Source organism: Leptopilina boulardi, unplaced genomic scaffold (assembly GCF_019393585.1).
Source record: "Leptopilina boulardi isolate dan_hultmark-lab unplaced genomic scaffold, ZJU_Lbou_2.1 LbouV2_163, whole genome shotgun sequence".
Taxonomy (NCBI): domain Eukaryota; kingdom Metazoa; phylum Arthropoda; class Insecta; order Hymenoptera; family Figitidae; genus Leptopilina; species Leptopilina boulardi.
This window is the reverse complement of record NW_026137711.1, coordinates 156,030-228,118: the sequence shown is the minus strand read 5'-3', so window position 1 is coordinate 228,118 and position 72,089 is coordinate 156,030. Positions and strand designations below refer to the sequence as shown.

The 72,089-nt window shown below is 33.5% G+C and overlaps 3 protein-coding genes and 1 pseudogene across 3 annotated transcripts in view; 3 read left to right on the top strand and 1 right to left on the bottom strand.

Annotated features, from left to right (window-relative positions):
• The first annotated feature begins 11,956 nt into the window (after window positions 1–11,956).
• On the top strand, window positions 11,957–12,651 carry LOC127277016 (zinc finger MYM-type protein 5-like). The gene is made up of 2 exons (XM_051297804.1): window positions 11,957–12,435; window positions 12,594–12,651. Exons 1-2 carry the CDS (start codon window positions 11,957–11,959, stop codon window positions 12,649–12,651), a joined length of 537 nt encoding a protein of 178 aa, XP_051153761.1.
• A 94-nt stretch (window positions 12,652–12,745) lies between these two features.
• On the top strand, window positions 12,746–14,279 carry LOC127277015 (uncharacterized; annotated as a pseudogene).
• An 18,627-nt stretch (window positions 14,280–32,906) lies between these two features.
• On the bottom strand, window positions 32,907–44,039 carry LOC127277014 (uncharacterized). Its single transcript, XM_051297803.1, has 4 exons — window positions 43,835–44,039; window positions 40,553–41,028; window positions 38,717–38,924; window positions 32,907–32,959 (listed from the first exon to the last, which is right to left on the bottom strand). Exons 1-4 carry the CDS (start codon window positions 44,037–44,039, stop codon window positions 32,907–32,909), a joined length of 942 nt encoding a protein of 313 aa, XP_051153760.1.
• Window positions 44,040–70,147: 26,108 nt separating this feature from the next.
• Window positions 70,148–72,089, top strand: part of LOC127277013 (circumsporozoite protein-like) — a 4,336-nt gene continuing 2,394 nt past the window's right edge. Inside the window, exon 1 of the mRNA XM_051297802.1 lies at window positions 70,148–70,345. Coding sequence (XP_051153759.1) covers window positions 70,148–70,345 — 198 coding nt within the window. The remainder of the gene's footprint in view (window positions 70,346–72,089) is intronic.

Here is a 72,089-nt window from a genome sequence, read left to right as displayed (position 1 = left end):
TATTCCGTTAGATCCAACGAATCAAGTTATGCAAAAGTTCGATATATCGAACTATTTTAAATGCTGTGACCGCACCCTAGCGTTAGTCCCAGAGTTGCACACAGACACGTTATTGCCCAACGCTGATATGAAATATATTACGCACCCATCCCTGATTATTTATCAATAGGTAGCAAATAATAGATTCAAGTATTTTCAGTGATATAAACATCACAATTATTGCTTTTTATGAATTTCTGGTTAATTTGTTGAATTAAATAACTAAACCAAGGAAAGTTTTAAAGTGAAACAAATGCACATGCTGATAAAAAATTGTATTCAAAAAGTTAAGAAGGAAATAAGAATGAACATAAAGTTTCTAACCTATAAATTCCAGTTCCCTAACTGAAATTATTCACTGGTAAGATCTTTATCGAGAAAATGTATATTTATGTTTGTGTTTTGTCTTTGTTGTAAAACTTTTTATTTTGTTTATGCTTAATATTTGTAAAAAAAACAATTATGCATGATATGCAATTATATATTTAAATCTTAGTATTATTCGTGTTTTATATTTATTTACATATATTACACGGAGAGAAAAATTAGGTGATAACTGCTTTGTTTCAAGTCGTTGGTCCAATTTTATTAAACAAGGCATTTGTAACTGGAGAGCACGGTAGATTTGACTTGGCTATCAAGTTAGGGCTATAATGTTCTCAAATAATACCGACAGACGGTTTGACCAATCAGCTTTGCTTGGCAGCGTGGCGCTATTCACACACGCATATTAATAGAATATTATATTTATTAATTTTTTCTAGGTTAGGTTTGATTTTTAAAAAAATTTCAAAAATTAACATTTTTTTGATGATTTAAAGGAAATAATAAGGTCCACAATATAGTTTTTAAGCAATTCTGAATCCAAAGGTTTTTCAAATTAACTGAAAAATTATGTAAAAATAAAAAGAAACACTTTTTGAAGTTATGTTGTGTGTTGAATTTTCAGTTTTAGACACTTTTCTCGTTATACATATAATAAAAAGTTAGGACATTGCGTAGTCGTATTTCAACATTTAAAGCGTATATTAATTATTCACTTTAAAAAAAAGTTCTAAATTAGAGCTGATTTCGGTATTAAAATCGAACCAAATTACGGTTTAGTACAAAAATTGGTACTAAATTAGTACCTTTCTTTTTACAGTGTTTTTTACATTACTTTTGTGAACGCATTCATTAATAAGTATTTAATTATTTTGTCAGCAAACCATAACACACTTCGAATACGATAAATGACAAATTTGTAAGTTTCGAAGTGCAAAATTTTTATTTAAATATTTTACAAATAAATAAATTGGCATAATTTTTTTCTTGAATTCGCTATTGAAATTAACATATTGATATTACTTGTTACACGAATAACCTCAACTGTTTAAATGAATGGAAATATCACTTTTTAATGGCACATTAATACTATTTGGGACCGCACTGTCAAAACTACCGTGCGACCAATTTTGCTTTAACTGTAGGCATCGTTACTTGAGTCACTCAAGTAGTTTTAACTTAAGTCTCCAGTCCACACAACCTAATTTTTCTCTCCGTGTATATTAACAGAAATATTTCACACTGTCATACTGGTATAAAAACTCCTCAATAGCAAAAAAAATTGAGTTGAAAGAAATGAGGAATTATTTTGTTGTTCAAAGGGTCGAGTCGGCCACTCTAGAAATAGTTCCCAGATAACACAACATATTCCTGGAATCTTCCAAGAATATTCCGTTGGAATATTCGGCATATTCCACTGGAAGTTGCTTGGAAGATCCCGGGAATATAGTAAATGTCCACCTGCTTTTGAATGTTCCAAAGGAATCTTCCTAGAATATTCCACGAGAATTTGGTGGGAAGAAGTTTTAGGAATAGCCCTGGAATATTTTTAAGTTTTCTTCTAGGAAAATTTGTACAAAATATTTTTTTAAATTATTTTTTGGGAACTTAAATACATAATATAAAAATAATTTTTGCTATAAATAAGTTATTATTATTTAAAATCCAATTTTAGTTTAAATTTCAAATAAATGTAATAAATTTATTAATTTTAAAATCAGTAATTATCTAAAAGGTGTTTATTAAAACAAAAATTATACTTCATTGAAAGTAATCCACGTTTCTCCTTTAAACTTTTAAAAATATTATTTTTTTAATACACATGGAAGAAAAAAATTAAAAACACACATTTATATTAGATTTAATAATATAGTGCAGAGAAAACAATAAGTGTTTTTATAAGTAAGTATAATTTTATTAATTTTTAAACTATTCATAACAATTTGAACATTTCAAATAATATAACTATTAATATTATTATAATATATTAATATATATATATATATTATTCAAAAATTTTAACTCAGTTTAACTCTTAAATTTTTACTCTTTTAACTCTGATAAGTTTTAATTTCTATTCTCGGAATCGGTGTCCAGATTATCTTCCAGTTCAGCATCATTACCACCTTCTTCCTCCCCTAATTCAAGTTGCATGGCGGATTCCATTTCTTTTTGTTTTTTTAGTTTATCCCTAAAGTATACAATATTTATATTAGCTATGAACACATATAAAACGTTAAAAAAGAGTATCAATCTTCTCGAGTCAAGTTGTGAAATGAAATAATGTTGTAACTTATTACAGCACAAACGTTACTTTTAAGATAAATTATTAAAAATTTTGTCGTATGTTTTATTCTTTAATTCGGGAAGATTTATACCTAACGACATCTATGATAATTATACCAGGCTATAAATTCATCAAATTACTATAAAAACAAAAAATGTATTATTCTTAAATATTGCAAGTTATAAAAATATTTTTAAATGTAATCATATAATTACAAATATTGAAATATTTTAAGCACGCATATTTTAAGCTAACTATAGTACGTACTGTCGACGGTTTTCTCGTTTCGTACAAGAAATAAGCCAATCTGCAATAGATGCATCCAACTCAGCTATTGTTACTGTTGTAAACCTTTTCTTTATACAATCTGTAAAATAATGTTGAACATAAATTTAACGTTAAATATCTTACGATAAAATTAATTTAAATATGCTGAAATTTTAGCTGAATCCTCCATATGTGTATTAATACAATAAAAAAATAATTAAATGATTTTTTAAAAGATGTAGTTATTCTAAGAAATGAAAGAAAAATTTGTCTGTGTAGTCTAGAAAGTCAGGGTTAAGAAAAAATAAAATTTGCAATTGCTTCCACTTAAAAATGTATTTTATGTAAAAAAATAATGTTTTAAGTATTAAACGAAAACAATATATATTAGTTATAGCCTTTAGAGAAAAAATATTATTACTTACGTTTTAAAACTTTATATAAAGTAAGTCTTTGGAATCCGTCTTTTTCTTTAGCCATTCCTTTAAAAGAATATCCCTTTCCTGCAGAATATGTAAGCAGAAAATCCATAATGCTGCATACTGTCAACTGAAGGGTCCTAAGTTTACCCAGATTCATGACCTCACGCACCTAATCAAAAGAAATGTTTTTTAGGGAATACGATAGAAAATTAAAAATTTTGATTAAATTTTTTTAATATTACATATAAAAGACTTGTAATAGATAAGAGCATTGGCAATCAATTTTAAGTAAATCTTTTAAATTAAAAATTTTTGAAATTAAAAATTTTTGAAACTAAAATGTTTAAATGATATAAAAATTATAATTTTTACTTTTCATAAAGTTTTGGTCAAGGTTTTATAAAAAATAGGTACCAATTGCAATAAAAAACTTTGATCAGTCAGTTTTTGCTCAATTTTTTGAACCTCTTCTTTTGTTTTGGCCGGAAACATTTCGGATATATTTCCTTTACCACGGATTTCTAATACCATTTCTTGAATTGGAAAATTGTTAGAAGCTCTGTTGCATGACGACTCCAGCATTAACCCCATTGCATTTGTCTTTTTCAGCATTAATTTCTCGTACGGACTCACTGTTGAACATTACATGTTACTAAATTATACACCATAATTTAAAAATATTTTTTTACTCGACTTACTAAACTTATATTTATTATTATTATTATTATTATGATTATTATTATTTATGAATTATGAAATTTGATTATATTTATTTTTCAAAAAAAAAAAATTTTGTCATAAACTTACAACCCGCTAGAACTTCCGGTGGATCGACAAAAATTTTTGATGAACTTCCACGTTTGTTGGATATTTTATTCCCAGATGTAGTAGTAATATTAGTAGTTTGTGTTTTGCTTGTCAGGGCTGTTTACGTGAAAAAAGTAAAAATTTTATTTTAAAATTTCTATTGCATCTATTTAGTTTGAAAGTATTATTTTATTATTTACAGAGATAATCTATTTTTAAAAATATTAAAATCATTAAAGTAAAAATGTATTAAATTCATGAAAAGAATTTAATTAAAATAAAGAAAAAACAGTGAAATTAATTTTTTCAAGAAAAATGTGTAGTTTCCATTGCATAAGTAATTATATTCCCTAAGACCATCCGGATATTTAGGATATTCTACAGACGTCCTATGGATATCCGTTGCTGTTAGGGTTATTTTTTTCAAAATAAAGGAAAACTAATCATTATACTGTAGAAATTCAAGTTAAAAAAAGGTTTCGAAATTAACCTTTTTTTTGCAATGGTATACGTTCCTCGATCTCTTCCATTTCCCCATCATTATCGGATTCTGAAACCATGTCCTCATATATTCTATTTCCAAATCCAGATGTCGGAGTAGATGATTGTTTACTAGTCGAGGCTGTGTACATGAAAAAAGTAGTTCTTATATTGTAATATTTTTCTATTACATCTGTTTAGTGCAAAAATATAAATTTATTATTTCCAATGAAAAATGTTTTATAACATTAGATTTGAAAAAAATGAAATAAAGAAATTAAATGAAACAAAGACAAAAAGGTTTCACTTTTTCCAGAAAAGGGATGCTTTTCTTAAATCAAATAATATTATCCAATTTATAAAAAAAATGACAAAATGTAAAATTAAAAAATTATGTAAATTAACCTGTTGGTTTGAAAGGTGGACTTTGTTTCTCGAACTCTACTATTTCTTGAACCCTATCGAAATCTGCAATTTGTTCTGATTCTTCAGTCGAATTTGATTCTTGCAGATTTGTCGAAGCTATTGAAGTGCAGGGCGTAAATGAAATTTTCCTCACAGATTTCAATTGCTCAGAACTTTTTTCTTTTTCTTTAACTGCTCTTTTTTCTAAGTTTCGAGCATGCCTAGATTTTTTCAATCGCTCCATATTAACATTATCGTCAGTGTCTAATTCAGACAATTCTAATAATAGTGCGAATGCTTTTTTTGCTTTCTCGTAAGTGTCTAAAATTATAAATTCTTTATGAATTCAAAAATTAGGATTTTTAAAATTGTCGAAAAATAAGAGTAAACTTACTTGCTGATTGTAAAACTTTATCAATTTTCCAGGGTTCGCCATTTTTATCTCCCCAAGCTTTGGTAGGTATTTCGTCACTATTAATGATTTTTAAAAATTCTTTTTCGGAGCGAGAGAGGGGAAAGTAACTAGCAATGATTTCCATTTTCTTGTTAAAAATTGCCCAATCTGTTTTAATTATTTCCATCCCGTCATTGAACTCAACAACATAGAAATCGGGTAAATGATCTGTTGAATTACTGCAAACAGAAGTTGTTTACGTTAAATCATGACTTTCATTTTTCAATTAATTTAAAAAATTTTAATTATGCAAATCATATTGTATTGTATGTATTTGTATATATGTACTGAAATTTAACATTTAATTACGTCAAAATTTTAAGTGGATAACAAAAATTTGAGTGTATGGTTGTTCTAAATAAAATCTTTCAAACAATATTATTTTTCAATAAAACATTTAATATTAATAATTATTAATTTTAATAAAGCAATAATCTTTAACTTTTTTATCTTACTTTTCCATGATGTTGGATTTATTAACTTCGAAAAACTTTCACAAGAGAGAAGAAAATGACGGTTTTCTATCAAATTGACAGAAAGAAAATGACTTCTCTCCAAGTATTCTTTTGTTTTTTCAAATGTTTAATTTCTTTCAGTTGGAGAAAAAAGTCAAAATAAATTACATTTCTTTACATATTAAAAGATACTACGATGTTTATAAAAATGATAGCAATAATTAAAAAGACAAAGGTTTTTAACTTTTAGTTAGTCACGTTGCTTTATCTAAGAAACGAAAACTTATTATTTTGATGTTTATTGTATGAAAATCTTCGAAGTTATACAAATTTTGCAAAATGTAGAGGTATGATAAATTTCAAAATTAAAGACTTATTTCAAATTAAAATAAACTCAAATTTAACTTTAAAAAAATAAAGTTGAGTGTTTGGTTAAAAAGTTAAAAAGTATTTACACAATGTTTATAAAACTATGACACATTTAATTATGTTTGGTTATTTATCCACAAATAGATACAAATGCACGATTCCATTTTTTCAACCTAAAATTAGTGTGTCATTTTAAAATAGTAAAGCAACATAGATATTTACAAATTTTCCGATCAAATTCTTTTTGCTTATCGGTTATAGTAAAATAATTACTTTCTAACAAAACGTAAAACAGTAGTAACTTTTAAATTTAAAAAAAACTTTTTTACACTTTATTTATTTATTTAAAAAATATCGATTAGTGCCGTTTGAGTAAATTTTTTATTTGACAACAATTAAAAATAACTACTGAAAAATTAAAATATTTTTACCTCAAAATTTTACAAATGTTAACAAAAAATATTATGAATAATTACATTTTATAATAACTTAATTTTTTTGCAGCAACTTAACTGTGACTTGCTTTGTTGTTGAGTTTTCAACTTAATATAGGATTACTTAAAAAATTATAGCAGTTTATTTTCCCTCCGAAATAGAATTATTAAAATTTATTAATTTTGATGAAAAACCATGTATTACTTAAAGGAATAAAAATGTCGAAATGTTGTAAAAATTTTACAAACAAACAAGTAAGTTTACATTTACTTTTTATAAAAGTTTATTCATTTGAAAAGATTTCCGGGAAATTGTTCCGTGAAGTTTCCATCAGAATTCTACTGGAATTTTCGAGGAAAGTTATTATTTATTTTATAAAATTAATAAAAATTAATAAAATTTTAATACTAATAACAAAAATAATATTATAGTAATAAATTCGAAGATTCTTAATGTAGGACTCGAGAAATTATCTGAACTAATAAGAAAACTCCAATAATACAAAAATCCACTTCCTCAGAGAAACTATATAATAGTCAAAATAACCTACAGATCGATTAGACATAAATTTGAATTCCGAACCTTAATTTCTACAAAAAAATTAATTAAATTGTTTTAATTTTAAAATTGATTTTCTCTAGTGGTAAATATTTATAAGTTTTAGATAAACAAAAAATAAAAAATTTCAGGACTCTACGAATCAGGATTAAAGACAATGTCATTACAATAAGAATTTTCTGGACCAGACAATAATGATATTATCAAAAATTTATCGCCATCAATTCCAAAGACGTTAGATAACTCGTGTTCTGGTAAGGAAAAAAGTAAGTTTAAAATTGATTAAGATTTAGGTACAATTTCAAGTTTTCTGATTCCAAGATTAAATTTTTCTGAGGTTGGCCAATTATAAAGGCCCGAGTGATAATGATTGAGAATGAGATAACACCATTAGGCGAATGTTTTGAAAAGCGATTGTAAAACTTCGGCTAACATTAGAAAAAGATTTTCCCATTTCCTAAGCAAAGGAGTGCTTATAAACTTTTTCAAGAGTAAGAGCCTGGATGTCAAACTTAGACAACTATTAGAAATTTTCCCCATTTTAAAACCACTTGGCAAATCCAAAAATTAAAAAAAATTTTTTTTGTGAAAATTATTTTTTTAACACTTGTGGTATTAACTTAGCAAAGAAGTGAACGTTTCTTCCTAGGCAAAGCCAAGCGTTAAAAAATTTATTTATACGAATTAAATAATTTCTGAAATACTTAATTTAGACTGGAAAAAGACATGAATGTTTTTTCCAAGTAAGTGAATGAAGAAATGGAAAATTTTTTATAATTATTTTAACATTTCAACAACCAGGTTTTTACCTTGGAAAAGTTTTATAACCAGCCTTTGCCAGGTGCTTTCTCAGCGTCAAACATTTTTAAGCGAAACGCGGTATCGCAAGAATATTGACTCGGTGGCGTAAATAATACTGATTTTGAGATATTCCTGTAATTTCCTAATTGAGGAACTTAATCGTAAAATCGACTATTTACACTCACCAAAGTCTCTTGCCTGAATCAGACTCTAGGCGACATACATGAGACTAAGTGTCGGTTTTCCGATCCAGCTCTTCAAGTTTCTAAATCTAATTTTTATTGATTTGATTGTAATTTTCTTTTTAGGAAATAAATCACAAATCTCTTTTAAAACAATGGTCAAGATAAAGAAAAAATCCACGTTATGCGGCTATTCAAAAAAACAGTTTCGTCGTATTTTACAAAAGCGGATAGATCAAGATGTAAGATCTATTTTTGATAGACATCAAGAAGAACCCCATAAGGTTAAAAATGTCGTTGACTTTTCTCCCTCTAATAATGAGACTTCAAAAATTGAACTGACTGATGATCATGTGCCAATGATAAATACAGCTGGAGAAATGATTGAGATTGCAGAGAATATTTCGGAAGGAATGTCTGTGGATAAGGCTGCCACTGCTGCTTTCGAGTATGAGGACAAGAGCGAATGTTCAGACACTGAAGCACAATTTTTGATTTCTAACGAAAGTAGCAACGAGTCAGTAAGCGATGATCAAGAAGAGAACACGAGCTATTTATTTTCAGACGTAGAATATCAATCGTCTGAAGATAATGTGGAATACGACGTTAGCGAAAATTTTCGTGAAATTTTTCCTGAAGAACCTGAATTAGATACTAAAAGCTCTAAAAGAACTTTCAAAAGTGCATTACATTTTTGGGCGATTAAATTTCGTATTACCTTAGTTGCATTAACAGCATTGCTTTTAATTCTAAAATGTTTCACGAATTTAAAATTACCACTAGATGCCAGAACTTTGATGGGTACACCAAGACAAACTTCTGTCAATGAACTAGATGGTGGTCAGTACTATCATTTTGGACTGAAAAGGGCGGTTAAAGGAATCCTTAGAGAATTTAAACGTAGATCTAAAAAAATAGATCGTATCAAATTACTTGTAAATATTGACGGATTACCAATATTCAAATCTACAGGCAAAGGATTTTGGCTCATTTTATGTTCCGACATAAATGGAAAACAAGTTTTTCCCATTGGTGCTTTTTTTGGACCTAGCAAACCTACAAACGCGAATGAATTTCTTAAACTTTTCGTGGAAGAAGCAATAGAACTCAGTAAAAATGGCTTACCGGACAGTAACGTGAAATTCAGTTTTGAAGGGTTAATTTGTGATGCCCCGGCAAAGTCTTTTGTATTGTTTTTAAAGGGTCACACTGGGTACGATAGTTGCTCTAAATGTAAAATTAAAGGAAAGTATGTTCTAAATAAAAATAAACGAAAAAATGGTAAACAATCCGGAAGAGTATGTTTTCCAGGAGTAGGGCCATTTTATTTAAAAAATGACGTAAATTTTGCTCGAAACGTTTATAACGATTTTGATAAAAAATCTATTTTAAATGACATTCCAAATTTTGGTGGTATAACATCTGTACCTTTGGATTATATGCATCTTCTTCTTTTAGGGGTTGTTAAGAGGCTTATTAGTCTGTGGTTAAAGGGTCCCCCAAAAGTAAGATTACGTGCATTTCAAATTAATAAAATTAGTAAGAAGCTGCTAACTTTACGTAAAAGTATACCGAAAGAATTCGCTAGAAAACCGAGAACATTGTTAGAATACAAATATTGGAAAGCTACGGAATTTCGTACGTTCTTGTTATATGCAGGTCCTGTAGTATTAAAAAATATTCTTAGGAAAAATATGTATGATAATTTTATATTATTACATTCAGCAGCTACCATTTTAGTTAGTAACACTCATCTTAAGGTTAAGCGTAATATTGACTGTGGCCATGAAATGCTTCAACATTTTGTTAAAGGTTTCACAAAAATCTATGGAAAGCAATACATATCGCATAATGTTCACAATTTACTTCATGTGGCTTCAGATGTAAAAAAATATGGCTGTTTTGACCGATATAGTGCGTTTCGTTTTGAAAGTTATATGATGACTATTAAAAAAATGATAAGAAAAGGGGATAAGCCATTAGAGCAAATAGCTCGAAGATATGCTGAAATGGAAGCAGCTGAGATGAGCGATGATTCACCAATTCTTCCAGAAACAATTTTCAAGATTTCACACAATCGAGGTCCCTTATCAAACAATTGTTCAGACGTAAAACATCAATATAAAATATTGAAAACGGACTCATTCATTATAGACTGCAATTATAGCAAAGACTCTTACGTACTCTTAAAAGATGATTCTTTTGTGTCAGTTGAAAACATTGTGCAATTAAATAACAACGAAACTCGTTTAATTGGAAAAAAATTTTTGCCTGAAGAATGTTTGTACGATGAACCAGATTCAAGACAATTCAATATTCACATCATGCAATATTCTGACTCCAACTACTATTCGTTTCCTTTGGATGATGTAGCTGCTAAAGTGTGGTCAATACCCTGCGAAAAAGGCCGAATTCTAATTCCTCTAGCACACTCTTTTTATTAGTTTTAGCTGTGTAGTTGTCGAGTAAATCCACACATTTATAAAAAATTTAAGTACGATATAATGTATGTCAATCTTCAATTAAGTGATTTTGATGATGCAGCATCTGAGACATATTAAGATTTTTAGTTTCATTACTACTCAAGTATTACTATTATTACCTTGAATTTAAAAACAATTTTAGTATCGACAGATCTGAATTAAAGAAAGATGTTTAGTTCTTTCATTATTCCATTTTAGTTACTGCAGATTTTCAAAGAAATTCAATAAACGACGCTGTTGTCTTTACACCTAAAATAAAAAAAGAATATTAGTTTTGTTATTGTTGAACCATTATTTACATTATGAGAGACTGTCAATGTGTTATATTATTTTCTCTTATATTTCCGTTCTGCTGGTTATTATGTGAACCATGTCATTGTAATATACGAAATTGTATTAAATTATCCATTTATATATTTTACGAAATACTTACCTTAAACTGGATAAATTCTAATTATCTCTACGAAGTGAATGATCCTTAGGAAGCTTATATACTATAATCATCGCAGAACTTTTGTCACAAAACAATTTTATTTATGTTTCCACTAAAAAGATTTTATAATAAATTTAAAGATGAATTGAAAAAAATGTATTTATTCTTGTCCTTGGGTTAATACTTAAGTTGAAATAAGAATTTCTTAAATAATAAAAATATCAGCCCTATTTATTCTGCTTTCTGATTTTATAATTTAATGACATTAAAAATGATAGTTCGAGTGACAAATTCAGTCGATATGAAATAACATTGATCGATTAATTAACATTTAGTTTTTTAGCTAATTAAAATTGAACTTGAAATATAACTTTAAAAATTATTTCATACACTTTACGACGGTTTCCAAGGAACAATCAAATTGAAAATTCCTTAGGTATTTTCAGTGCATGTTCCTATTAAACCTTCCTGCAAGATAACTTCAAAATATTCCAGGGCTATTCCTAAAACTTCTTCCCACCAAATTCTCGTGGAATATTCCAGGAAGATTCCTTTGGAACATTCAAAAGCAGGTGGACATTAACTATATTCCCGGGATCTTCCAAGTATCTTCCAGTGGAATATGCCGAATATTCCAACGGAATATTCTTGGAAGATTCCAGGAATATGTTGTGTTATCTGGGTTTATAATAATAATTTTTTATTTTTTTACGTACAGGATATTCGCAATAATTTTGACTTAATAAATTAGCAAGATGTCAAGTGATAAAAAGAAACCGTCTGGTTTTGAATTTAGAAAACGAAAAGCGGAGAAAATTCAGCAATTAGAACATGATAAAAAGTTTATGGATGTTAAAAAATATATAATTCAAAAAGGAAAAGACGTAATCTCTGAAGACTGTATAAAAGTTCCTTCTGAATCAAGTATTTCCGAAAGTGTTTCCATAGAATTAGTGAATGACATACATGAAATTGAAAATAAAGAAATAGATTTAAATTGTGTACAAGATACGAAAAACGAGGATATTATTGACAATTCACAAGAGATTTTACAGTTGTCTGATTGTGGAAATTGGCCTACCATTCGAAATAATAGTCTTATCGATGAGTTGATTAAAGGAGGTCCAAATCAAATTAAAATTGACAATTACCCTCAAAATGGAGAAGGTCGACATTTTTCAAACTCATATTATACTAGAAAACTTTCAAATGGCGAAGTACTTTGCAGACGATGGTTAGTGTACTCTCTTTCGCGAGATTGCGTATTTTGCTTTTGCTGTCGACTTTTTGACAACAAATCTATTTCAAAATTCGTTGGTGATGGATTCAATAAATTGAAAAATTTATCAGAATATCTTTCAATTCATGAGAACAGTCTTTCTCATAAAAAAGCTTACCGAATGTGGATAGAAACAGAGATGAGGCTAAAAACAGGAGAAACTATCGATAAAGAGGAATTAAAAATTATTAAAAAAGAGAGTTTGCGATGGCAAAGTGTTTTGTTTCGGCTGTTGAATATTGTTTTATATTTAGGTGTAAATAATATGGCTTTCCGAGGTAATTCAGATAAACTTTTTACGCCTAATAATGGTAAATTTCTGGGATTAGTGCAAACGATTGCAAAGTTTGATCCTGTCATGGAAAATCATTTGAATCTTGCTGTGGATGGCAAAATTGTTGATCATTATTGTGGGCCAAAGATACAAAATGAATTAATAGATTTAATTGCTGAAAATGTAAATGTTGTAATTAAAAATAATGCTCTGTCAGCCAAATATTATTCAATCATTGCTGATTGTACGCCAGACGTTTCGCGAAAAGAACAACTTTCCCTTACTATTAGATTTGTAGATGTAACTGTCGATACGGTAGAAATAAAAGAACATTTTGTGGGATTTATTAATGTCAATGATACGACTGGTGCAGGTCTTACTGAATCAATACTTCAAATGTTGAAGACATTCGGACTTGAACTCGAAAACTGCAGAGGTCAAGCATATGATAACGGATCTAATATAAAAGGAAAAATTGTTGGCGTGCAAAGAAGAATATTAGATGAAAATCCGTTGGCTGATTTTGTATCTTGTGGATCCCATAATTTAAACCTCGTAATTTCTGATGCTGCAGAATCTTCAGTCAAGTCAGTAACTCTTTTCGGTGTACTTCAGAGATTGTTCACATTATTCTCTGCTTCAGTCAATCGGTGGAAAATTTTGACTGATCACGTTGAACTATACACGTTAAAAAAACTATCTGACACACGTTGGGAAGCTAAAATCAGTAGTGTGAAAGCAGTTCGATACCAAATCGGTGTAATTCATGACGCTTTAGTGGCTTTATCTGAAATTCCAGGTGGCGATAGTCATACAGCACATGAAGCTATTACTTTAGCCGAACAATTAAAAGACTTTAGCTTTCTTGTCTCACTGATTGTGTGGTATGATATTCTTTTCCAAATAAACATAGTCAGTAAATCGCTTCAAGCAAAGGACATGGACATCACCGAATGCGTAGAAATGTTAAAGAACTGCTGCAACTTTTTAGAAGACTATAGAAAAGAAGGTTTTAAAAAGGCCATTGTTACAGCAAGAATTTTCAAAAATTTGGGGTTTTTTGTATAATGTTGATAATCTGCCAGATCGAGACGAACTTTTAGAAATGTGTAACAGTCTTCAAATTAAATTAACAATAAATTCAAAATCAGATATTGAAGGTAGACAACTTTGTGATGAATTGTTGAGTGTCAAAGGATTTCTTGTCGATAAATCTAAAGTCAAAATTACTCCACTAATCGTATTAAACTTCATAAAAAAACATGATTTGCAAGATTTGTATCCAAATATATGGATAGCCATGCCTATTTTATTAACAATACCGGTAACTGTAGCAAGTGGTGAACGCAGTTTCTCGAAATTAATGTTAATTAAAACGTACCTAAGATCGACAATGTCACAGAATAAACTTTCAAATTTAGCAACTTTATCTATTGAACACGATATCGCCGAAAATGTAGATACCTCTGTTCTAATTCAAACTTTCGCTGAGAAAAAGGCTCGAAAAGTTGATTTTAGGAATTAAACTGAGTTAAATATTTTTATAAATTTTCCATTTCTGTTTAAACATTCGTCGTAATGTAAATTTTTACATAAAAATTAATTTGTACTGTGAGGTTATATTTAATCTTTGAATCTTACTTAATATTATCCATATGCTTTTTTTAATACAATTCTTACAAAAATACATAAGTGCTTTTATTAATTTCTCATTTTGAAATACAATAGGAAATTAATCATTGACAAAAGCTTCTAAATCCCATAAGAAGTAGCAAATGATTCGTTAAAATTTATACTGAAAATAATAGTCAAATCATTATCAAATATATACACTAATGGCTAAATTTTGGACTATTAATAACAACTAATATTGGTTCACTTTTCTAAATTTCCTTTCCATACGAGGGGCGCCTGGAAAAATTTGCCCAAGGGCGCAAGGAAGGCTAGGGCCGGCACTGACTGCTTTGAAAAAAGTTCAGTAACAGATTTTGTTAAAATTAATAGATTTTTCCCTAACTTTTTAATAACCTTATTTCTGCTTTCTTTGGATAAAAATATGGTTACTGACATATTTAACAATAAATTAATTTCTAATGGTAGTAACAAATGGTAATAAAAACCATTCAAGTTTTTTTAGATTAAAAAATTTTTTAATTCACAAAAAAATTTAATTTTTGTAGAAATTTACAGAAATTTTCCTGACTTTGAATGAAATTTTCTGAAATTCCCTGACCGTTAAACACCCTGCCAATATACAATGACCATAGTTATTGAAAAAGCAATGCAAAGAACACATTCTACGCAAACGCGACTTAACCTCGCTTTTTCAGTGACTTTGGACACTTTGATTTTCTCTGTAAAAATGAATTTTGCCGTCATAGCCGTAAAATGACGCCATATTAGACTACGGTCACACTATCTCATGCATGCAGAAACATTTGTCCGGTCACACTTCAACAAAATTTGTGAATGTTTAGTTACGTTCTAGTTACAACTACTACTTCTAGTAACAACTAGTTACAATTCCCGCTTGAATTCTTATGGGGGGCGTTACTTCGATGAACCAGCAATTTCTGCTTTGACTTGCTTAATCAAACAGCTAACAATTATAACTTCTGATCTGTGAGAACCAGCACTTTCTGGTTCTGGGTAGCGATTATGTATTTTGATTTACCTTTGACGTCAAAGTCATTTTCATTTTGACTTCGTAGTCAAATGTCATTTTACATAGTTTTACGTAAAATGATTGTTTTGATTTGTCAAATTGTAATAACCACAATTTTGAAGTATAATTACTTTTTTCCCTTTATTAAAAATTTAAGAATAAAAACTTTATTTAGGAATTAAATGATGAAAAAGTGAAGTAAGTAATTTTAAAAAGATCAAGACAGCATTAAAAGGATTTTTAAAAAAACGTTTATAACTTTAACAAACTAAGTAAAAGTAAGAGGTTAAAAAAACTTTAATTTATGAAATATAATTAAAACATTAATATTATTTTATTTATTTATTCATTCACATATGTTAAGAGGAGAAATTGAAAGAATTATTTAAATATTACTATTTATATATAATTAATTACAGTTTAAATAAAATTAATCGTTAATTTTTAATTACACAAATATAAATAACAGTCTCGTTACTAAATTTATGTTTAGGAATTAATTTCTATTACATTATGCAAAAAAATTGAGTATTTTTAATAATAATTTATGTTGAGCATTTTCTATTTTAAATTACATCAATAAATTATGTACAAAATGTCAATTTGCTCAAAACAGTAGGAGACTAATTTAAATGAAAATTATTTTAGGAAAAAAATATTTCATCGGTCAAATGTAAGTAATTTTTTATGTTTTGAATTATCTTTTAAACGACATAATTTCTTCTTTAGTTATTAATATTTTAGTTTATTTTATTCTGACTACATTTATAAAAATGAAAGTAAGGCATTATTCAAAACAATTATAACATATCCCTGGTTTCAACATTAAAAAATACTTACCGTTGACAGATGAAATAATTTTTTATTAAATAATTTTAACCTAATTATTAATCTTTTAAAAATTCTTTAATTATACCGCTTTTTTATCTGTTTAAAATTACTTACTTTACTTTTTTATAATTTAATTCCTAAATAAATTGTGGATATTACAATTTTACAAATCAAAACAATCATTTTAAGTAAAACTACGAAAAATAACATTTGACTACGAAGTGAAAATGAAAATGACTTTGACGTCAAATTGAAAATGACTTTGTTATACGTCGGTCGGCGAGAGAAAAATTATATTTTAAAGAAAAACTCATTTCAAATGATTTTTCCGTACTCGCCAACCGACACGATAGAGAACGACTTTCGCAACTTTGACATAAACTAGTTGCGTCTTCGTCGCTCTTATGGGCCCTATAGGCTGCCGGCAAGATTGGGTTTTTCCCGGCTGGCGCCCAGCACTACAGCCAGACGAAGTCCCGTTAGCCTAGCGCGTACGGCCTATTGGCTTCTCTCTCACTCCAATGCCTTCTTCGCACCTCTCACTCACACACATAGGGACTATTTGTGTCTTTCTCACTCCAATGTCTTCTTCGGGCCTCTCGCTCGCACGCATACGTACTATTTGCTTCTCTCTCACTCCAACGTTCTCTTCGGGCCTCTCGCTCGCTCACACTGGACCAGCGTTTGTTTTCCCGGCAAAACAAAGGCTGCCTTGGGGGTTTAAATGGAACTTGTTTATGTCGTTTGCGTCTAATCTGTTTAGAATTAAGTTAAGAGTATTAAATTTAATATTTAAGGAATATGTTAAGCTATTTTTATAATTATTACTATTATTAATATTACTATTATTATTATTATTATTAATATTATTATTATAATTATTAATACTATTATTATTAGAATTATTATTGTAATACACTCGCTGACACTTACGCTGGAATCTGTACCACCTTCTCGGTACCACTGTACCACTTTTACAGGCGCCATTACGATTCCGTATAGATACACACACTGATACTTGAATCTGTCCGAGTCCGTGGTGAAGGCTGGCTTGCGCTAGCGCGATCACGATTCGAATAGAGGAAAGCGTTACACAATAATTATACGGATTCGTATACGTAGGCCGCGTTTACGGGCGCCGTTACGATTCTGTATAAACGCACACATTAAACCATAGGGAGGGGTACTGCTCTCTTACTCCCAACTTTCACCTCCCCATTCCAAGCACCTCGGCTCCCCAACACGCACTTACAAAAGTGGGAACATACACGCCCTGACACTGGAATCTGTCCGAATCCATGGTGAAGGCTAGTTTGCGCTGGCGCGATCACGATTCGAATAGGGAAAGAGTCACACATAATTATACGGATTTGTATACGTAGGCTCGCTTTTACGGGCGCCGTTACGATTCCGTATAAACTCACATACCCACGCTTTCACACATAGATCCGTAATCGTAGACTCGCTTTGCGAGTACCGATACGATCTCCCTCAACAGAACCTGCATTCGCACTCCCCTTGCCTCTTGACAACACCCCCCTCCCCTGTCAACGCCATGGCTAATTCAGTATTTTCTCCGATTAGATGGCCATACCAGCAAAGAAGCATCGCCAAAGCGACCGCCAGAGGTTGTGGTGTCAGGCTCGAGGGTGGAGGATCCAGGAGTATAAAAAGCTGCAAAAGCTCCTACGACGGGCGGAAAGGCAGGTTATCCGGCCCCCGATCGCAACAGCAGAGAGGGGCACGTCCGTGAATCCGGCCACCACACCCCCGACATTACAAGGGGATATTAGTCCCGGCACCGGACCGCTACTGAAAGGAAATTCCTCCCCTCCTCCAAGACAAACCTACGCCGAATTCGAGGGGTATTTTACCGCCCCCCAAGCGCCGTCTTGGGGGCCTGTTCCAGAGACTCTTGCTGTCCAGCTGGAGCGAGAAGCGTTACAGGAGGAGTTGGATCGTGAGCCATACATCGCCCCTTTTACGTGGGTGATAACCACACCTGAGAAGGCGGCCCCCGCAGCTAGCTCTGATTGGCGCACCCCGCGCAGAATTTATCTGCCCCCGAGTGTGAGCTCAGGAAGGTGTGACCCGCGGATTGATCCAGCCAAACAGGGGAACGCCAGGATCACGGAGATAGAGTTCCTATCTACGAACTCCTTTCCGACGAAATTGGGACGGCTCAAGCAAGGGCCTTCTTTCATCCCCCGGCTGGAGGCAGTACCGCCCCCAGTCTCCCCGTTCCGGAGTTTGGAGATTCACCTCACCCTGAGTGACAGTGACGACGACATCCTGGACATAACCCCAGGGTCACCAATCACCGGCACCCCTCCTCGAGCTTTAACCTCCCCTCTTCCAAGGCCAAGAGGTGAGAGTCCAGCTGCCCCTCAATTGAGCTCAACGGGGGTGTTCAACTGTACGCCTCCGATCGAAATCTCGGAGAACAAGGAGAACGAGGGACCTCGCTCTCTGCTTGACATACCGTTCAGGCAGAGTACCACCCTTCGGGAACTGAACCAGGTAGGGGACAGGGCCATCCGCCCCTCAGTCACCCGGAAATTTGGACGACGATCCGGACCAAAGGAGAACACGGCGACCCGGCGACAAGGGCATGCGCCCCCAAAATCTCAGCGCCGACGAAACCCATTCGTTTTATTTTAAATAATAAAAAAAATTAATTTATAAATATTTTGTAAACGGGGGGGTATTTGGGCGAATAAAGAGTGCTTATTTTGGTAATTCTTGTATGTCACTTCTCTACCCTAGAATCTCCCCAACATCCTCCTCCTCAAGACTAGAGCATCATCACAATCTCCCCACACAATTTGTCTCATTTTCCATCGATTACCCTTTTTATTTTTACAGAATGAATCTGTATTAATTTGTAATCTTTACGAATTCCCTCCCCCCCTAAATCACTCGTTACACTACCACGGACTTGTCCGCGGCCCCTCACGACAAGCGAGACTCTCCCCCCCCCATCACGTCTGTAAACACGGGCGTTACAACAATTGGCGGCCCACAACGTGGGGCTTGGAAGAAATTTTCTTTCGATTTTAACTGTAGTTATTAAACCCACACCCCCAAGAAATCATGCTCGACTCACCGGCAAATTCACCCGCACGTCGTCGCGGCAGACCTCGACGTACGGAACAACCTGTTTCCGAATTTCAGAATCCAAATTCGGTGGCGTCCAATAATATTTCATCAACGGAACAGCTCCCCCCATACGAGACCATCACCATAAACGTAAGGAGCCGATCGGTTCCCGGCAGAGCTGAGGAATCAGCCTCCGCCCCCAATACAAACATGAGAATATCTCGTCGAGATCTCCATGAAGCGGGACCCAGTCGAGCATCCCCACTACAAGCACGGGTGCAAGAACAGCCACCCCATGCCGCCCCCGCAACTACATCTGAAAATAGGAACAATGCAGTTCCCATGACGCCCCCTTCACAACCGTCATACCCCTTTCAGATTTGCGGAATCTACTGAGAGCTTTTCGGACACCGGAAATAGCGAAACCGACCTTCTTCGGTAATGACCATGAGGAACCGAAAGTTTTTCTTGCCGACTGCGAGGCCTACTTCAGGGAGATCGACAGTAACCCTACTTCCTGGGCGAGAACCGCTATAAGCTTTCTCGCCGATACAGCAGCCAAATGGGCAGATCTCTATAAAAATCTGCTCCTCCCGTGGTCGAAGTTCACCACATTATTGACCCAACGCTTTGCTAGCGTCAATCATTTAAATAAGCTACGGGTTAAACTTTATTCTGAAAAACAAAATGATAAGGAGGCTGTAGGGGTATTCTTGCAAAGGAAGTACCTTTTATCCTTACGACTCGCTCCAGATTCCAATGAGGCAGAGATCATTGGGAATTTATTAGAATCACTTAAACCCTCTATAAAGAAGGTGTTACGCTCTGCAAGCCGCGACACCTTCGAGGAACTCCTTGAACGAGCGGTGCAAGCGGAGGCAGAAGAGCAGCAAGCAAAGCCGCCCCAGAAATCGAAAAATACACCGGCCAATGCGCCGGCTAACTCGTCCACTTCAACAACCAATCCAGCTTCATCATCCGGCCCCCAAGCCCGACAACCGCCAGCATGTCATTATAGCCCCGAACGGCATTATCATCGGGACTGTCCGGTACTAAAAGCACGACGCAACGACCAAAATTCGGGAAACTGGCGAGAAAGGGCGGATGGTACCAATTCACCAACCGCCCCCAACCAATCTGCCGCCCCCCAACATTAACCGCTATCTACTCTGAAGCTAGCACACTCCCTCGTGTCCGTATGCTCCTAGGGGACCGAGAAGTAACAGCTGAGATCGACACCCTAGCTTCAGACAACTTCGTTCGCAGCTCTATTCTGCCCGAACGAGAAATAGCGTCACTAAAAAGAGGCCCCGCGCATGCCCTTCTTGCAGCAGTTCATCAAACAATTTCATTAATTGGAAAGATCGAACTTTGTCCTATGTTACAAGGCACAACTTACCCTGGCACATTCCAAGCGAGTCCTGAACTCCGCGCGGAAATGATATTAGGACGGCCATGGTTAAAACAGCATCACGTAAACCACGACCATGGCGCCGACTGTGTCTTCCTTGGCAAAGAAGGGAGAAAGCGAATACACCTTGGGCCGATCGTTCAACCGTACGAAGGACCGCTCGAAATCCCTGTCCCAGAAATGGAGCACAACTTTCCCCCAGGATACGAACAGGCGTTCCAGGAACTTATTCAAACTCACGCCTCAATCTTTTATAATGGCGGGCGTCTGAAGCAAAACTTGGCAAAAGTGGAACATGAGATCCGTCTTACAGACCCCACACCGTTCCGAGAACCGCCCCGTCGTTACTCCGAAGAAAAACGCAAATTCATTTTCGATCAGTTACGTGAAATGCTCCGAGACGACGTTATTGAACCAACTACAGAGGAATTCAGTTCAGAAATCGTTGTCGCTGGGAAGAAAGGAGGCGAGTATCGTTTCTGTACGGATTACCGCAGATTAAATAAACAGACTGAAGACGCCCCTCAGTGTCTACCACGGATCCACGAGACGCTAAAGGATATAGGAAAAGCCAGGATATTTTCGACACTGGATTTTAAAAGCGGATACTGGCAAATCTGCATGGCGAAAAATTCCCGAAAATACACCGCTTTTTCCGTCCCCGGTGGAGGTCAGTATCAATACAAAGTAATGCCATTTGGCCTCAAAAACGCTCCAGGCACTTTCCAGAACCTCATGCGAGAAGTCCTGGCCGAAATGTGGTATGTGTTTGCCATGGCTTACTTGGACGACATAATCATTTACTCCTCTACGTGGGAAGAACACTTACATCACTTGTCCCTTGTTCTCGAACGATTGGCCATCTACGGCCTGACCGTAGCCCCAAAGAAATGCAAATTTGGCCAAACAACCCTACCCTATCTAGGGCATCTCGTCAGCTCAGACGGTAACGCTGCCCAGCAGGGCCACCTTGAGGCCATTCAAGCCTTCCCTACCCCAAAAACACGTAAACAATTACGGTCATTCATAGGCACCTGTAATTGGATAAAGGAATTTGTTCCAAGGGCCTCAGAGATTTTGGCCCCACTCACCAATTTACTGTCGCCAAAACGGCCATACAAATGGACCCCATCTTTAGAGAAGGCTTTTGAAGAAATAAAGATGGCCTTTTCGAAACCCCTCAAACTGAGCCGTCCGGACCCCGAACTTCCGTTCATCCTACAGACCGATGCCAGCGCTAAAGGCATGGGAGCTGTACTCATGTAGCAAACTCCGGATGGACAGATTCGAATAATCGCATTTGCCAGTGCTAAATTCTCTCCCACTGAAGCAAAATACCACTGCAATGAGCAGGAGTGTCTCGCCATAATTTGGGCCATTAAAAAGTTTCGCCCGTATCTCGAAGACCAGGCATTCACCCTTCGAACTGATAGCAAAACCCTAACCTGGTTAGAAACTCAAAAAGATTCACGAGCAAAACTCACTCGCTGGTATATGCTTCTCAGCGAATTATCTTTTTCAATATAGCATGTCCCAGGGAAAGATAATGAACTACCAGACCTTCTCTCCAGAAATCCAGGAATAGAAGAAACTTCGTCCGGGGAACCCGAAGTAGAAAGAATGTTCCCACCCACTCGCGAAGTTAGGGACACGGAATTTTCACCCTCCGTCCCAGTGTTAAGTGCCCTCTATACCACGCCACTATCAGAGGAAATAGCTTATGAGCAACAGTCCGACCCCATTATTTGTCGTGACGTTGACCGTTGGCAACACCTACTAAACCATCCACCAGGAACACCGGAAGAGCAGGAATTCTTGAGAAATAATCGGCTAGACGAACGAGGGTTTTGGCGCAGAAATAAGTAGGACGAGCAATGGCGACTGTGGGTCCCCAGCACCTTACAACCCCGAGTTTTATGGGAGTACCACGATGCGCCGCTCTCCGGACACCCTGGCTCAGACGAAACTATAAGGGACATTCAAACCCGCTATTTTTGGCCGGGTATGAGCAGAGATATACGTCGATACGTGGCAGGCTGTCACCTCTGCATTTGTTGCAAACCGGTCAGATGCCAGGTACCTCCCAACCAAAAACCACGCTCTCCTAGACAACCCTGGGAAACCATAGCCGTCGACTTAATGGGACCTTACCCACGAACGACAAACGGAAACCGTTTTATCCTGGTCGTAACAGACCTTTTTACACGTTGGGTAAAAGCTTTCGCTCTACGAGCAGCAGACGCACCCCGTTTAACCCATGTCCAAGAATCGCAAATCTTTTCGCGATACGGATATCCGAAACAACTACTCAGTGATAATGGGACACAGTTTACCGGCCACATCTGGGCTGAGGTCAGCCAGCGATGGGACTGCCAATTATGGACGACCCCGGTCTACCATCCTACGGCAAACCCCACTGAGCGCCGGAATCAGGAAATTAAAAAGGGACTAAAGTTGAGGCTTCATCAGAATAATCAACAATCTTGGGACCGAAACATATCAGAAATTCTTTTTGGACTCAGACGTCGTCAAAATGCCGCAACCAAATCTTCTCCCAGTCGGCTATTATTCGGAAGGACCATCTTTCGTCTCGGTGAATGGCGACTTCAAGAGAATGACGAGACGACAGAACTACGGGACAGAAGAGAAGCAGCATCCGCGCATCAGGCCCAATATCAGGCCAGGTACGCTGCACCAGATACTAATCCTCTCTTTGCTCCAGGAGATTGGGTATATGCCCCACAACACAAACTCTCCAACAAAATCGCAGGCTACAACGCCGCCCTTGATGGGGCCAGATCAGGCCCGTACCAGATCATCGAGCGACATTCTGGGGAGGTTTAAACTATCCTCAAGGACAATACTACCCAAAAGGTGCACGGCGACGTTCTCGTCCCGCTCCACCTCGCATACCTCTCGTGGCTGGTGAAGAACCAACACGAAACTTCATGGTTACGGAAAAACCAGAACCAACTCTTCTGGTTGATGAAGAACCAACACAAAACTTCGTGGTTACGGAAAAACCACAATTAACTCTCGTGGCTGGTGGAAAACCACCACAAACCTTCGCAACTAACGACAAGGTACAACCTAACCTTGCAACTCACTCATACCTCACGGATTCGGAAGTAGGTTCAGATGCCGATGAAAAATCGTATCCTACAGCAGCTCACACCACCGTCAACTCAATACATAAAGATGTGCCGGATGAGTACATCCAGCCATCGGATAGGTCCGGCAGGCCCTATCTACTACGCGATCGTAATCGTGTAAATTATAGGGACAACCGTCCTTATGCGCCTCAGCAGAGACGCCGTAGATAGATAAAAAACGCAAGACATGAATAAAAGGAAAGTAGCAAAGGTCTATCCGGGAGGGGGTGGAGTTGTTATACGTCGGTCGGCGAGAGAAAAATTATATTTTAAAGAAAAACTCATTTCAAATGATTTTTCCGTACTCGCCAACCAACACGATAGAGAACGACCTTCGCAACTTTGACATAAACTAGTTGCGTCTTCGTCGCTCTTATGGGCCCTATAGGCTGCCGGCAAGATTTTGTACATGAGATCTATGGGAAAAGGCGCCGTCTACCCCTTCCACAAGGGGTAAAATGGCGCCCTTCTGCCTATATAAAGGACGGTCCCTTGTACATAGATCTCAATCGATTTTCCGGTCTTGAAGTGAAAATAAGCAAGTGTAAAAACAAGTGGTGTCTCTTACTCATCCTACCAGCCGCATCACGGTAAGCAACACCCCCACTATACCTCACTTTCCCCGGCACGTGCACTTGCCGGCCGGCTATACACAGGAACGTGACGTCACAGTCACGCTCCCCGCTACGCTACACACACCAGTCCGCCTGCATGCTTCCTTCTCCCCAATTCCAAGCACCTCAGCTCTCCAACCGCACTTGCAAAAGGGGGACTATACACTCGCTGACACTTACGCTGGAATCTGTACGCATCTGTGGTAAAGGCCGGTTTAACGCTGGCGCGATCACTATTCGAATAGAGGAAAGCGTCACACAATAATTATACGGATTCGTATACGTAGGCCGCGTTTACGGGCGCCGTTACGATTCTGTATAAACGCACACATTAAACCATAGGGAGGGGTACTGCTCTCTTACTCCCAACTTTCACCTCTCCATTCCAAGCACCTCGGCTCCCCAACACGCACTTACAAAAGTGGGAACATACACGCACTGACACTGGAATCTGTCCGAATCCATGGTGAAGGCTAGTTTGCGCTGGCGCGATCACGATTCGAATAGGGAAAGAGTCACACATAATTATACGGATTTGTATACGTAGGCTCGCTTTTACGGGCGCCGTTACGATTCCGTATAAACACACATACCCACGCTTTCACACATAGATCCGTAATCGTAGACTCGCTTTGCGAGTACCGATACGATCTCCCTCAACAGAACCTACATTCGCACACACCTTGCCTCTTGACAACACCCCCCCCTGTCAACGCCATGGCTAATTCAGTATTTTCTCCGATTAGATGGCCATACTAGCAAAGAAGCATCGCCAAAGCGCCCGCCAGAGGTTGAGGAGTCAGGCTCGAGGGTGGAGGATCCAGGAGTATAAGAAGCTGCAAAAGCTCCTACGACGGGCGGAAAGGCAGGTTATCCGGCCCCCGATCGCAACAGCAGAGAGGGGCACCTCCGTGAATCCGGCCACCACACTCCCGACATTACAAAAGGGTATTAGTCCCGGCACTGGACCGCTACTGAAAAGAAATTCCTCCCCTCCTTCAAGACCAACCTACGCCGAATTCGAGGGGTATTTTACCGCCCCCCAAGCGCCGTATAGGGGACCTGTTCCAGAGACTCTTGCTGTCCAGCTGGAGCGAGAAGCGTTACAGGAGGAGTTGGATCGTGAGCCATACATCGCCCCTTTTCCGTGGGTGATAACCACACCTGAGAAGGCGGCCCCCGCAGCTAGCTCTGATTGGCGCACCCCACGCAGAATTTATCTGCCCCCGAGTATGAGCTCAGGAAGGTGTGACCCGCGGATTGATCCAGCCAAACAGGGGAACGCCAGGATCACGGAGATAGAGTTCCTACCTACGAACTCCTTTCCGACGAAATTGGGACGGCTCAAGCAAGGGCCTTCTTTCATCCCCCGGCTGGAGGCAGTACCGCCCACAGTCTCCCCGTTCTGGAGTTTGGAGATTGACCTCACCCTGAGTGACAGTGACGACGACATCCTGGACATAACCCCAGGGTCACGAATCACCGGCACCCCTCCTCGAGCTTTAACCTCCCCTCTTCCAAGGCCAAGAGGTGAGAGTCCAGCTGCCCCTCAATTGAGCTCAACGGGGGTTTTCAACTGTCCGCCTCCGATCGAAATCTCGGAGAACAAGGAGAACGAGGGACCTCGCTCTCTGCTTGACATACCGTTCAGGCAGAGTACCACCCTTCCGAAACTGAACCAGGTAGGGAACAAGGCCATCCGCCCCTTAGTCACCCGGAAATTTGGACGACGATCCGGACCAAAGGAGAACACGGCGACCCGGCGACAAGGGCATGCGCCCCCAAAATCTCAGCGCCGACGAAACCCATTCGTTTTATTTTAAATAATAAAAAAAATTAATTTATAAATATTTTGTAAACGGGGGGGTATTTGGGCGAATAAAGAGTGCTTATTTTGGTAATTCTTGTTTGTCACTTCTCTACCCTAGAATCTCCCCAACATCCTCCTCCTCAAGACTAGAGCATCATCACAATCTCCCCACACAATTTGTCTCATTTTCCATCGATTACCCTTTTTATTTTTACAGAATGAATCTGTATTAATTTGTAATCTTTACGAATTCCCTCCCCCCCTAAATCACTCGTTACACTACCACGGACTTGTCCGCGGCCCCTCACGACAAGCGAGACTTTCCCCCTCCCATCACGTCTGTAAACACGGGCGTTACAACAACTTTGACGTGAATATTAAATCAAAATACATAATCGCTACCCTGGTATAATGCAGCCTATTGCTGGTCAATGTATATTTATGTCAGTGTATATTTACACTACCGTCCGAAATTGTGCGAACTCTGCTTTTTCAACAACTATAAAACTGTTCAAATCTTAAAAAATATTAAAACTAAAATTTTTTCCTCTTTATTTTATTAAAGCTAATAAAATTCTGAAAGAAATGACACCTTGACAAACAGAATATGTTAATTTTTCAATTAGATATCTAAGAAAAACCCAATTTTCAATGTTTTTACTATTTTTTTTATTTCTCTGGCAAAAATTAATATTTTTAAACGTTCTTAGGCTCATTGAAATCTTATTTTGTTATGCAATTCAAATTACATAAAACAATTCACGTACACATTCTTCCCTAGCGTATGCAAACCGTGAAAGTTGGCTCATAAAATGTCAAAAATTTAAATTTAATTCTACAATAAAATATAATGTTTAAAAATCAAGTAAATATATCATTCTAAACTTCTCTGATTTATGTAAGTAAATTTAAGATTTATACATTTTACTGATCATTTTTTGTCATATAAATATTAATCACAATTTTTTGACATTTTATGAGCCAACTTTCACGGTTTGCATACGCTAGCGAAGAATGTGTACATGAATTGTTTTATATAATTTGAATTGCATAACAAAATACGATTTCAATGAGCCTAAGAACGTTTAAAAATATTAATTTTTGCCAGAGAAATAAAAAAAATAGTAAAAACATTGAAAATTGGGTTTTTCTTAGATATCTAATTGAAAAATTAACATATTCTCTTTGTCAAGGTGTCATTTCTTTCAGAATTTTATTAACTTTAATAAAATAAAGAGGAAAAAATTTTAGTTTTAATATTTTTGAAGATTTGAACAGTTTTATAGTTGTTGAAATAGCAGAGTTCGCACAATTTCGGACGGTAGTGTATGTCAATGTGTTCTCCTGCACATGTACTGGTCACATGTCTGACACGATCTGGTTAGCCATTCTTCCACTATTCATAATAACGCGAACTTTACCTCGGCCGCTTGTGTGAATCGAAATTATTTTACCTAGGTAAAGGGAGTGGAGCATTTTACCGACCGAAACGTGGTTTAGATCTTTTGATGCGTCGCTTGATTTTGGGTCACGTTGAATGAAAACTGGATAATGATTCCTGTTTGAGTTTTCATATTTAAGCGACTTGAGATTGTCGTTTGAGACATGATCACCGGATTTTTTAGGTTGATTCGATAGGGGGAGCATTACTACCCATAATGTTTTCGCAAAGGCGCTTCGAAGCTGGGTTCTAGATCGATCGATGATTCCGAGTTTTTACGCGACCCACTGTTTTTGAAATTGATTAAATTTTCCGCTGCTTTCTTCACCTGAGAGTCACCGGAAACAAGGGACTGATTGCTTTAATCGCTATAGTCCATCGACGTTACGTCGGAGGCCATGCTTCGGCTGCAAGCGCGCAGCCCGTCGGCTGGCTCTAACCAAAAAACAGACACTTGAGAAATAAACAGAGAATCTGTGAAGCAGGCAGAACAAATACACTTTTTGAAACTAACGAAAATCTCAGACCGGCTAAGATCAAGATAAAAGCACCAGTGAGCACAGAAATGTCGGAGAACAGTTTAAAAACATTACGAGCAAAGGCAACACTTGTGTCTGATATCGCTGTTCACGAGGAACTCCCAATTGCATAGTACGCGACGTAGTAAGTCGCGCATGTATCAGGATGTACGAAATTTGTATAAGAACTCACACGAGTTTTTACATATGAATTTATGTAAGAATGCATGCAAGAACTCAGCTGTGTCGATTGAGATCTTATAAGCGATCTTACATGAGTTTTTATATACAGACTAATGTTTGTTCTTACGTGTGCTTTTTGCAGTAGGGCAGCAAACACTTGCGCCAAAAGTTTCATTTAACTCAACTCAATCAGCACGTAAGCTTGCAACAATATCTACAATCTTGCCGTGCAAGCTTTTAGCAAGTGTATTTTGAAATCTTGTAGCAAGTTTATATATTGTAAGCTTGTAGCAATAAGATATTTTGTTACATGCAGCATATACTGGCATCAAACTCGCCATGCAAGCTGGCAAACCTTCACGGTAAGCTTGCTGCAAGCTCATACAGTTACCAGGGCTCGCGTCCCACGACCTAAAAATTTTTTTTGACTCCGTCTTAACTCAATACACATGTGAAATTCGAGCCTATAGTTAATTTTAGTCAAGGAATAAGATACGAATATTTTTTGGTTTTTTTTGGACAAAAATCGATTTTGAAGCTACCACCCTGCCGAAAGAACGGACTCTACACCGAAAAAAAATATTCTTGTATTCAGAGGTAAATTCCTCTTACAGAATCCTCTTGAATTTTATTCTTAAAACAAGAGTATTACTAAAAAGTTGAGAAAAATTCGATCCTTGGAAGGAATAAAATAACATAAAAATTGTATGTTATTAATATTGTTTATTGTCACAAAACAAGAAACGACGTATTGATGACTTGGTTCGTCATCATCTTCAGGTTAAATCAAAAAATTAATTGAACCGTTACATCTTAGCGTTAGAAAACGATACTGGTCTATAAACCTGACGTGTCAGCATTGTCTGTAGAAAATAAAATTTTCTAACGCTAAGATGTAACGGTTCAATTAATTTTTTGATTTAACCTGAAGATGATGACGAACCAAGTCATCGAAACGTCGTTTCTTGTTTTGTGACAATAAACAATATTAATAACATACAATTTTTATGTTATTTTAATCCTTCCAAGGATTGAATTTTTCTCAACTTTTTATTAAACATTCCGGAAGGGAAAAATTCCTTACTCTACAAGAGTATTACTCTTTAAATGAGAATATTTTCCTCTAATTTCAAGAGGATCGAAACAAAAGGACTATTCTATAGCATTCCTCTTATATTCAGAATAATCTTTTTAGAATAAAAATAATACTCTTGGAATTTAGAATAATCTTCTATGTTTAAGAATATTCCTCTAAATTTTAAGAGGATTTCCCTTAGAAAGTTGCTCATGCGCAAAGATGATCGCGTCATAAATCGCATATCATGCGTGAAAAAGTTTTAGTTTCTGTGTGAAAAAGGGGAATAAACCAAAATGGATAATAATCTTTTAAATATCTTGATAGAGTTGCAACTTACACAATACGTGCCTATTTTTGAAGGTAAAAGAAATTTTTAAAAAAATTAAAATAATTTTGAGGTTATGCTATTTAAAATTTTATTTTATTACGATTTTTATTTATTTTAATTTTATTTAAAATTTATGTATTTAAAATAAATTTTTAAATTTAATGAATTATATATTTTGCGCATAAAAATATTATTAAAAATAGATTTAGTTGATTTATTCAAAAAAAATTAAAATCAATTTAAATTTATTTATACTCAAATAGTTGTAAATCATGGAATAATAAATTTTATTCCTTTTAATTTTATAGATTATATCTTTGACATACAAACTAGATGATTGGATTTTTATTATTTCAGAGTTCTTTTTAAGATGATATTTTCCTCTTTAAATAAGAGTATCCTCTTAAATTAAGAGGAATAATTTTACATAGAGGACAATCCTCTTAAATTTAGAGGACATCCTTTTGCAGCATATACTAGAGGAAAATATGCATTGAAATAAGAGGAATCCTCTTGAAACAAGGGGATTTTTTCGGTGTAAAAGGACCCTGCACGGACACGTTTTGGTACCGAATTGGGTCCGATTTTGACACGTGCCTGATGTAATTGATCCTATTCACTTTAATCACCAAAATTACCCCTAATAAATTACGGTTTGCCGAAACTGAAAGAAACATGGAGAAACTAATGTAAGTGTTAGTACGAATGTGAATACAACCATCAAAACTTCGAATTTATATGAGTATCCCTTTTTTCACAATAGCATCGTAGCTCTATTATTCAGAGCTTTGGGTCTTCAACCTGAATTTTATTGCACAAAATTTTTGCAATTGTAACATTTAAACTGAAATAAATAACAATTCAGAATCTACAATTCTTCATGATTACAAATATTTAAAATTTATTATAAAAAACATTTTTCTAAGAAAATTGTAACATCTCAAATACGGTAATTTTGGGATAAAAAAAGGTTATCACTTTTGAATTTAAGTTGTAAAGGATATACTTATACCTGGCTCCCATTATTGGGCCATTAATACGACAATGGTATTTTTCCCGTTGGATTTTGATAGTTTATAATTTACTAGTTTTTTAATAGTGTTGTTAGTGTTGTTCTTAAATAGTGCGCGGTTTTAGTTTTTTTATTTTCTAATAAATGTTTTCTTATTTATGTGTAATGTTGTGTAATCGTTGTGATTCGTGTCTTTTTGGTATTATTATGTGTATTGGTGTATATGAACATATTTCATTTGATATTTTACATTGCTGATTAAATGAAATGTTATTTTTATCAAATTTAATTAAAAGTTTGTTATTTACTTTATTTTATGCCTATTTGATAAATAAGTTCATGTTCCTAACCTCTGAAAGTGTATTCGCACCATGATCGGATTTGGCCCGCATTCGTGAGATATCATTTGAGTCGCATGCGTGAGATCTCGTTAGATCGGTAGATTGATATGAGATCACGCGGTGCGAATCGATTCGCACAAATGTGACTCCATGTGGTATCAATATCACCGTCCAACAAAATTCAACTTTTTTTTCACACACGAACAATCCAAACAATTTCGGAAACTAGGGCCCAAACAAAGAGACCCATGTTTTGCCGTTTTGCAAGATCTGGTCATTTAACGATTTTAGGGGTGAAAACAACCCTTAAATGAAAAATGACGAGAACATCTTTTAAAAATTAATAATTTTTATGAAACTTGGTACCCGGGGTTTTTCGGGGTCGCTGATTACGAATATGATGTCAGATTTTCAAAATTCAAAATGGCGGATCAAATATGGCGGTTGAAGTTTCTTAAAGTTGATTATTTTTTATAAAACTTGGTATCGGGAGGTTTTCGGGGTCGCTGATTACGAATCCGATATCACATTTGCAAAATTCAAAATATCAAATGCGATAAAATTGAAGATCACAAATCTGAAAAATATAAATTGTAGATTTTAAATTAATGTGATTAATATCTTTTTGAAATTTGCGCATAAACATTTTAGAATAGAAATAAATCCAACTCGAAACCAAGCTTAAAATTCCTGTACAGGATCCTCATGGGATCCCGGGAGGTTCCTGTACAGGAACCGTATGGGATCCCATAAGGATCCCTAACTAATCCTGTGTGTGTTCCTGTCCGGATCCTGTACGGGATATTGGGACAAGGTTCCTGCACAGGAACCCGTGCAGGAACACGCACAGGAACCTTGAATATCAAGCCTCCTTCGCCGGTTCCTACACAGGAACCTCAACATCAGGTTTTATAAAATTTTTCCAGCTGCTGGATCCCCTGTGGGTTCCTGCGCAGGAAGGCTTACTTTATTATTCTGTAAAGGAACCTTCGCAGGATCCAAAGGAGGATCATGTATAGGAACCTTTGTGGGTTTTTGGAGAGCTTTTTTTGTGGAGGATCCTGTACAGGAACATGTACAGTTCCCCGTGGATATAAGCTTGGAAATGGGATCCTATGAAGGAACCTGTACAGCTTCCCTTACAGGTTCTTGTGTTTCTGAAATCTATATAAAGGTTCCAGTAAATACATGAATGAAACTTTCGTGTATGTTCCTCTACGTTATCTCATTTAGATTAAAAAAATTCTATTTGAGTCATAACTATTAAAATTTCAAGTATTGTCAAAGTGAAGTAAAAATAGTAAAATATTGTTCCAGTCAATAATTACCAAAATTTTTAAAAAATTAACTTAACTGTAAACGAATAATTTTTTAAATTAAAATTATTTTTTCATACAATTTAAAAAATGGAAAAATATATGTTTAAAAATATTTTTAAGTATATTTGCCAACTTAATAAAATTTTAAGATTTTTAAAAAGAAAATTAATTTTTTGTGTAACTATCTACGCACTCCCTGTGCACTTAAATCCAAAACAATTGATTCATAGAGGTTTAATCATTTCGCAATTTAAGATTATCATGGAGGAATTAACAAGAAATATATTGTGTAAAGTTATTTATTAAAGAAATTAAAATTACAAAGCAAAGCGTAGACAAAATTTTTCATTTTACTCTGTGTTGAGGGCTTCAGTAGAAGTTGACGCTTGTGCGTTTTGTTGATCTGAAATAGAAAAAATACAGTGTTTAAAATTTCATAGATTAGAGGTGTGCGTTCAATCGACTCGAGCCGAAAGTTATTCGAATCGACTAGACAAAATTGAAATTTAATCGGTCAATATGATCCTAAAATTCGGAATTGCGTTCAAATGAACAAAATTTATTTATTTCTTTTTCAAATTAATTTTTTATTACAATAATCTCGAATTACTATAAAAAAATAATTTTTGAAAATCTATCAATGTAGAATTTGAATTATTATTTTTATTGCAATAAGTAATTTCTGAAACTATTTTTAATAAGAAATAGTTCGTTCACTTGAACGTTATTATTTAAACTTGTCATTAAAAGTATTTTTTGGTTAAAGTAAATCAAGTTACACAAACAATTTTCGCAAAAACAAAAAAAGTTTTACTGCAAATTTATTAATAAGTTGGAAGTGCAACTGGTGTAAGAAAAAAAAAATCTAAACACAGGATTGTGAAGTGAATTTACCGAGATCGTATCCCATAATAACCTCAATATTAGTACAAAAGATGTAGGTCGAATTGGTAATATAACTTCAAAATTGAGTGAAAGGATTTAAGCCAGGTGGGAAACAATTATTATATATTGTTAATTCACTTAAAATTTCTTTAAAGGATAAAATTTTCTAATTATTTAATTTCAAATTTAAAAAATAAAAAACGATTGTTCAAATATGATTTTGAATAAACTAATAAAATATTATAATCAACGAACAAAAATTAGGTCAGAAATTAAAGTGTGTGCCCTTTAAAAATCCGGTGCTATAACTTGGCACTAAATTTCACTCTTACTCGTTCTAAGAAGAAATTGAATTCATATCTCCTACTTATGAACCAACAATATTTCTGACTATTAAAAATGTTTAATTAATTGAATTTAGACGCAATTTTCTAATTGGTGCGTATCTAACAGTACTTTACCCTATTCCACATTTTGATTAAAACCCACTTTAATTAAAAAAACATTTTTATTTCAAAATGGTGAATTTTTAAGTTTTCTTATAAAGATTCTAATTACTTTTTATATAACTTGTAACTTAGTTACTTTTTTGTAACCTTTAGAGGGCCGTCATTTTTTCAAAGAAAATTTATATTTTTTAATAAGAATTTTATTGTCCTTATGGAGTTATCATGGAAAACTAAAACCCAAAATCGGAAGTAACCACCCCGGCCGGCAAGGCTAGGCTTCAATTCCACCTTTTCCAGTTGTTCACATATACCAACTGTACATGACCTATTAATCAAAATATGATTCTACACAATTTTTTATTCTCCTCAGACTGACTCTACAAAAGGGGTCTGCGGGGACTGTGTGAGAGGAATATAATACATTTATGGACATACTAATTTTTTACACAACAACTCTACATCGACCACTTTTTTCATAAAAAAATTTTTTCAAATTTTTCAGACCGCGTCTGCATCGACCGACTCTACATTAAAACTTTTTTCAATTTGTCAAATTTTTCAGATCAGCTCTACAGGGACCGATTCTACATGGACCAATTTTACATGGAAAGAAAGTTTCAAATTTTCGAATTTTTCAGACCGACTCCACAGGGACCCTCTCTACATGAAAATTTCTTTTCAATTTGACGAATGTTTCAGACCGACTCTACAGGGACGATTCTGCATCTAAACAATTTTTTACTTGTCGGTCCTACCCGTAACTACTCTTGATAGATCGACTCTACATGCATTTTTATTTCATTTTCGATCGTTCACAGACCTACTCTACATCGACCAATTTTACATAAAAGAATTTGTACAATATTTTCGAAAATTCGAAAAATTTTTTTCATGTAAAATTGGTCGATGTAGATTCGGTCTGAAAAATTCGACAAATTGAAAAGAAGATTTCATGTAGAGTAGTCCCAAATTCGAAAATTTGAGACTGTCTTTCCATGTAAAGTTGGTCAATGTAGAATCGGTCCCTGTAGAGTTGGTCTGAAACATTCGACAAATTAAAAAGAAGTTTTCATGTAGAGTCGGTCCGAAAAATTTCAGAAAATTTATTTATGTAAAATTGGTCGCTGTAGAGTCGGTCTGTGAAAAATCGGTATTTCTATAAATGTATTATATTCCTTTTATACAGCCCCCGCAGAACCTTTTTGTAGAGTCGGTCTAAGGAGAATAAAAAACTGAGTAGAATCATATTTTGATTAATAGGTCATGTACAGTCGGTATTTGAACAACTGGAAAAGGCGGAATTGAAGCCCAGCCGAGTCCAAAAAGCATATAACATACTGTCAGATAAATTTCAAGTAATTTTATGGTGTTTATGGTTGCAACTATATACCATAGAATTACCCGTGTACGATAATAATGATTATTTTCATTTTCAAGTAGTTCCAAGTGTTCTAACATTTTTTTATGGGTCTGGAAAACATGAAAAACACTGTCAAATAAATTTTGAGAAATATTGTGATGTTTATGGTTGCAACCATACACCATAAAGTTACTCAAAATTTATCTGAGAATATTTTTTATGCTTTTTAGACCCATACAAAAATTTTAGAATACTTGGGACTACTTGAAACTTAAATTTTTTTTTATTTTATCATACATGGGCAATTCTATGGTGTGTAGTTACAACCATAAACTCCATAATCCTTTTTAAAGGTACTAACATTTTCCATACGTGCAGAATGTTAAAGATTGATTCAATAAATTTATTGTAAGATCTTGGAAATTTTTTCATTATGAGCTTTTCAAAATATATAAGCAACCTTGTGAATTAGAAAATATAACATTAATATATATAAACTTCATTTACCTCTTTCCTCTCGAATTTTCAACAATTCTTTTATTTCAGCCGTGTTAGGCCTGTTTCTATTATCGTCATTAATTTTTTCGGAAATGCACCTTCTGCAAAACGTCTTGACCATCTTCCTACTTATTACAGTGCGGTTGTCCTGACTTAGGTTTTTTTCCTTGAGCTTTTTCTTTTCTTCAAATTTTCTATATACTAAATCTGTAAATATAAATGTTTTAAATTGATAATTTGAAAAACTATATCAATAAAAATTGATCATAAAAGAAAAATACAACTTTATAAGTAAAAATACTTGAAACAATTTTCTTATTCTTATTCACTACTTTTTTAAAACATAATTGAAATTATTATAAATACAGTTAATATCCATAACGGTTTATTATGATTTATTTATTATTTGATTCAGACCATTTAATTTCATTTCAGTCATGTATTATCGTTTCGTTTTAATTTTATTATTTTAATTTAAAATGCTTAAGAACTTTTAAAGAAAAAAAATGTCTGATGACAAAATAATTGATATAATTGACACCAAAGATGGAGATCTATTTGTAGGTTGTGGCAAAAGTTGCAATCAAACAACATTGAATGATTGGATTCAGTGAAATATTTTAGATTTCTGGCTACATGAAAAAAGGAAAGAAATTCCATGATAAATGTTTAAAACCTCAAAAATGACACATCAGGTCAGGATTTTTTGTAATATTAGATTAAAGGTCCAAAAACGTCCATTTTTTGAAATTTTTTGTGGCTCACAAAATTTTTTTTTAATTTTACGAAACAGGATCATATAGTACTACATTCGAGTTTCAAAACTCATTGTTAAAAATTGTTTTACAATTTTTTAAAAAAGTTATGCAGATTTGGAACTTTTTTATTCAGTAAAATATACATACATATAAAACTAAAAAATTTAATATTTTTATGAATTTTTTGTGGTTTACCAAAATATTTTTTAAATATTACGTAATAGTATTGTACACTTACGCTTCGAAACTCATTTTTCACAATTGTGTCGCGTTGTAGTAAACAATTTTTAAAAAAGGGCATTGAAGCTCGAGTATAGTATTATACGAACCTGTTTCGTAAAATTAAAAAAAAATTTTGTGAGCCACAAAAAATTTCTAAAAATGGACATTTTTGGACCTTTAACCTAATATTACAGAAAATCCTGACCTGATGTGTCATTTTTGAGGTCAGATTTGTAATCAGTGTCAAAAATTATATTAGAACCACCTTCTCATTTTTCTGTAGCAGACATGACCAAAAATTTGCAGGCCTGTGTTATAAGTAAAGATCATCTCTCCCGGACATTCCGGGAATAATACACTGCAAAAAAAGGGAGTGAAATTTCAACTCCCAAGGGGATTCTATAAAAGTCGCACCCTTTTGGTGTTGAAGCAAAAAGGAGTTGATGATTTATGAGTTGAATTATGCTGGGGAATTCCCCCAGCATAATTCAACTCATAAATCATTAATGCTTTTGGAGTTAATCAACTGATAAACTCCCTTTTGGAGTTGATTTTTAACTCGAAAACTTTTACTCTCAACTCCGGTGACCCTCAACTCCCTAAATTTTTTACAGTGTAGGTGTATATAATTATTTATAATGGCTAAATATTCTTTTTAAAAAATGTAAATTTTTCATATTGTTTCTCAGAAAATAATTTAGGTATTCCATTTTTTGTTATTTCAAAAGCTAAGTGTTCAATCTTTAATTATCAATATAAGTTTAGATAAAAGTCTTTTTTTTATCATTTTTACAATACTTTAAAAAGTCTATGACCATCTCCCCTAGATTTACCCTAATATTTTCTAAGTGCTGTAAAAAGCGTCATTTTTCTGCACCTTAATCACTTTAAACGCATATTTTAATAAGAGTAATAAATATTTTACAATCATTAATTTTCTTTTGTTCTCCAGATATAATACAGAGTTATTTTTGAACGAATCTATTTTTTTAAATTAGGCTGCCCTGGCGGATTCGATTTACCTAAAATCGACCCAGCTGGGTCGAATCTAAGTCGAATCTAAGTCGAATTTAGGTAATTATCAAAAAAAAGCTTTAAATTGATGAAAATTTATAAAAATTAGTATTGTGAGGTTAAATGAACATTCATAGAGTTAATTTTTGTAAGAATTTTAATTATTAACGTGATAAATAATAAATAATTACTTGATATGTGCAAGTGGTAACTGTAGATTTTAACTCGTTGTCAGTTTTCATAATATTTTCAGAAATTAGTGTAAAATGTGTGAAAAAATAATTTATATTTAATAGAAATTGCAAATTTTATTAAATTATTATATTATTAATTACAGGGATCACAGTGCCATTCTCACTTAAGAATAGGGGAATTCTTCAAAACATAAAAGGGGATTCTAATAATGAAATATAATAAAATTTCAATTTAAAACTTTTTTGAATCATTTCTTCAAATTTCAACTATAATTCCTGTCATAGTTAACTATTTTTCGGAGTTATGTACTATAACTAAATGCTGCGTCACAGTACTTGAATTTTTCTTGTAGTCAATTAATTTAATAATTATTGAGAAAATTTTATGATTAAAAAAAAAGACAGTTCATCTATAATAATTATAAAAACCACAAGTTTTCAATTCAATGACATAAAATTTTTGTTATTCTAAAATTTGTTAATTTAATGTATTTTCAAAAATCCGAATAATTTCAAAAATTTTTTTTAAATCAATTTTTCCAGAAATTTTAATTACAATTTTTTCGTAAACTACATTCTTCAGAATTTTCAATTAAAATTATTTAAAATTCAAATTTAGTAAAATTGCAATTTGGAACCTATTAAAATTCAATAATTTATGAAAACAGCAAACTCAAATCTTATAAAAATGAATTTTTTTTTAAATTCAATTAAATTGAATTGACGCAATTTTGTTTCATTACTTCTTCTGTTCAATTAAAAGTTGAAATTATAAAATACCATAAACAGCATCCAGTTTTCTCTCTTCCAAAAGAGTTCGCTTTTGTCCTGGAGTTCGCTCGCTGGCTTTTAAGTCAAAACATTTATTTTTGAGTTGGTCTTTCCAAATGGCAATCGCAACACTTTTGCAGTACACAGACTCTTTCGTTGTACCCTCTAAATTTTCCCAAGCTTGCAGATCAAAAGAGACTTCGTCATTGATAAATATCTGAAAAGTTATTAAAAGTAGTTTTCAAATTCATACAAAAAAAGAGAAAAGTTGGATTTGAATGGAATCGTGAATTTCAAAAAAGGCTCAACTTAGTTTTTTGATATTTTGCAGGAGAAAAAAAAGGATATTTTTAAACAGCTTCAATTCCAGAGGACCAGTCATGAAGAAATCATGGATGACAACCGAAACCGAACCACAAAAATGTATTTCATACTAAACCCGAAAACTGTATTTTAAAAATTTTAAACCATTATTTCAAAACCTAAATTTCAATTTTTCGATTTTTAATATAAAAGTAAAACTAAAAATGATAGGTGGATGTACAACCAAACAAATGTATTAGTTTTTTTTAAAATTATTTTAGCTTATGTTTTAAACATTTATTTTTCTTAAACATTTAAACATGAAATACCATTTTCCTACAACAGGAAAAGCCAAATCTAACACTTTATTACAGATATTTTTAATAATTTTTGAATAATAATGGATTTTTTAATTTTTATTTTTAAATTTTCAAAATAATTGAAATTTAGTAAAATTTTCTGACAATAATTGATGTTTTAAAAAGAATGTTTGGAAATTATTAAAAAATAATCAAGTCTTTAAAGAATTGTAATTGTACCTACATATTATTAAAATACATGATTTTTTGAAAACATGTAAGAATTCAAAGTACTGATAATATTTGAAGCTTATGAAATTTTAACAAAAAAATCCGAAGAATTAAGTTTTTGAAATAATTTTTCAATACACTTTTTTTAAAACTAATTTTCATTTTTCATTATAATTTTCGAGAATTCAATTATTTTTAAAATTTTCAATCATTAAAATCTTTCAAAATTTGATTTTCAAATATTTTAATAAAATACTTAAAGAAAATTAATTACTTTTAATAAAATTTCAATTATTAAAAAATCTAACACCTATTCCGAAAATTCAATTATCTTAAAGAAAAATTAATCAAAAATACATTTTTAAATATTTGAATACAGTAATTTTTTTTACTAGAAATATCGATATAATTTGCAGTTTACACCAAAAAATATAATTTTGTTGCATTATTTAGAAGAAAATTCGAGAAAGTTGCATTTTTTGGAAATAAGTCGAAAAAAGTCGCCTTTTCTGAAAGTAGGCAATCATGAGTAATTGATATATATATATATATTTCATTCTAATTAATTAAAATACAGAAATATTTTCAATAATATATCATCAGGAAAAAACAACCGAAACCTATAACCGAAATCTTTGAGAAACCGAAACCCAAATACCGGTACTCTAATCTTTGCAGAATAAATCGGAAACCAAATTTTTTTAGAAGAATAGTGAAAAGTTGAATCCGAAAGCGAAAATATTTAGGTTACTATCTCTAGAAAAAATGTTCAAATAATTGTCATAAATGATGGTGAGTTGGGGACAATTTATATCATAGTTGTCAGAGTTAAGCCCTTTTCGAAATTTATGAATTGAAGCGTTTTAGTTAAAGAAATGAAAAGATAACTTCATGCTTAACAATTTTCATAGAGTTAAGCCCTTGTCGAAATTCAAGATTAAATTTTTCTCAATTGAACTTGAAAATATAAGTGCTATTTCATTTACGTAGGTAGATAAAAACCTTAACTTACTTTATCATTAAAAATTTTAAACTTTTCAGGATGTTCCCTGTTATTTATATCCATAGTTTGATTATCAGTTGACATTAATGAACAAATTGAGGCTTGTGGAGGTGATGGTGTTGATGGAGGTGTTGATGGAGCTGTTGGTGGAGCTGTTGGTGGAGCTGTTGGTGGAGCTGTTGGTGGAGCTGTTGGTGGAGCTGTTGGTGGAGCTGTTGGTGGAGCTGTTGGTGGAGCTGTTGGTGGAGCTGTTGGTGGAGCTGTTGGTGGAGCTGTTGGTGGAGCTGTTGGTGAAGCTGTTGGTGGTGCTGTTGATGGTGCTTTTGGTGGTGCTGTTGGTCGTGGTGAGGGTCTTGACGATAGTGAATGTATTGGTTCTATGTCATCAATTTTATTATTCGTCATCTTTGAGTTTTCTCCAATTTTCCTTCTCTTGGCAGCAGGTTGTTCTACATTATTTTCGTCGGCACTATCCGAATCAGTGTCTGACAAAATAATTCTTCTGTTGACAAGAAGAGTTTTTTTTTTTCTCAGCCAAAATCTGAGAGTTAGTTTTCTTTTTTGCCTCTGCCACTTTCAGAGCCTAAAATAAATTTGATAAATCGATTAGAAAGAGCAAAAATTAATTGCAATTTAATGAAATTATCAAAACATATCGAAGAAATATACAATTTAAAAGGTTCAAACATGCCCACATAATTTAACATTTATTTTAAATATAAGAAGGCATTTAAACTTTTTTGGTATACCCAATGTTCACGTAAATTATCATCCGGTTTTTGCAATCGTGTTTGTTATTAAAAAAATAAAGATAAAATTTATCATAAAATTCGAAAACAACTTGCTTCGTCTGCTTTACTACAATTAATGACTTTATCAACAATTTTGGAAGTCAGATGCTATCTGATAAGTAACTTTACTGGGTATAAATTTAATTTATCTACTTTCGTAAATTAGTTAAAATTTGTAAAAATTACCAGTTATTCTATTTGGAGTGATTTACTGATTTACAAATTAATGTAAATGTGACATATGTTCGTATGAAGAGCAAGTTTTTAAAATCTGATATGCAAATTAATTTATAAAAATTAATTGAAGGACTGAACGCCATGTTAAGTTAATGGCGCGTATCCTCTTATAGCATCTGGACCCTCAATTATACATTTTTTCATACATGGCAGATTTTCCATAAACAGTGATGTTTAAATTCTAATTGTTTTTCTTTTCAACTTTTAAATATTAAATTTGAATTGTTAGTATTCCACTTCTATTTCCCAGCAAAATCAGTGTCAAAAGTGACTCTACTACATATTTCGAATTTAGAGAAATATTCTAGAAATAGTTCATTGTTAGTGCTATGGTAGTGACAACACAATGTTTTGAGGAACATAGTATAAAATTTTGTACTTGAGAAGTAGGGAATTTTTTTACATCTCTTGCAGAAATCGCCCCACCTTACCCTATTTAAAATAAGGCATTAACATGGGCCTTACCAGAAACTAGGAAAACTACGTTGGCCTTGTTAAAGCTCTATTTCAAATGGGCATAATATACCTTTAACTTCTTTCGATCCTTTCCTGGTGATGCTTGCAAAGAACTGGCTTCCAAAACTTTCTCGGAAGGTACTCGAAATCGCCTGTTGTTTCTTTCCGCCTCCTCGATTTGAATTTGGACACAACTCTTCGTTTCTGTTTTTGTGGTGAGAAATTTAAATTTTTTAAACAATTTTCAATTGAGAAGAAATACGAATTTTAACAAAACAGATTGAGATTGAGTGATCTCAATCTTCATATTTTTTAATTTATATCGACCGAGTGATAAAATCATTTTACTTATTTATTTCTTAGTTTTTAATGCATAGAATTATTATTGAATAGAATGTTAATTTTAAAAAATGTGCTTATGTTTTAATTTTTATGCCAACGAATACGTGATTTGTATAATATTCTATGAATCAAGGGAAATCTATTGTCAAGTAAATGGAATTATAATGTTAATTCATAGAATATTCTGCGAATCACGTTTATGCCGTATTCGGTGGCATTAAAAGGAGGACATATTAAAAGTTTATAAATTAAACATTACATTGAATGATATTTCTATGCATTAGAAACTATAAGAAATAGAATTTTTAATTACTATTACATATGTAAAATGATATTTTGAGGATAAAGATTTAGGTTATTTAGAAACTATAAATAAAACAGTAATTATTTCAAAGAATTATTAGGTTTCACAAAAATTATAAAAAACAAATATATTTTTAACAATTGTATTACTCACAATTTTGCAAATTAAAAATTACTTATTTTTTTATTTATTTATTTACATACGGGTCTTTAAAATAAAGAACCCTTTGGAAAAGATTAACAAACTTAAATGATACGCTGCTGTGTAAAAAAAAAATAAAAACTAGTTTGTAAAGAAAAAATTACGCATTGCGGTTATAAATGAATTCAGGCTTATGTTAAAAAAATCAAAATTATCAGCTATCGCATTAGCTCCTCTAGATAATATACTAATTATATTAATTTCCAATTAGATTGCATGCTACTTGGGAAAAATAATTATTCGACTTGATAAAATTTATACTACACACAATTTTATAGTGTGAAAATCATTATAATTTATATTTTTGATACTTAGAAAATCTAAGAAAATTAAATTCAAATAGAAATAAATCATATCAAACAACATATTCTCAATATCGTAATAATGTAAATATTAAATTATAGACACCTAGTTTTCGAGTAAATTTGGGGGGTTCATTCTTCCCGCACGTTGAGAAAAAAGCGAGAGGAAAGAACGCGACGTATCAATAATCTCGGAAATAATATTATATGCAAAAAGAATAAATATTGTCAAACATACATTTACAACAAATTTCAAATATTGACGGAGGTCCGGAAAGAAAAAACATTAGGATAACTATAATATATGTATATTTACAATTTAGTCAGAATTCAAAGGTATGTGTAATTTTTGAATTTTGTCAATTAATTGAAATTATTTATTAATTTATTTATAGATAAGTGATAAAAATAAGTGTAAGTTTCTTATTGTGCCAAATAATTTAAAGTACTTTTTACTGTATTTATCAAATTAATTATTTATATTTTTTATATTTTGTAAATAATGTTTGAAAAATTTCTACTTTCACTTCGCCACGTGTTCGAAACTACATATGCATATACCGCACATTTTTTAGAAAAATAGAATTTCCAAACTCTTTTTTTTTAATGTATCTTATATATGCAATTTTGTAAAACATTGTTTATGAGTTACACTTACCTCCAATAAGATGAATCACGGCTTCATACTTCTCCCATTCTTGATTATTTTTGTCAAACCACAAGACACTGAACGGCACAACACCATATCCAGAAAAGTCTTCAATAAATTTATAAGGAAAATTTTCAACCCTGTCTATTTCAATAAGTTCCTTTTCAGAGTCCTCCACGTATTGTACATAGGCAAAATTTATTTCTCTTCTCATCCTAGATTTTGAAATTATTTTATCCATTTTAGCACTTTCGTTGTTGGAACAAATTTCTGATAGATTCTCTAATCACAACGCACTCACTAGTAGATTCGCAGTGTTGCCACTATTATAATGTGATTTTATCAGGGCCGTAAAACTACTTCCGGACTAATCGTTTTCTTCATACTTAAGATGCATATATTTTTAAAATACACGTGCTACACTTTTCATAGATCTATAAGTTTTACGAAAGTATAAAGTACATATAATGCACACACTTCTAAACACATTAATTGATACATCTGTTTCCAATTTTGTACTTTGTACAAGCTTGTTGAAACACATTGCTCTTTATATCTTGCACAATATTTTTCTATATCAAATAATTACACTTAATTAGCAATAAGTATACAATAATTTAATAAATTGTCCCTAAACTTCTGAAATCTTGATAGTATTTATTCTATAATTTTCAAAATGTTTATTTTAAAATTATATTAAATAAAATTTCAATAAAAATATTAAATAAATTTAGTATTGAAATTTAATATATAATTTAGTAAAACATTTTTTAATATTCTTTTTAAATTTCACTTTGAAAGTTTTGTAAAATAAAGAAAAATTTCGAATATTTCGAAATTGGAATAGAGCCTAGGCCACCAGGTGACCAAGTTGTCCCTGCACACATGTGTCTTGTTGGACCAAAACATGTAGTGAAATTTTTCAACCAATCAGAAATATTTACTCAGCATTTCAATTTTTCACATTATATTTTATTTTAAAGAATTCTTATTAATCATTAAAATATGGGCCATCTTTGTTTATAAAGCGTAAATGAATTTCGTAAATAAACATTTTCGTAACAAAAACAAGAAATATCTTAGGGTGCATTTATACGACTATTGGTAGAAAAAAAATTTACCCGAGACTATCAAAATCGCCTTCACACGAAGTTGTAAAGGTGTTTCTGCAATAGCTTATACATACATTTGTTTAATCTGATTCAAAGTAATTGCATATTCTGCACATAAATTTACTTTAAGTCATTAAATTCAAAGCAAATTATCGTAAACTTATATGCAGAAAATGCTATTACTTTGAATTAGAGAAAACAAATGTATTTTTAAGTTATTCCAGAAGCACCTTTACAGCTTCGTGTGAAGGCGATTTTGACATTTTTTGGTAAATTTTTTTTCTACCGACTGTCGTATAAATGCACCCTTAGTATATTTCACGATGTATGCAAATTACAATTTTTTAACGAAAGTAATTAAGGATCAGCCACACCATGAGTGCTTGCTTTATGAAATGGTGTGATCGCACCATTCGAAAAGTCTGTTTTAATTTGGCGGGAAAGCCAGGAAAAACTTTCGTATAATAAGGCTAACGCACAATAGGTTCGCGAAAGTCGTTCGCGAACGAGGTGCATGTGATAGAAAAGGACACACATATATCTCTGTCCTTTTTTAACTCATGCTTTGCATTCGCGAACGACTTTCGCGAAGCAGTTGTGCTTAGGCCTTTAAGGCCATGTGGGAAATAGACGTTTTTTTTGTGGATTCCAACTTTCTCTGAAATAAATAATGATTTCGGGTTAAAATATTCAAGACTTGATTTTGGAGGGTGCAAAGCATACGGCTGTTCTCCTCATTTACGTAAAAATAATAAAAATAAAGCAATAAATAGTAAAATAATGTATTTAATCATAGTTCATTCAGCGGCCACTCGCTCGAATTGGCGCTGTTTACTGGAGCACTGACACACTCAAGCAACGTCTGTGTATGCGCCGCCATCTTTTTTGTCATTTTCGTTTAAAAATTAAACTTTTTAAAATTAGTTTTTAAATAATTTAACGCAAAATTAAGTTTTTTCAGGAGAACAGCGCGGTGCATTGTACCCAAATCTATCAACCCTCAAAATTTTAGCCTAAAATCTTTTTTCATTTTAGAGAAAGTTGGAATATTGCAAAACACATTTTCCCATACTAGGTCACGTGGGTTTCTCCCACATGCCGTTAAGGCTAACGCACAATAGATTCGCGAAAGTCGTTCGCGAACGAGGTGCATGTGATAGAAAAGGACACACATATATCTCTGTGCTTTTCTAACTCATGCTTTGCATTCGCGAACGACGTTCGCGAAGCAGTTGTGCTTAGGCCTTCACGCGAGGATAACCTCTTTCGCGTCTCAGGCGTCTCATCCATAGACATATAAGAATAGACCGCGCTAGTGGGAGATCTCGCTAGTGGCACGGACCCCATGAGAGGAGCAGGGAAGTTCAATAAAAAGAGAAAGGTAGAGCGCAACGACTGATGTTTCTTCTCTCTTACTCCAAAGCATACCTTGGGTTAGAAAGAGTCTGACAATCGGTCGTTACGCTCTGTCTGTTTCAGTCAAACGCATGGACTGTCTCTTTCTATGGCACATCCAGCATTTTGGCCCTCTAGCGCGGTCTATTCTTATATGTCTATCGTCTATGGTCTCATTTGTAATATCGTAGTTGTGGTATTTGGCAAACACAACACAGATAGTTTAGTTGTAGCTGAAATTAAGTGCAAAAAAGTGATGAATATATAGATATTATGCGTGAATAACTTCTTTCGGGTCGCAGGCTCGAATTAAGTGCAAAAAAAGTGATCAAATTATAGATATTGCGCGTGGATAACCTCTTTCGCGTCGCAGGCGTCTCATCCGTAATATCGTGGCATGCGGCAAACACAACAAGAATCTTGCTGTGTAATTGAGTGGATAGTCCAGTTATAGTCGAATTAAGTGCAAAAAAGTGATCAACATATATCTCTTTAACTCTTAAAGTGATAGGAATTTCTGTATAAGTAAAGGTAAGAAAGATTGCTAAATATACATGTCCAAATTTTACATTTGAGAATACATTATTTCTCAATATATTCTCACCCTTTTTATATTTAATCCCTGTTTTAATTTATTTATTAGCTCTTTATATATTTATATAAATATTATTTCATTTTATATGTGTTATTATAAATTGTGTTATAACTTGAGGTTATAAAATACTGTGGGTACGTGTTAAACATAACCTCAAACAAAAAATGCTTCTAGATAAAAAACAATGTGACTTAATTTTAATATAATTCCAAAAACCATTTGCATTTAAGTAGAAGCCAAAAATATGGCTTAATTACACAATCTAATTATATTTTAAAAGCAGTTTTAATTATTTCAGAAATAGAAATTATGTCTAATCCACGAAAAAACTATAAAAGTTATTTGAAGGACCCTTCAGTAGAAGTTCCAAGAAGTACGCGACACAGAATTGGGAAGATTGACGATGTAGAGGAAAATTTGCCTAGAAGACCACGGACTCCTGAAAATGAGACATTACCAATGGAAATTGAACAGGTATGTGCAACATTCTGTATCTTGGTATAATATTATCTCAATATTATTAGTAGGATATTTTTTTATTTTCAAGCGCAAAAAAATTCAGTTTTTACAACGTGCGTATTGATTGATATTCAGAAAAATTATTAATTTAACACATTTTATATCTATTGTTTAGTAATAGGCAAAAGATACGATTTCTTTTTTTACGAATTTTTATTTATTATGTTTTAATTTATTAGTGTTTAAAAATAAATAGTAATAATTATTCTGTCCAAAAACTTATGAAAGAAATAGTTTGAAAATATCCGTATTGTATTAGTGTTGTTATATTATAAAATTTCTAATTAGGTATTTAAAGTAAGGCGATTTAAAGTAAAATGTTTAGAAACATTAAATTTTTTCAAATTGATTTGAGAAGTAGTTTAAAAATGGTGGAACCCTGAAAAGTGTGAAAGGTCAGATAACTTCAGAGTGTGTTTAATCTTAAATGCTTGAAAAAACTTATGTGTCATGTGAAGACGAATCATTTCTTTGTATTATTATTACTTTTATTACTACTCAATAATAATACGTGCGGCTCAAAAAAATCCTGTTACTACTCTGGGAAAATTACTTGATTAATATAGCACTTGCAATATTCTTTGTTTAAATTTGAACAATAAAATGATTACTTTTAACCAACACTTGTTTATTAGTAACCATTTTATTCGGATAAATTTAAATAATATTGACTATTGCAAGTGATATATTAATTAAGTCTCAGTTATTCTTTGACAAAAAAAATTTTCCGTGTAATGTTTAACAATATCATTTTCAATTCTCTATCGACATATAATTATATTAGTAAATTATATGAATCATTCTTATTGATGAAGATTGTTCGCAGTTAAGGGGATGCTGGGTGTTTAACAGTCAGGGAATTTTAGAGAATTTCATTCAAAGTCAGAGAAATTTCTACAAAAATTAAAAATTTCTTAATCTAAAAAAAGTTAAGAAAAAACTTAAAGATTAATATAAGCTTCTGATAGTAGAACTTTCTACTTTATTTGACTATATTTTCAAAAAATATAATTTCTTATCATTTTTAGCCTATAAACAATTTTTGTCAATAATAGTGGTTTTTCTACAATATCACATATAAATTTCAAAATCTATCGATTTTTAGGAATAGTGAAAATTAAAAAGGATTAAAAATATTTTCTGGCTCATTTTATTTTTTGGTCATTAAATTCCTACCAAAAAATTACCCTAAAAAATATTACAGAATGAAGGCCTCCGGGGATTAAAACTAAACTATATAATAAAAAACAATACATTTCGAACACTACATATTTAATTCTACTATTTTATTAATTTAGTCGTATTTTTTTAACAATACATGTACACATATTTTCATTATATTTGCATTTATTTTGAAATGTGCCGTAACTCGTTATTCCAAGGAGGTCTTGAAATATTTTCTAGATATAATTAAAAATATCGGTGTATCCTTCCTTTAAATTTAAAAAGGTTTCACGTTGAAATTTAAAATAGTTTTAATTCTGAATAATTTAAATTAAAAATTCTGTAGGGGAGATGTATGCAGGTTGAGACGGGTTATGTTTTTTTGGAAAATTTTTTAAACCAAAAAGAATTAACAAAAATTATTATATGCCGTTCAAAAAGTATTGTCCAGGGCTACAACTACAAGATATAATCTACAAGATACTAATAATCAAATTTGATATTATCAGTTATTTACACAATAATATTTAACTGTCTCAACCTGCATACATCTCCCCTACAAATTAGATTTTTGACAAATTTGAATTCAAATTTCTCAGAATTAAGTTCAACTTTATAAACCAGTGCCGCTCAGTAACTTTGGCCACCTTGAAATGATTAAATATATTTCAAAAAATGGCACATTTTTTTGTTTTTTTTAAAGCGATCATTTGAACTCTCTTAAGATGAATCTGTGAAATTTCACTGATTCTCAGTGAGAATTGAGTCACTGAGATTCAGTGAAATTTAACTGGAAATCAATGAAATTCCACTGAGACTACTCAGTGAAATGACTTCCAGCTGATTAATCAGTGAAATTCCACTGATTCAATTTAAGAGAGAAAGCTAATTATGTTAATTTTATTAAGCTTTTTTTTATGTTTGTACGATAATTTTTAACAAATATATGGTCATTTGTTTAAAAAAAATTAACCGTTTTTTCAATTGTTGATGTTTTTGTTTATTCTTGTTAATTCAAGAACGGTTAATATTAAAAAATTTCTTAAAGAAATGAATTGCTACTTTTTTCACGTAGAATTAGGAATAAAATATTAAAAAATTTTTTTTTAATTTTTTTGAGAAACAAATTTTTTTCACAATTAAAACTTAAAATTATAAAAAAAGTAAAAAAAATTTTTTTTAAATGTTAAAATTTTCTTCAAAACAAATTTTTAATAATTTATTTATAATTCTACATGAAAAAATTAACAATTTATGATTTAAAATTTTTTTTTAAAGCAACCGTTCTTGAATTATGAACAATTGAAAAAAGATCGGTCGTGGGCTCGTATCCCAACACGTCTCTGATTTTTTCAAGTTTCCTATAATTTAATTAATAAGTGGAAGAATATAGAAAAACACTCTTACCATCAGGGAAGTCAGGAAATTGGAGCAAAAGTGATAAAACTTCTTTAAAATGTCAAAAAATGCTTTTTTTATCTTAAAATTCTTCACTATTAAAACATTTCACTCTTTTAATATGAAATATTTTTTGAAAACAGAGGAAAAGAGAGATCAGAAAAACGTCAGGGTAATATTATAGAAGAGTCAGGGAATATTTTTCTTCAGTTTTACTGGACACCCTGGATATAAATGCCATTAAAATGTGATGATTTCCTGAAAAAATGTATCGCTTTATAGAACAAAAAAATGTAACATTTTTTTGCATTAACGGAAATTTGATTAATTTCTGTTTTATATAGTGTTGGTTTAGGAAATGAGCTTTCAAATGAGTTTTTTTGATCTTCTTAACATTTAATAATGAACAAAGTTCAAAATTTATTGTAAATCCTTTAATCGCTGTAGGGTGGGTTAAAGTTATCCAGTGATAGCGACACTATACATATTTAATTAAAAAAATTCCCAATATTGTAAATATCATGAAATTTAGTTGAAAACAATTTAATGAACGACGTATTCTAAATGAATTTTCACCATTTTAAAATAATTAAATTCTCATAAAACTTTTTCAAAATTTAAAAAAAGAAAAATTAGACTTAGAGAAGAATTTTAGTTAAAAATTTAAGAAAATAATTGAATTTTGTAAAAATTACAGTTGTAATTTTTATAATGAAATTTCAGAAATTTAAAAAAAGGTTGTATTTCCATATTTATAATTAAAATTCCTTAAAAACTTAGATAGTTTTGAAAATTTCCCTAAAAAATTATTTTAAGAAATTGAATTATTTATTATTTTTATTATTTTTAATATTATTCATTATTTCAACAAATTTCAATAAATCACAATTATTTAAGAATTTTTGAATTGTTTATAACTAAAAAACACAATGCTTTGAAAATTACGTTTTAATATTTTAAAAAAACAAATTTTAAGAATTTTTTGTAAAATTTTTAATATTTTTGGTTTTATTATTTTTAATAGTTCAGTTTAATAACATTGAAAACAACCAGGAAGATATAATGTTAAAATTATAAAAATTGAATTTTTATATATAAATAATTGTATTGTGCAAGAATTTTCTGAAAATGATTAATGTTCATGCACACTACAATAACAAATAAATAGTCACGAGTTTTTAGCATTCAACAATTGACACTGCCATAACCTAAAAATAAGAAACATACACATACATAGCTACTTTCATATTTGATCCGATTGTTGCGATTCGCTTATTGAAACTTGTCACTAGGATGTACATATGGTAATGGTAGTTCCCGACAATCATAATTTTTTATTCAAAATAAATAATTTTTATTGACAGAATAACTGACCTAAACAAAAAGGTTGTTTTCTTGGAGATTAATTCAACTCTTGACTATCTCTATTCATGAATGTGTTAATCAACAAAAGAATCCAAACCACGAAATAATTAAAAATATGACTTTCTTTCAACAGACACAATTCGATATAGTCCTTGTACACCACGAAGGACCCGGGCAGTGTACGATTTTAATGAAGAAAATCAAAGGGAGAAAAATTTGAAGCAAGGAACTTTGAAAGAAACACTATCTCCTGAACATGTTTCAACTGATGCGTTTGATATTGTTATGGAAAGTACACAAGGAAGGACTTCAATCGAGAATATATCTTTGCCATCTGCTTCACCTAAACATTGCGAAATTTTGTCAAGAAATGAAGAAGAATCTACATCTGCCGCAACATCAACTTTCTTACATGCCATAGCCGAGGATTTTGATACTATCGAAGACCATCTTAGTATTAGGAATACCAGTGATGAGGTAAGATATTTAAATAAAAAAATATTATTTGAATATTAGCATAACTAGCAAAATTCAAAATAATATTTTTATTTTTCACGAAAAGTAAGGTTTTTATAACATGGGGTTTGTAATAAAAATTTTAATTTAAGTATTGAGCCCAAAAAAATATAGGAATCAACCTGAAATTATTTTGCTTAACCTGGAATTTTTTAAAAAAATATAAATAAAATAGAGTGAAACCTACGTGTGTGGGACCCGTATGAATTCGGATTCTTCCTTACATCTGTTTTTTTCGGTCTCTTGAATTTTCATATGAAAGTCTGTGTTAAAATACCCGATTATATCGGACCAATCTTTACACGCCTTGAGTTAAATTTTCTCGTATATATCGGATTTTTTGTTTATCAAATTAATTATCCAGTATGCGCCAATTGTTTAAAAAAGGTAATTGCTTGAGACTTATTAATTGATGTTTAACTTTTCACAAATTCAAAAATGTCTCTATCTGTCGTTGTATGTATGTATCTAGGTTATTTTCCAAAATTTTATCTAAGCATCACATTAAAACGGATAATCGATTTAGGAGGGGTTTTAATTAATTTATAGAATTGCATTACCACTCACAGCATAAAATGAGAAAAACTTTACGAGAAAATCTGAAATTGTCGGGGGATTTTTTCCTGTCAGGGAAAACCAGGGAAATCTTAAAAAGTCATCGAATTTTATAAAACATTTTTTTGCCATTGACATGAAAAAGTGTCATTTTTGTGCCTGTTTTGGGCAGATAAAGTGGCACTTTTTGAGGCAGTTGTTGATTTTGAAGGATTTTTTTGTTATTTCGTGTTTCTTCATTTTGTTTGTTAATAATATTTTATATATTTATTTTGGTTATAATTAATAATTTTAATCTATAACAGTAATAAAGAAATATTATAGTACAATTAACTATATATTAATTCATATTCTAAATAAACATATTTATCTATATTTCAATTTTTTTTATTGTTTCACTTTTTCATATCAATGGCGGCTCGCACGTAGCAATTTTTAGGTTCGGATGATTTCAATACTCGCTGTCTGTGCGACGCATAATATACTATTAAAAGTTAATTTGCCGTATTTGAATCGCGTATAAATTTAAAGTGACCAAGTTGACAATTCAAATTTCTATTTTTGTTCTTTATACGTAATAAATTTAAAAAAAATCCACTTCAACTTATACAGAACAAATTTATTGAAAAAATGATTCCCTGATTTTTCCCCATTTCCAAATAAAATTTTTTCTTCTCTCCTGATCATTCTAAAAAAGATTTAAAACAGTTGAAAATATGATTACTTACTGTATCAAACTTTTCTCGACTATTTTCAAAAATTTACTATAAAATTCTTTGGAAATCTACTTTTAGTAGAATTTAGGAAATTTCAAATATTTTACAAATTTTCAATTACTTGATTATAAAATTTCAATCATCTTCAATTCAATTATCAAAATGGAGAATTTAAATGTTTCAAAAACCAAAATTTTCAGAATTTTAAATAAATTTTTTCGAAACTTCTTTTTAAAAAAGTGTAATCTAAATCGTATCATACCCCGGCGGCGAGAGACGATCCATTTTTTTCAGAGAACATGCACTAAAATTAATTTTCAGAAATTCAATTAGACCGAACCCATGTCAATTGATTTCTACTTTATCCATACTCGAATAATGGATAAATTTATCATTTGTACGTTAGATGTCACCCATTTCAAATTAAAAATTTACGTACGAAAATATGAAAAAAAAATTCAAAATAAATTTAAATTAATTAAGCTTTTGATTTTTTTAAACATCTAATGAAATTTCTTAACAAATTGTAATATTTTCATGAAAATTTCATGAACCTTCAATTAAATTGAAAAATATTAAATAAAATTTCATTACAAAGTCAAGTAACTTTAAATAATAGAACTAAAGTTTGCAATTGTTTTAGAATTTAAATAAAATTATTTAAAACTTGACTAATTTTTAAAATAAATTTTTAATTAACAAATTCAATTATTTTTCAATAAAATTTCTTAGAAATAAAATTTATTCAAAACTTGAATAATTTTAAAAATAAAAATTTTCAATTTTTTTAATTTCTTCACAGAAATTGAGTCGCTGGAAAGTATAACAACACATAAAATTCTGACTCCTATTGAATTAGCATGTCGGTCAGAACTTTATGTGCGGTTTTTCTTTCCAGCGGCTCAATTAAATGTTTATAGAATTCTAGTTTAAATACTGACTTACCATAAAGACATCGTTGCGAACAACATAATATCAATTGTCTTGACTATCTGAACTTATATTTTTAATTTAACGAAATTTAATTCCGAAGATTATAAAATATGAACTGTTTACAAGGGTTGTATTTAATATAATTTAACCAAACGAGTTAACTGTTAAAAGTTTAAAAAAATTTAATAAAGATCAAATGCATTTTTACAAATAGTACATGACACAAATTTGTTGTTTTTTAATAAATCTCATTATTGTTGAGTGTAATTACACAAGCCTGCAAAAAAATTTTTTTTTCGTTGTTTGACATCAACAAGCCATTTCCCGTAATTTTTAGTGCGCTGAATCCGAATTTGGCAATTAATACTTTCCATCACGTCAATATTATAAGAAAAGTGGGGGTAAGAAAAATCACGTTTTTGTCATAGGGGTCAAACTAAAGTTTGAACTGTACTTTAAAAAAATGTAGCAATGTTGACAAGAAGAAACTAAATTAGCTGTCAATCATGCCTTTTTTGACAGTTGCCAAGTGTAAAAATTGGCTGTCACTGTCGATAAATGTAGATCTATTTAAAAAAAACGATTGGAATTACTTGAAACTTATTTCTCGGTGGTTTTCGGGGTCGCTGATTACGAATAAGAAATCAGATTCCAAAAATTCAAAATGGCGGATTTAATAGGGTGGGCGACTTTTTCAAAATTGATTGAATTTGCTTGAAATTTGCTACTCTGGAGTTTTTCATTTCAAAATGGATCTACCATTATGAATTTTTAAAATCTGATTTGATATCCGTAACCAGCGACCCCAAAAACCCCCGAGAAACAAGCTTAAAATTGATCTCTAAGACAAGTCTAGAGCACGTCTAATTTACCCTGTAGAAATTCCCAAATACTGACAAAAACGTAATTTTTGGGTGTTCTGCCCCCATTTTTCTCAAAATCCTGACCTGATGGGAGATTTCCGTTGCCAATTTCGAATTCAGCGCGCTAAAAACTACGAGAAACGACTTGACGATCTCAGACAACGGAAAATTTTTTTCACAGGCTTGTGTTACAATTTTTGAATTTCTAAACAATGAACAGTAAGAAGTCTCATTTAATTTATATAAGCAATAAATTTCTTTTTTAGATTTTAAATCATCATATGCAAGAATTGGAAGACTTAAGAGATCAGGAGTTCTTAGAGTCATTTATTGAAAATCCAACTAAGAACAAATCTTCGTTTCAAAGTTTACATACTTTAATTGACAGCGACGAATTTAAAGAGGTTATTACTGCACCAGTTAATAAAACGGTGGGAGAAGTAGTAATGATGCTTTTGAAATTCGCAACTACTCATTCACTCAATCAAACCGCAGTAACTCATCTGTTCCAGCTTGTGAATTTAATTTTTGCGTTCCCTGTTATACCTAACACTCGATATTTTATCGATAAACTTTTTAATCCTTCGAATAATGCGATTTTTCATGGATTGTGTCCAGAATGTAATGGCTACGTTGACAAATTTGATCGTTCTGTAAAAAGTATTACGTGTAATATTTGTAATCTACAGATAAATGTAAAAGACTCTGCCTATAATGATTTTTTTGTATTTTTTGATGTTTCATCACAAATTGCAGAAATAATTAATTCAAACAGTGATTATTACAATGCAATAGTGAATGATCAATCAAATGATGGCAATGTTATTCGAGATATATATAATGGTAAAATGTATAGAAAGTTCCTTAAAACACTAGATCCTGAAGATAGGCATAATTATGCATCTGTGATTTTCAATACCGATGGGGCACCGGTGTTTGAAAGCTCACAGTATTCTATTTGGCCTATATTTTTACAAATCAACGAACTACCAATTAGCGTTAGGAACACTGAATTGGTAACCGTTGGATTATGGTTCGGCAAACATAAACCTAACATGAACATATTTTTAAAACCGTTCGTCGAAAATATGAATAAACTTTCTAAAACAGGAATTCCATGCCAAATTGATGGTAAAGAAAGAATTATTAAAAATTTTACCCTTCTTTGCTGTGTAGACTCTGTGGCAAGAGCTTTTTTACAATGCATTTGTCAATTTAACGGAAAATATGGGTGTAACTGGTGCCTTCACCCAGGTGTATGGGTTTATCATGAAAACAAAAATACAGGAAGTCACAAATATCCTTTGTTAAATAAATCAATTCCTTCTAGAAATGCCAACGATACCTTTAAACACATGGTTCTAGCTACAGAAAAAAATCCCTGTTTTGGAGTGAAACAACCATCACAACTGATAAATTTAAATAAGTTTGACATTGTTAAAGGCTTCGACACAGATATTCTGCACATTCTTAGTGGGGTAGGAAAACAATTCGCAAAAATTTGGTTTGGAACTAAAAATGAATCGTCCAGTTTAATCACAAAGAAGAATGTAGATGAAATAAATGAAATTATGATGAACATTAAAGTTCCTTGTCAAATAGGTCGTTTAACTCGAACGTTAAATGACAAAGAATTTTGGAAAGCCCGCGAATGGGAGAACTGGGTTCTTTACTATAGTTTACCCATTATTCAACTATATCTTGAAGAAAAGCATGTTAAACACTGGCTTCTCCTTGTAGAATCTATCTACATTCTTCTGAAAAGTGAAGTAACAATCCCAGAAATAGATTACGCGGATAGTTTGTTATGTAGGTTTGTTGCAGATACGGAGAAATTGTATTCGTCATTTGCAATGACCTTTAATGTTCACCTTTTGCTTCATTTGAGTACTTGTGTCTCTAATTGGGGTCCCTTGTGGGCACATAGTACCTACAGTTTTGAAGCAGGTAATAAAGAATTGTTGAAAACAATTCATGCCTCAAAGGGCGTTCATTTACAAGTTTGCCGACACATTAATTTAAAATTTAGCTTAATTATAATCAAACGTCAAGTTTATCCAGTGTCTTCAAAACAAACACAATTGTACGTCGATAAGCTGGATAAAGCAAATGTTCAAAAAAGTTTTAAAATAAATAAAATCAGATATTTCGGAACATCTTCGGCGGTACATTCATCATGGATTACAGATTTAGAATTATCGAGTAATGCGATATGTTATAAAAAAATGGTGAAAGATGGTTGCCTTTATTTATCTTCGTCAAAAATTAATAACCGATCAGATAACACTTTCGTCAAACTCTCGAATGGAGCATACGGGCATATTGTATCCTTCGTTGTCGACGTAGAAACTAAAAGAGAGTTTGTTTTATTACAAATTATAGAAACAAGACCAATGTTCTTCAATGATCACAAAGTGTTGCAAACAATTGTAAAAATTAACTGTGAAGTAACAGCTCTACCTACGACAGAAATTGATAAAGTGTGCGTATGCGTTAATATAAAAAAAGACAAATACATTTGTCCAGTCCCAAATTTATTTTCGTTTTAGTAAAGAAATGTGAAACTACACTTGAGGGTCTGATAGTAAAAATGGTTTAAAATAACAATGGGAGCAAAAGTGAAATAAGTGACTTGAGAGCAAAAAGGGGTCAAAATTATTCGTGTTTATTAATTGATAATTTATTGATAAATTCATTATATTATTGATTAAAAAATATTAACAATATTGAAAAAAGACTCATTTTATTATAATTAATATTTTGAAATCATTAATATATTTAACTTATCAATACCTTCATCAATCATTTTAAGCCGTTTTTACTTCCAAGTCATTTATTCCACTTTTTCTCCCATTTTAGGTATAGGGTGTCAGTGACTAAAGTCTCATTTTTCATTGAACAAGTCAATATATTCTTTTGATCGTCAATTCTGTGATTTGAATTATTTTCCTCCCATTATTATTTAAAACTATTTTTACTATCAGTCCCTCAATTATCAGTTTATACTGACGCTCAGCTCAGATAAAAGGGTTTAAAAGCATGTGACTGATAAATCTCTAATGTCAATTTTTCGACTGTTTTTCTCTTTAAATATTAAATGCATTAAATTAAACTAGTGTTTTGTAAATAACTCTAAAATATAATGAGGAAGGACAGTGAAATGCAAGTTTCAATAATTTTAAAATTAATTATTTTAAAACACTTTAAAATTATCAGTTGTTACAGTTACTTCTAACCTCACTCTATTACCAATTACAAAGTGTTTAATAACAATTAATTGTTTGCCAACACCTAAATAGTAAAATAGAAACTACTTTATTGAATAATTAAAATGAAGAAATAACAGAATTGTTAATTCTTTTGTCACTTTTATAAAAATGTTATGTAATTAAAAGATTACTTTATCACATATTAAATGGTTTTTAAGGGGAGACACCCCCCCATCTTTGACCCTTTTAAATTTAATTTATCAAAGATAATCATATTTTTTCCCTTGCATCATTTTTCACCAAAAACATATAAGAGTAGTGAAAATAAACTTTTTATTTCTGAACAACAGAGTTTTTCGTTTTCCAGAATTTTAATATTTTTTCAAATCCCTGCCAGAAGTTATTCGAAATTCTAAAATAAGCTTTAAAAAATATTCAAAATTGTGAGAGAGGATGTTTTTGTTAATATTAAAATTTTGAAATTTTAATAATTTTTCGAAACCCCTTGACATTTAATATTTTTTAAACACTTACTTACGTAAATTAATGCTCTGATTGTAAAAAATTGTACTGAAATTTTGTCGATTAACTCATTTTTTTATAGAAACCATAAAGAAACTCTTAAAGAAGATTGTTTCTGCATTTATCTCAGTAAATTAAAAATATTTCAAAAGAATTTGACATAAAAGTTATAGGCCTCATTAAAATAAAAATTTAAATTGCATAAATTGTTTAAAAAAAGATTAGTTTTCGAGAAAAAACCAAAAAAAGGTCACTATTAAAACCTCACATGAAAATGTCCATGACAATAGGATATGCAAAGAAAATCGTTTTTCAGGGTTTTTTATGATTTATATAAAAAAATAAGTTTGTCGCCAAATTTCACTATGATATTTGCAATCAGTATCAAATCACGTAAGAACACACAGTTAAAAAAATTAGATATCTAGGGCTTTTGAAGAAACGTTAAAATTTCAAAATTTGAATATTAAAAAATGATCTTCTTTTATAATTTTAAATATTTTTCAACAATTTTTGCTAAGCTTATTTTACAATTTAAAACAACTTCTCGCATGTATATGAAAAAATATTAAAATTGAGAAAAACTGAAAACTAATTTATTAAGGAATAAAAAAAATTTTTATTTTAACTACTCTATATAGTTTTAGGTAAAAAATGATGAAAGAAAAAAAGTATTACTGTCTTTGATAATTTAAATTTAAAGGGGTCAAAGTTGGGGGTGTTGTCTACTTTAAGAGTTTTATTTTAATAGCACTATTAAATCTAATTCTTTATAGTTTTAATAGTTCAAAGCCAAATATGATAAAAAGATTTAATTCTGTTCTTAATAATTTATATGTAAATAAAAACTTTGTCTTTACAAATTTCTTCAAAAAGTGGCTATTTTTAAGTTATTAATAATTGAAGAAAGACTGATCTTTAAACAATGTCCATGCTTCAAATATTAACAATAAATTATTTATAAATAAGTGTGAACCATATATTGCTTTAAAGTAATACTTCTAAAGCAATTTATAAGTTGAAAGATGATTGAACAAGTGTTATAAACTCACTTAGAGATAACTATTGTTAAGAAGTATAAAATATTATTGTCTTGTAATAAAATATTTCTTCATAAAATAACTTTTTATTTACAAATTCCTTCATGACACTCTTAAATTGATAAATAATCCTTTAGGAATCAACAGTTTTATCTATTTATTTATTCATTAAATTGTAAACGGTTTTAGAAATGAACGAAGGAACTTTTGTATAGATTCCAGAAACACAAGAACCTGTAAGGGAAGCTGTACAGGTTCCTTCATAGGATCCCATTTCCAAGCTTATATCCACGGGGAACTGTACATGTTCCTGTACAGGATCCTCCACAAAAAAAGCTCTCCAAAAACCCACAAAGGTTCCTATACACGATTCTCCTTTGGATCCTGCGAAGGTTCCTTTACAGAATAATAAAGTAAGCCTTCCTGCGCAGGAACCCACAGGGGATCCAGCAGCTGGAAAAATTTTATAAAACCTGATGTTGAGGTTCCTGTGTAGGAACCGGCGAAGGAGGCTTGATATTCAAGGTTCCTGTGCGTGTTCCTGCACGGGTTCCTGGGCAGGAACCTTGTCCCAATATCCCGTACAGGATCCGGACAGGAACACACACAGGATTAGTTAGGGATCCTTATGGGATCCCATACGGTTCCTGTACAGGAACCTCCCGGGATCCCATGAGGATCCTGTACAGGAATTTTAAGCTGGGTAAAACCGTCCTTAAATTAATAAATTTTTGGAAAAACAGGTTTCATTATTCCTCGGAGTTAGAGCTTTAATGTTTTACGGACCTCGAGCCCTGTGGACTATCTGGGAACAAAAGATTATTTACTGTCTAGCAAAGAATCTCGCAATTCCTCTTCCGGACAAAATTTGGACTGAAGAGAAACGAACCAGTCTCAATAATTACTTTACTAATACTACAATGAATTCGAACAGAGATACTAAACATTTTCAATTCGGTAAGTCAAAAAATGTGGAAAATAGTAAAAAATCCATTTCAAAATTCCTGACCACAGAAGTAAAATTGAAGTACCTCGTACAAAAAAAATCGCAAACAAATAGTACAAATTTCAGTAAGAAGATTTTTTTATTGACAATATTCTTCCTGACCAAAAATGTTCTCCAGACCTTATCCAAACTTTACTGCCCGGAATCAGCGAATTCGCATTGTCTTGCCATGTCTCAATCTATCCATCTCTCAAACTGTCAATCTCTGAATCTCTCATTCCTTCAATCTCTTAATTTCTGTCAAACTCCTAACGTCGCAATCTATTAATCGTTAAAACTCTAAATCTCTTAAACTTTCAATCTGTCAAGCTATCAATCTATCCATGTCTCAATCTCTCAAGCTCTGAATCTGAATCTCAATCTATCAATATATCCATCTATTTATGTATATATATAATATATATAATATTATTCATTTTCAACCGGTGTTACTTACGTAAATTTGTATCCCTTGAAAAAAGCTCATCGGATTGGAAAAATAGATTTTAACTGTGAGAAGGGCAGAACAAGCAGCCAAAAGTAAAACGGTAGCACGTTTAAAAAGTCTAAAAACAATATTGTCATTGTACACCGCATCGTGAACGAGTACATTCTTACGTTGATTAAATAATTGCAGCATTTTTGTTTTAATTATTCAGTCTTCAACTCGTTATTCTTTTAATCATGTGACTTCAAAACACAAATTTTTAAATCAAACCAGTCCATTGTTAAGGCACTCTCACACATTTTTGGCTGCCTGCCTGCAGGTTACCATGGCAACGCACGAGTGTGAGTGAGACAGAAAATTTGAATATTCAAATTTTTAAATTTTCTGTCGCACTCACTCTCATGCGCTGCAATGGTAACCTGCAGGAAGCCAAAAAGGTGAGAGTGTGCCTTTAAGAGCAAAAGACTAAACTTTTTTTCAAGGCAGGAAGACCGGTTGGTTTTGTTCACGGTCGTATATACAGGTCTAGGACTCCCATACATGGGACGAACTCCAGATAGCGTGACCAAAAGTTTCTCCTGTCTGCCGCAATCCTGTGTTAAAAATGAGGGCGTTATGATCGAATAGTATTCCTCATATATATGTATAATATAGATATACAGTTGACCAGTGATACTTAGGGTTATGATATATAATAATAAATGATTAAGGGTGAAGCCGTTAATGTTTTTAAAATATTTTCATATTTAGTCTCAATTTATTCAAAAAGTACAATCTATATTTAAAAAATTGCTCCCCCGTAGGAATCTTTCAAAGAATTAAAAAAAAATCCTTTATCTAATTTCTTGCATTTTTCGCAACGCAGTTTGAAAACGATGAACAAAAAATCAGGAAAAGGACCCCGCAGACGCTATAGGGAAAAAAAATTTTAGGTCAAATTTTTTTTGTAAACTTTGCAGTTTTGTAGATTATCACATCCTGAACAAAAAATATTCAAGTCAAAACCTCCAAGAATCAAGTCCTACTGAGCTACACCATGTTGAAAGCTTAAAAAGTGACAAAAAAACTAAGTTTTAGACTCATGGCTTGGCTATGGCTTAAGGCTTGAGTTTGACTCAAGACTTGAGTTTGGGTCGAGGCTCATGTTTGGCTCAAGGCTCAGGTTTGACTCGAGGATATGCTTGGGCTCGAGGCTCACGTATGGTTCAAGGCTTAAGTTGGACTCAAGGCACACGTTAGGCTCAAGGCTTGAGTATGGATCGAGGCTCATATATGGCTCAAGGCTCACGTTAGGCTCAAGCCTTGAGTCATATAGGAGCAGCGAGCCAAACTCACGCCTTGATCCTAACGTGAGCCTCGAGCCAAAGCCAAGCCTCGAGCCAAACTTAAGCCTTGAGCAAAAGCCAAGCCACGAGACAAACTAAAGCCTTGAGCTTAACGTGAGCCTCGAGCCAAAGCCAAGCCTAGAGCCAAACTCAAAACTTGATCCTAACGTGAGCCTCAAGCCAAAGCCCAGCCTAGAGCCAAACTTAAGCCTTGAGCCAAACTCACGCCTTGAGCCTAACGTGATCCTCGAGCCAAAGCCAAGCCTCCAGCCAAACTTAAGCCTTGAGTCATAAAGGAGCCGCGTGCCAAACTCTAGCATTGAGCCTAATGTGAGCCTCGAGCCAAAGCCAAGCCTTGAGCCAAACTCACGCCTTCAGCCTAACGTAATCCTCGAGCCAAAGCCAAGCCTCGAGCCAAACTCAAGCCTTGAGCTTAACGTGAGCCTCGAGCCAAAGCCAAGCCACGAGCCAAACCCAAGCCACGAGACAAACTCAAGCCTTGAGCTTAACGTGACCCTCGAGCCAAAGCCAAGCCTAGAGCCAAATTTAAGCCTTGAGCCATACGTGAGCCTCGAGCCAAACTTAAGCCTTGAGCCATACATGATCCTCGAGCCAAACTCAAGCCTTGAGCCTAACGTGAGCCACGAGCCAAAGCCACGAGACAAACGCAAACCTTGAGCTTAACGTGAGCCTCGAGCCAAACTTAAGCCTTGAGCCATAAATGAGTCTCGAGACAGACTCACGCCTTGAGCCTAACGTGAGCCACGAGCCAAAGCCAAGCCACAAAACAAACTCAAGCCTTGAGCTTAACGTGAGCCTCGAGCCAAACTTAAGCCTTGAGCCATAAATGAGTCTCGAGACAGACTCACGCCTTGAGCCTAACGTGAGCCACGAGCCAAAGCCAAGCCACAAAACAAACTCAAGCCTTGAGCTTAACGTGAGCATCGAGCCAAAGCCAAGCCTCTAGACAAACTTAAGCCTTGAGACAAACATTACCCTCGAGCCATAGCCAAGCCTCGAGCATTACTTAAGCCTTGAGCTAAAGACAAGCCTCGAGCCAAACTTAAGCCTTGAGCCATACATGATCCTCGAGCCAAACTCAAGCCTTGAGCCTAACGTGAGCCACGAGCCAAAGCCACGAGACAAACGCAAACCTTGAGCTTAACGTGAGCCTCGAGCCAAACTTAAGCCTTGAGCCATAAATGAGTCTCGAGACAAACTCACGCCTTGAGCCTAACGTGAGCCTTGAGCCAAAGCCAAGCCTCGAGCCAAACATGAGCCTCGAGCTAAAGCCAAGCCTCGAGCCAAACTTAAGCCTTGAGCCATACATGATCTTCGAGCCTAACTCAAGCCTTGAGTTTAACGTGAGCCACGAGCCAAAGCCACAAAACAAACTCAAGCCTTGAGCTTAACGTGAGCCTCGAGCCAAAGCCAAGCCTCTAGACAAACTTAAGCCTTGAGACAAACATTACCCTCGAGCCAAAGCCAAGCCTCGAGCAAAACTTAAGCCTTGAGCAATACGTGAGTCTCGAGCCAAACTTAAGCCTTGAGCCATACATGATCCTCGAGCCAAACCTGAGCCTTGAGCCATACATGAGTCTCGAGCCAAACTCACGCGTTGAGCCTAACGTGAGCCTCGATCCAAAGCCAAGCCTCGAGCCAAACCTGAGCCTTGAGACAAACATGGGCCTCGAACCAACGCCAAGCCTCGAACCAAACTTAAGCCTAGAGCCATACATGATCCTCGAGCCAAACTCAAGCCTTGAGCCTAACGTGAGCCACGAGCCAAAGCCACGAGACAAACTCACCCAGATAACAAACGTGTCTGGCACGTTACAGGCACAACGAGCGGCGGACCGTGTCCCTGCTGTAACGCACCTTTTGTGCCACCTACTTTATGACAAGACCGACTGTGCCAGCATGGTGCTCGCAATATTCCTGACATATTATCCGGATCTTTTGTCCAGGATATATCTGCCAATAGGCTTGTTTAAATTTCTGTTTTTGAATCTTCATTATAAATAAAAAAAGTATTACTTTCACTAATAAAATTAAATAATTTATAAATAAATTAATTTTTATTGATATTTTATTTTTTTGTAGTGATAAGCAAAACAAGTTTGCAATAATTTTTTTTATGGTTCAAAATATATAAAAATATAAATAAAAGAATAAATCTAGGGATAAGAGAAAATAACAAGATTTATTAAAAAATAATTCATAAATTTTTAAAAATGTAGAATACTGTTTAAAATATCTAAAAAATCATGAATACAAAATTTAAAAAGTAAAGTAAATTATCAAAAAGATGAGAAAAATATAAGCCAACAAATTTTTAATAAATTAAGCAGTTTAATAATTATAAAAATCCTAATAACTTAAGTTTTGTAAAACACACTATAGAAATGTTAAGAAAAGAAAATTCTTAAAATATAAGAAAGTTAAGAAGATTATTCATAAAATGAAGGAGTTTAAAAAATGTAAGAACAAAGCTTTAAAGAACGAAAAAAGCTTAAAATATTTAAAAATGCCCAAAACAAAAACTAAACAGCTTTAAATTTTAAAAAAATTATGAAATGTTAAAAATTGTATAAAATAAAATGTTGTAAGAAAATAGAAGAATTTATAAACGAATATAAAAAGAATCTGAAAATTAAAAAAAATTGAAATGATTTACAGAAATATTTTTAAAAAATTAAAGAAAATATTATAAGAGAACAAAAAACTATTGAAATATAGGAACGATTGGGAAATTTGTAAAAATACAGGAAAAAATGCAAAAAAAACTGACTAGAATCTATTAAAAAAGAATAATATAAGGAAAAAGTTATTCAGTTTAGAGAAGGGACAACATTTCTAAGAAATGAAAAAATTATGAAAAACTATAAAATTTATTAAATGAGCAAAGAATGATAAAAAATTATAAAGGAACTTAACAACAAAATGAGAAAATAACGTATAAACACACACAGCACATGATATTTTCTAAATATTTCTGAAATATTTCATTGAAATTTTGAAATATTCCAATGTAAAGTCCTTGAAATATTGCTGAAATTAGGGAAATGTCCGCCTATAAGTAATATTGCCGGGTAATTTTGCTGAAATATTTCATTAAAATATTATAGAAAAATTCCAACTTAAATGATGCTAAGGACCCTAAGGTGTTGAACATGTTAGAAAATAACGATTGACTTCATATTTTAAAAAAGTTTCTAACTTTCTTTGAAATATTTTCTGAATATTACAGAGTCTTCATTTGTAATATTGCAGGAGTCTTAATGTGTAATATTTCAGCAAAATTTCACGGCAATATTTCTTATAGGCGGACATTTTCCTGTTTTCATCAACATTTCATGAACCTTGCATTGAAATATTTCAAATCTTTCAATGAAATATTCATGAAATGTTTATGAAATATAATGTGATGTGTGGGAAAAAAAGAAAATCCTTAAAAAAATTAAACGATTAACTGAAAAGTTTTTTAAAAATTGTACTAAATATTAAACAAATAAAAATTCATAAAACGAATTGAATTAATTGAATAATAAATTGAAAATTGGATGGAATAAATTTTAAAAAAACTATGAAAACTTTTAATAAAGCTAATAAGTTTGACTTCGAAATATTTATTTTGTCTTACTTTAACAAAGAAATAAATTAATGAATTAATAAAATAAAGATGGATTTAATTATTAATGTTACATTGAGAATTTATATCGATGGCTCCTAAATGAAAACACGTTATTCGCGAGAGCAAACAAAAAACACCCTTATTTACGAAAAAAAATAGAAAACTCATCTGAAAATTTTGTAACCTAATTTTCTTAACTTTTGCTATGTTTTTATTTTAAGCCAATATCAAATGTCTAAATAAAGTAATTTAAGGATACAACGTTAGCTTGACACAACATAAACGTTTAAATTAATTTAAATTTTAATGTATCATTCATACTTTAAAAATAACCATTAATTAAAATTGTAACATAGCCTTCAAACAACTGTCATTTTGAATAAGATGTTTTCTATTTGTTTTTCTTAATAAAGTGTTTCCTATCTGCACTCGCGAAAAACGTGTTTTCATTTAGGGGCCATCGATATAATTTACAAGAATAATTTTAGAATTTCTTTTGTAACTTGTTTGCTACTTAAGTTTGATGAATTCGTGAATATAATTAATCATTAGTGAAAAATTTATTATTTTAATGAATATAATAATTATATATTGCATTTAACAATCATGCGATTATACGAATATTCTTAATAACACAAAAAATAATCATAGAATATCTTGAAAATTATTACAATCTATATAATAATATTCAAAATGTTTGATCTATTTATAATAAAAATAATTAATTCTAAGAAGAATATTTGAATAAATGAAATTTTGAAAAACAATAATTTTAAATAAAAGTATTTTATAGTTCATTTTTAGGACAGAATTCTTGTAAATAAAAGCAAGTGCGTTGATAGATCAGTTGGTTAAGCATTAGGTTTAGTTTGCGTTAGGTCGCGGTTTCGATTCCCCTTGAGTGCGTGAGATAATTTAACTTTAAGATAAATATTGTAAATAATCATACTGAATTAAATATATGCATTTCCGTGATTAAATTCCGAAAACAGCTCATTTTTTACTAATGAAATAACACTATTTTTTTAGCTATTTAATCAATGAGATGGTTGATTATCTGATAAAAAAAGTTACCAGAGCGCATTTTCAAAATGTTAATCAGCACTTGTAATTTTTTTACTGAAATTGTTTAAATAATCATTAAACGTATCTACATAGACGCAGTTTCAATTTTTATTTTAGTAAAAAACATTTTCTGTACTTTAATGGATCGGACCGCGGGCGGGCGATATCGCCAGCAATGGCGCGTACATTGCGCTGCTTATGTGCCGGCACGTTGGTCCGATCGATCGGACTGAGGTCCGGCACACGGCCTGCTATTATGCAGGCGTTTTGTTATCTGGGTCAGCCTTGAGCTTAACGTGAGCCTAGAGCCATAGCCAAGCCTCGAGATAAACTTAAGCCATACATGATCCTCGAGCTTAACTTAAGCCTTGAGTCATACATGAGTCTCGAGCCAAACTCACGCCTTGAGCCTAACGTGAGCCTCGAGCCAAACTTAAGCCTTAAGCCATACATGATCCTCGAGCCTAACTCAAGCCTTGAGCCTAACGTGAGCTACGAGCCAAGCCACAAAACAAACTCAAGCCTTGAGCTTAACGTAAGCCTCCAGCCAAAGCCAAGCCTCGAGCCAAACTTAAGCCTTTAGACAAACTTGAACCTCGAGCCAAAGCCAAGCCTTAAGCAAAACTTAAGCCATGAGCCATATATGAGCCTCGAGCCAAAGTCAAGCTTTCAGCCTAACGTGATCCTCGAGCCAAACTCAAGGCTTAAGCATAACGTGAGCTACGAGCCAAAGCCAAGCCACGAGATAAACTCAAGCCTTAAGCCTAACGTGAGCCTCTAGCCAAAGCCTAACCTCGAGCCAAACTCAATCCTTGAGCCTAACGTGAGCCTCAAGCCAAACTTAAGCCTGGAGAGAATACATGATCCTCGAGCCAAACTCAAGTCTTGAGCCAAACGTGAGCCACGAGCCAAAGCCACGAGACAAACGCAAACCTTGAGCTTAACGTGAGCCTCGAGCCAAACTTAAGCCTTGAGCCATAAATGATCCTCGAGCCAAACTCAAGCCTTTGGCCTAACGTGAGCCACGAGCCAAAGCCACGAGACAAACGCAAACCTTGAGCTTAACGTGAGCCTCGAGCCAAACATGAGCCTCGAGCTAAAGCAAAGCCTCGAGCCAAACTTAAGCCTTGAGCCATACATGATCCTCGAGCCTAACTCAAGCCTTGAGCTTAACGTGAGCCACGAGCCAAAGCCAAGCCACAAAACAAACTCAAGCCTTGAGCTTAACGTGAGCCTCGAGCCAAACCTGAGCCTTGAGCCATACATGAGTCTCGAGCCAAACTCACGCGTTGAGCCTAACGTGAGCCTCGGTCCAAAGCCAAGCCTCGAGCCACACTTGAGCCTTGAGACAAACATGGGCCTCGAACCAACGCCAAGCCTCGAACCAAACTTAAGCCTAGAGCCATACATGATCCTCGAGCCAAACTCAAGCCTTGAGCCTAACGTGAGCCACGAGCCAAAGCCACGAGACAAACTCAGCCTTGAGCTTAACGTGAGCCTAAAGCCATAGGCAAGCCTCGAGACAAACTTAAGCCATACATGATCCTCGAGCTTAACTCAAGTCTTGAGTCATACATGAGTGTCGAGCCAAACTCACGCCTTGAGCCTAACGTGAGCCTCGAACCAAACTTAAGCCTTAAGCCATACATGATCCTCGAGCCTAACTCAAGCCTTGAGCCTAACGTGAGCTACGAGCCAAGCCACAAAACAAACTCAAGCCTTGAGCTTAACGTAAGCCTCCAGCCAAAGCCAAGCCTCGAGCCAAACTTAAGCCTTTAGACAAACTTGAACCTCGAGCCAAAGCCAAGCCTTAAGCAAAACTTAAGCCATGAGCCATATATGAGCCTCGAGCCAAAGTCAAGCTTTCAGCCTAACGTGATCCTCGAGCCAAACTCAAGGCTTAAGCATAACGTGAGCTACGAGCCAAAGCCAAGCCACGAGATAAACTCAAGCCTTAAGCCTAACGTGAGCCTCTAGCCAAAGCCTAACCTCGAGCCAAACTCAATCCTTGAGCCTAACGTGAGCCTCAAGCCAAACTTAAGCCTGGAGAGAATACATGATCCTCGAGCCAAACTCAAGTCTTGAGCCAAACGTGAGCCACGAGCCAAAGCCAAGCCACGAGACAAACTCAAGCCTTGAGCCAAACTCTCGCCTTGAGCCTAACGTGATCCTCGAGCCAAAGCCAAGCCTTGAGCCAAACTCACGCCTTCAGCCTAACGTGATCCTCGAGCCAAAGCCAAGCCTCGAGCCAAACTCAAGCTTCGAGCCAAACTTAAGCCTTGAGCCATACATGATCCTCGAGCCAAACTCAAGCCTTGAGCCTAACGTGAGCCACGAACCAAAGCCACGAGACATACGCAAACCTTGAGCTTAAGGTGAGCCTCGAGCCAAACTTAAGCCTTGAGCCATAAATGAGTCTCGTGACAAACTCACGCCTTGAGCCTAACGTGAGCCTTGAGCCAAAGCCAAGCCTCGAACCAAAGACAAGCCTCGAGCCAAACTTAAGCCTTGAGCCATACATGATCCTCGAGCCAAACTCAAGCCTTTAGCCTAACGTGAGCCACGAGCCAAAGCCACGAGACAAACGCAAACCTTGAGCTTAACGTGAGCCTCGAGCCAAACTTAAGCCTTGAGCCATAAATGAGTCTCGAGACAAACTCACGCCTTGAGCCTAACGTGAGCCTTGAGCCAAAGCCAAGCCAGGAACCAAAGACAAGCCTCGAGCCAAACATAAGCCTCGAGCTAAAGCCAAGCCTCGAGCCAAACTTAAGCCTTGAGCCATACATGATCCTCGAGCCTAACTCAAGCCTTAAGCTTAACGTGAGCCACGAGCCAAAGCCAAGCCTCTAGACAAACTTAAGCCTTGAGACAAACATTACCCTCGAGCCAAAGCCAAGCCTCGAGCAAAACTTAAGATTGAGCAATAAGTGAGTCTCGAGCCAAATTTAAGCCTTGAGCCATACATGATCCTCGAGCCAAACCTGAGCCTTGAGCCATACATGAGTCTCGAGCCAAACTCACGCGTTGAGCCTAACGTGAGTCTCGATCCAAAGCCAAGCCTCGAGCCAAAGCCAAACCTTGAGCCAAACTCACGCCTTCAGCCTAACGTGATCCTCGAGCCAAAGCCAAGACTCGAGCGAAACTCAAGCCTTGAGCTTAACGTGAGCCTCGAGCCAAAGCCAAGCCACGAACCAAACCCAAGCCACGAGACAAAATCAAGCCTTGAGCTTAACGTGACCCTCGAGCCAAAGCCAAGCCTAGAGCCAAACTTAAGCCTTGAGCCATACGTGAGCCTCGAGCCAAACTTAAGCCTTGAGCCTAACACCAGCCACGAGCCAAAGCCAAGCCACGAGACAAACTCACGCCTTGAGCTTAACGTGAGCCTCGAGCCAAAGCCAAGCCTCGAGCCAAACATGAGCCTCGAACCAAAGACAAGCCTCGAGCCAAACTCAATCCTTGAGCCTAACGTGAGCCTCAAGCCAAACTTAAGCCTGGAGAGAATACATGATCCTCGAGCCAAACTCAAGTCTTGAGCCAAACGTGAGCCACGAGCCAAAGCCAAGCCACGAGACAAACTCAAGCCTTGAGCCAAACTCTCGCCTTGAGCCTAACGTGATCCTCGAGCCAAAGCCAAGCCTTGAGCCAAACTCACGCCTTCAGCCTAACGTGATCCTCGAGCCAAAGCCAAGCCTCGAGCCAAACTCAAGCTTCGAGCCAAACTTAAGCCTTGAGCCATACATGATCCTCGAGCCAAACTCAAGCCTTGAGCCTAACGTGAGCCACGAGCCAAAGCCAAGAGACATACGCAAACCTTGAGCTTAAGGTGAGCCTCGAGCCAAACTTAAGCCTTGAGCCATAAATGAGTCTGGAGACAAACTCACGCCTTGAGCCTAACGTGAGCCTTGAGCCAAAGCCAAGCCTCGAACCAAAGACAAGCCTCGAGCCAAACTTCAGCCTTGAGCCATACATGATCCTCGAGCCAAACTCAAGCCTTCAGCCTAACGTGAGCCACGAGCCAAAGCCACGAGACAAACGCGAACCTTGAGCTTAACGTGAGCCTCGAGCCAAACTTAAGCCTTGAGCCATAAATGAGTCTCGAGACAAACTCACGCCTTGAGCCTAACGTGAGCCTTGAGCCAAAGCCAAGCCTCGAGCCAAACATGAGCCTCGAGCTTAAGCCAAGCCTCGAGCCAAACTTAAGCCTTGAGCCATACATGATCCTCGAGCCTAACTCAAACCTTGAGCTTAATGTGAGCCACGAGCCAAAGCCAAGCCACGAGACAAATTCACGCCTTGAGCCTAACATGAGCATCGAGCCAAACTTAATCCTTGAGCCTAACGTGAGCCTCAAGCCAAAGCTAAGCCTCGTGCCAAACTTAAGCCTTGAGCCTAACGTGAGCCACAAGCTAAAACCAAGCCACGAGACAAACTCAAGCCTTGAGCTTAACGTGTGCCACGAGCCAAAGCCAAGCCACGAGACAAACTCAAGCCTTGAGCCATACATGATCCTCGAGCCAAACTCAAGCCTTGAGCCTAACATGAGCCACGAGCTAAAGCCAAGAAACAAAACAAACTCAATCCTTGAGCTTAAAGTGAGCCTCGAGCCAAAGCCAAGCCTCGAGCCAAACTTAAGCCTTGAGACAAACATGATCCTCGAGCTAAACTCAAGCCTTGAGCCTAACGTGAGCCACGAGCCAAAGCCAAGCCACACAACAAACTCTAGCCTTGAGCTTAACGTGAGCCTCGAGCCAAAGCCAAACTTAATCCTTGAGCCATATATGAGCCTCGAGCCAAACTCATGCCGTGAGCCTAACGTGAGCCTCGAGCCAAACTTAATCCTTGAGCCTAACGTGAGCCTCAAGCCAAAGCTAAGCCTCGAGCCAAACTTAAGCCTTGAGCCATACG

Coding starts and splice junctions, on each gene's coding strand:
- LOC127277016 (XM_051297804.1), top strand. CDS start 11,957: ATGTCAAGTGATAAAAAGAAACCGTCTGGTTTTGAATTTAGAAAACGA. Junction 12,436..12,593: donor GAAGTACTTTGCAGACGATG/GTTAGTGTACTC, acceptor CTCATAAAAAAG/CTTACCGAATGTGGATAGAA.
- LOC127277014 (XM_051297803.1), bottom strand. CDS start 44,039: ATGAGAAGAGAAATAAATTTTGCCTATGTACAATACGTGGAGGACTCT. Junction 41,029..43,834: donor CGTGATTCATCTTATTGGAG/GTAAGTGTAACT, acceptor TTATTTTGTCAG/ACACTGATTCGGATAGTGCC. Junction 38,925..40,552: donor TTAAAATTTTTAATGATAAA/GTAAGTTAAGGT, acceptor ATAACTTTTCAG/ATATTTATCAATGACGAAGT.